The sequence below is a fragment of the Corvus kubaryi genome, unplaced genomic scaffold (assembly GCF_017639235.1).
Source record: "Corvus kubaryi isolate FWS band 111438036 unplaced genomic scaffold, C.kubaryi_AGA036_p1.0 37396, whole genome shotgun sequence".
NCBI lineage: Eukaryota > Metazoa > Chordata > Aves > Passeriformes > Corvidae > Corvus > Corvus kubaryi.
The window spans coordinates 14,236,591-14,308,679 of NW_024581135.1; the positions used below are offsets into that span (position 1 = coordinate 14,236,591).

The 72,089-nt window shown below is 39.1% G+C and overlaps 1 protein-coding gene across 2 annotated transcripts; it reads left to right on the forward strand.

Annotated features, from left to right (window-relative positions):
• Nucleotides 1-7,536: 7,536 nt before the first annotated feature.
• On the forward strand, nt 7,537-57,794 carry XRCC5 (X-ray repair cross complementing 5). Of its 2 annotated transcripts, XM_042040998.1 has the most exons (21): nt 7,537-7,635; nt 9,963-10,076; nt 10,614-10,797; nt 12,487-12,535; nt 14,083-14,205; nt 16,927-17,115; nt 19,970-20,084; nt 21,723-21,861; nt 23,934-24,046; nt 27,522-27,584; nt 28,258-28,395; nt 29,044-29,134; nt 30,375-30,502; nt 34,554-34,750; nt 39,066-39,156; nt 41,025-41,094; nt 47,908-48,017; nt 48,526-48,622; nt 50,639-50,706; nt 55,422-55,493; nt 56,221-57,794. In XM_042040998.1, the coding sequence occupies exons 1-21, from the start codon at nt 7,618-7,620 to the stop codon at nt 56,233-56,235; spliced, it is 2,184 nt and encodes a 727-aa protein (XP_041896932.1). In that variant the 5' UTR covers nt 7,537-7,617; the 3' UTR covers nt 56,236-57,794. The 2 variants fall into 2 exon arrangements, 1 of the variants encoding a protein (XP_041896932.1); XR_006018168.1 differs by lacking the exons at nt 48,526-48,622; nt 50,639-50,706; nt 55,422-55,493; nt 56,221-57,794 and adding an exon at nt 44,082-44,248 and having other exon boundaries at nt 47,908-47,958.
• Nucleotides 57,795-72,089: the final 14,295 nt, after the last annotated feature.

Consider the following 72,089-nt stretch of genomic DNA (forward strand, 5'->3'; position numbering starts at 1 on the left):
GGCTGCCAGCAAAGACACTGCACAGGCAGCGGTGTGGTAACTGCTGCGAAACAAAGGGCACGTGGAGAACAAGATGGATGAGATTCTCCTTCTGCAGTAACGCCATCTGAAACAGCAGCAATCACTTGGTACTTACCACTTCTTCTTAAAACACTGGCTTTAACTTTTTTCCAAACGCTATTTGATACTCTTTTGCTGGGCTGTTGCTTTCCCCAAAGCAAATATACCTGACGTGATCTCTCTGGTCTTCTCCAGGAACCCAGGTGCGCTGGAGTTCAGTTGAGCCCAACTATTTCTATTTGTTTGAAAGAAAATCAGACCCTACACGGCAGATCGTCCTATAAAATGTAATAAACAAAAAATTTGTTGTAACAGATTTAACAACTAATCCAGAAAACTCTGCCAGAGTTGTTTCCAGTGCAGAAATTTGTCTGGGGCTTTTCAGTTACTTAGCAGTGGGAAATATTTCGCCTCTCGTGATACCAGGCTGAGCGGCCCTTGCATCACTGCCTGCAGAAATCCTTTGGCTAATCCACGGATTTAGAACTCGTGAAGCAATCCCAGACAAAAACACAGATTTTAGATGTAGGGAAAAAAAATTTAAATCTACCTCCCCAAAAAGTAAAATGTAAGAGCACATGTTTTTTGGTGCTGTTATTGCCTGTTTTCTGCCAGAGCCACGCGCAGAAATTCCTCTGCAGTTCGGCAGTGCTTGCCGGGTGACGCTCCCTACTCCTGCGGGCTGCAGAGCTGCCTCTGCCTGGTGACTGGGATCACGTTGCCCTCCAGTGGCTGAACTGAAAAACGGGAATAAAAGGCCACTGCGGTATTTTTTTCTTTTCTGCTTTAAAAATGCATGTAGAGAGGTCTACACACCATGAAATTGCAATGGAAATGCTAAGAAGTTATGTCATGCTAATTTTTAATATATGAATAAGTTATGTCATGCTAATTTTTAATATATGAATATAAAATTAATTCTTCCTTCTCTCCCTGTTCCTTGTAGGTATGCAATCTGGAACAATCCTCATCCACAGGAGTTCATGCTACTCTTTTTCTGGCTTGCCAGGCTTATATAGTGGGGCATTGGAGAATATTTAATGAGAAGCAAATACAGCATTTAGCTTGTCCTTATATTTGAAAGTGTAGTCAAACCCCATTTGCACAGGTTTTGCAAAGCAATCTCTCAAAAATACATGCCACTGTAACACGTAAGTTCTTCTCAAAAATACCTCTGGGGTTTTTTTTTTCCAATAGCATGTGACATAAATGCTGATAAACTAATATGTGGCAACAAAGGCACAATATTTTAAAAGATACAAAAGCCTAAGAAAGCTCAGTGCCCTTCTGAGATGCCTTACAGCTGATTTCTTTTTGAACATTTAGCATAATGAGGCATTTTCTGTTTTGAAAGTGAAGCTCCATTCAAAAACAGCTGTGAGTGCTCAACACTTACACACATCTGAAGATCTGACTTATCTCAAACTGAGCACTAAGAAAATGTGATTCACACAACCAGTGCTTACTGGTGAGAGACTTGGTTCAAGTGATATGTAAATCAGATTACAAGCAACCTGTTGAACAAAACCACAGTTTAATTCTTAAAACACCATTTAGTTATCCTAATCATAAGAATTTGCTCTTTCACTCTCTTTCTCCCAATTTTTGTAACAAATGAGGCAAGAGTCTCATTACTCCTTTAGTGCACAGCCCTAACCTTATCCCAATATGTATTGAAATAGACTATGATACTGCAGGACAAAAAGTACCGGGTCCTGTTGTTGAACCTGTATCACAGCATAGAGAAATACTCAGTTAAGGTTGCAAAAGAAACTTTAATGTCAGAAATTCCTGTTATTTTGGAGCTGAACTTCTGTAACTTTAAGGTTCTCTTTCCTTCTTACAGGAGAACATATTAAATAAATAAAGAAAATGAAATTACATTATATAGACTCCTCCTGACAGTTACATGAGATTCAGCTGGGATGAAACCTTTGGACCCACAGCATAAGCTTCTGCCTTTTGAGCTAATTAAATAATTGACAGCTGTGGAAGACTTATCAATTTACAAAGGTCATCTGCAATCAGGCAGCAGCACAATTAACATCAGCAGCAAGACCTGATTAGAGATAAAACAGGAAATGTCAGAGTGTGCGTAAACAGTGGAGATGTTTTTAAACCAGCTGAGCCAGGTGAATTCTATCCAAAGCAAATATAAAACTGTCCAAAGCAAGCTTTAATGATTTTCCTTGAAAATCATGTGTGTGATTACAAATATAGCCTCTGCTTTGAAAAGGGATGAGAGAGGGCAAAGATGTCAGGGAGTTATAGACTCTGTGTTCCATATAGTGGAAAGCAGTATAGCAAATAATTAAATCTTTAATAAGAGCTCAGGAGATAATAAGTAAAAGGAAAACCAGGGTGGGGGTTTAAGGACAAATGTTGTTAAATCATCTTCCCACCTTCTTTACTTTCTTTTTATTCTTTAGTAAGGCTTTGATGCTGTTTTAAATGACATTCTTCTGTGCAGGCTGGGAAGTGTTGTGTATTTTGGTATATAACAAAATAGCTGCAAAAGCAGGTAGAGTGATATATCTAGAGCTGTGTCTAGTGATTATTCCCAGGACTGGCCACCTTGGGCCTTTCATGACCTGACTGAAGACAAAATGGTGCTTATGAAATCTGGAAATGTCACCAAAATGAGGGGGATGGCAAGCACCATGGCTGAGAAGATTAGAGCTAAAAAAAAATTATCATTGCGATTTCATAAATGGATGGAAGGAGGAAAGAAACCAGGATTCAACTTGTTAGACAAATGTGCCATTCAGTTAATTGGGAATAGCAAACAGTAGGTGGAAGAACAACTGGATGGGCAGCAATTCTTCAGGACAGTACATGCAGGCTATAGAAGAGTGTGATTCTCAAATGTGACTCCATGATTGTGTGGAAAAGGTGAAAAACACATGGAGGAAAGGGGCTGTAAACATAGTTGGCCTGTGATTTCATGCTTTCCCTTTCTGTGGCACTTGATAAGGCCTCTGCTGGTGTATGATAGCCAGTGAAAGGGGAGTTTTTTCTGCCTGAGAAATGTGTAATCACTGCATAATCTGGAGAAGGGAAAGGGACGGGAAAGAGGAAGCTGTAAATTCAGCAGCTGGGGTGGGGGACAGTGAGGAGGAAAATCAACAGTGACACTCTTGTAGAAGAGGAACTGCAAACATGGATCCTCTGTCTCTCATCTCCATGCAGAAAGATTTGAGGAGCTATTTCTCCTCTGCAGTGGTATGGGATAAGAGTTCTGAGTGTTCTGCTTTGAAGTAGTTTATCAGATGTGATCTGCCCATTTGCCACTATTCAGGAGCCCCTGAGCTGGAACGTGCCTGGCAGGACACACCCCAAGTCAATATACTCTCCTTACTCGTTACCTCTCCTTCCTGTGTTTTTTCTTTTGTGTTTTAAGGCAAGGTTGGATGGTGTGGTATAATCATTCCTATTTTACTTTCTAATTTTCCTACTGCAGTAATTTCTTTGTTTCCTAAGAAGTTCATTTCTTTGCATTGTATGAACTAAACTGAATATGGACAGAGCAGATAGACCAACAGATGAAAACCGTTAAATCCCCCAAAGGATTTTTTAAAAGTTATTTTTCAGTTTATTAAAGGCACAGTTTTGTAATGTGCCAAGTATTTATGAATCACAGACAGAGAACAAGCCCTGTGGACTTAGAGCTGCACCTCAAAGCTAAAGACCATTTTTGCTTTAGAGAGTGGATCTTTAAGATCTTTTTCCTGCAGGTGTATTCCACAGAAGCAACTAAAAAAAAAGACTGTGAGTTAAGCTTGCATCCCTTGGGAGGGGCCATCAGAAATCACTAAACAGACATAATAAATACTAGTGTTAGTCTGCACCACAGTTTTGGCATGTGCTTCCAAGCAGGTGTTTGGAAAGACCTCTTGGGAGAAGACAACTGTGCACCTCACAAAGCCCAGCGTGGGAGGATGCTAACAGATGTGCTTCCAAGCTCTGCTTTGTTTTGGGTGCCAATTTCCCATCTACTTTGTCTTCCAGCTTGCTGCCAAGCTTGTAATGGTGGAAATACAAAGCTGATTGGTGTCACAGTGTGTTTGCCCTGCTTTGTTCATCTTTAGAAAATTCAGTTCATAATTCCTCAGTTTGCAGTTAGCTCCCACTTTTATGTATCAACCCAGGTAAAGAATAGGTAATGATTGCAAAGTTAATTCTGTTTTTCTGTAGGAAGTTCTGCTTCATGTATCCATTTCAATAAAACGATTGGGCTAGATCTCAGATGGCTACGGTATCCATCTTTCCACCAGGCATTTATCCAAAGTTTTACCCTGTGGGTGAAGAGGGAGAAAGGCCAAGTCATCTTGCTACTTTTATATTGAAGCCATTTACATTTTCTCAAAGATGCCATAAGCAGCTGGGTCTCAGCTGTAACTCTCTGGGTAATACATTCCTTCCTGTAAAAAAACAGGGAAGCCATTTTCCTTGCTGCCTTGTAAAAGCATTGAATGAAGTTAAGCACAAGGCAGACCATTCATTTCTACTTCCCAAGAGTGTGCTTATTTAATCCAGGCTTGGCTTTTGGGGGGAATTAACCAAAAAAGGAATGAGCAGAGCAATGAGTGAGAACATCACCGACACTGAGGTGGGACTCACTTTGGTGTGAATGAGATTACAGTTGATCACCCTGGATCCTGAGTCCTCTGAGATGTCACATATTTATTATTTATACCCAGAGACCGACATTCTGTAAAATAGAAATGGACAATTAATCACAGGCAGTTTTTTCCAAGCTTTTACAAGCGAAGATCATCAAATCTTCATCCAGGCTAACAAGGCCCCAGTGCCCCCAGATGGAGTTGATTAGTTAGATCTGATGATTGCCTATAAAGGAGCTCTGTTCAGACTTGCAAAGGAAAAAGGAAATGTGGATTAAGGAACGTGTTCCAGGAATGATAAGCCAGTTTTCCTTTGAAAGGTGGAAACACCTCTGAGGAAATCTGGCAGCATGAAGGTGCAAAGTGGAAATGTTTGGGTTTATTGTTTGTGTATTTTGCCAGAGAGCTAAAAGCCCCCATTTATGTCAGACTGAGAGCTGAAGGATAGGAATATCACAGATGGAGTTTCATGGTTATAGGTGTCTTTAGTTTTACTCAGACTTTGTAAGGAAATAGGGTGGGTAGTGCCTGGGCTGGGCATACAAACCTCCTGTAATCAGAGGTTCCCAGTCCCGGCCCAAATTTGGTTTTCCTGAGTAGTGTTTGCAATTACAGCTCTAGCTGCAAGAGCTTGGACCAAAGCCTGGGATTCAGCTTTCATGTAAAATCTAGGATTTAGAGAGAAGGGGTTTATGTCAATAAAACTGCTCTGTTCCAGCAGTCAGGGCTGGGGTTTTACTTTCCAACCCCAGCATAAAAATAAAATGTTCATTGATCATGATGCCTTGCAAAATGCTTTTCTGCTGGTGAGTGAAAAGCTATTGCTGATGAAATTGATGAGTTCTTGTCTCTCTGTTCTCTCATGTGTGTGCACATCTCCTGTCTTGTGCCTAGAACTCAAGCTATGTTGGAAATCAGCTGGAGTGGAGTTTGCCTGGTCATAAGCCCAAGGGGGGGCTTTTGGACTAAGATAACATCAGGAATAATAATAATAGTAGTAAGCAGCCTGATTTCCTTGGCTGATTAATCTGAAATCTCCTTAGAGACATTCAGGAAGACAATGCAAGATTTTCTCTGGCAGTAGCTGACTGGGGTTTTTTGTCTACCGGTTTCCCCTAAAATGTTTGTCACATTGCCAAGCTGCTCTGTTCCTTTGATATGCAAAGTGCTGTGAAGAGAGAATCCCTCAATTATCAGTATTCCCAAAGCATGGCAATGTAGTAAGGAGGGAAAGGGGATTTTTGTCTTCAGACATCACTCAGTATAAAAAGGAAACACTTGTGTTTTTAGGGTCGTCTTCTGGTACGAGATTTTTCAAGTGTTTGTGTGAGATTTACTCTTTTGTAGCTATACTAGTATCGTCCCTTCGAGCTCTGTTTAGAGAATAATTATACATAATATGTGGGTTTTGAGATATACCTAGAAGTGAAAGAACACTGGTAATGATATTTTCAAAGGATACAGGGAAGGAAGTGCAGAACAAGAAGTACTCAGTACATGTGATAAAATACCATTCTCAAAAATCTCTGGTTATTTAATATCCAATGGGCACTAAGATATACCTGATATAGCATCTATTTAACCTGGACTTTTTAAAATCAGCAGGTTCCAGTTTTATCAAACGGCCTAGATGTAGTGTGGTTCAGAAATTCTCTCTGTTGTTAATGGTGGGAGAAAGCTAGTGTTGTGCCAGTGTTTAATAAAACAATCCTGATCCACTGGCGATTCATGGGCAGAATGCAACTTACCAGATGCTTCAGACAGCCCAAATCCCTGTCCTAGTGGTGAAGGGGAATGGCTGCTCCCCAGCAAGCTGTATCCTGTGGGATTCTGGGGTGCCAGGAAAAGGAGGCTGGAGAGCCCTAGGGACAGGCCCTCTGGGGTGGTGCAGTGGGTTTGGGTGGGATAATTTTCTTCACAGCAGTTGGTATGGGGCTGTGTTTTGGGTTTGTGCTGAACACACAGCTGATAATATAGAGGTATTTTTGTTATTGCTGAGCAGGGCTTACAGAGCCAAGGCCTTTTCTGCTTTTGGTATGGCCATGTTGGCAAGAGAGTTGGGGGTGACACAGCCAGGACAGGTGACCCCAGCTGACCAAAGGGATATTCCAGACCATATAACATCACAGTATATAAAGTGGAGAGAAGGAGGAAGGGGGGGTATTTGGAGTGGTGGAGTTTGTCTTCCCAAGTCACCATTACACGTGATGCGGCCCTGCTCGCCAGGAGATGCAGAACACCTGCCTGCCCTGGGGAAGCAGCGAATGAATGCCTTGGTTTGCTTTGCTTGTGTGCATGGCTCTTGCTTTTCTTATTAAACTGTTTTTATCTAAACCCACGAGTTTTCCAGTTTTTCCCCTTCTGATTGTCTCTGCAATCCCGCTGGTGGGGGATAAGTTGAGCAGCTGTGTGGGGCTGGGCTGATGGCCGGGGTTACATCATGATGGGTGAGGGATGGGGGAACCAGGAGGTGCTCTAGGACAGGGCAGAAGAGCCTCTGACACTTGCCCTGCCACCGCCTCTCCTCAGGGACCCCAGTCCACTCACCCCAGGCTTGTCCTTGGCTACTCTCTGCTTGCACTATGGCCAAAATGACAGCCACGCCTGCGAGATGCGGCACTTTGACGTGGGGGGAGACCTGAGGAGAAAGATGCGGGGGCCACCCGACATCTCCCTTGCCTCTCCATAGCCCGGCCGTAGCCAGCGCGGCTTCCCCCCGCCGCCCGTCCCGAAGCGGCCCCGGCCCAAGCGCGGGGCCCGGCCCGGGGCAGAGCCGGCAGCGGCCCCGCCCGCGCCCCGCCCGCCGCTAGGCGGCGCTGCCCCCGCCGCGGAACGCGAGGCGCCGCCGCCGTGTTCCCGGAGGGACGCGGGGCGGGAGGGGCGCGGTGCCGGACGGAGCGCTGAGCGCGGCGCACCGCGTCCCGGCACGAGCGCGATGGCGCCCAGCGGCAAGGTGAGGGCGGGGGGTGCGGGGGTCCCGCCGCCTCCGGGCACCCACATGCATCCATCCCTGACACCGGGTAGCTCCTCCCCGTGCTGGCCGGCGGGCCGCTGGCGGTACAAAGCTGCCTAGCTCAAAGGGAATCAGTGTTCCTGCTTTGGAGCACAGTGCAGCTCCCGCAGCAGTAATTGCCGTTGCTCTTGCTAAAATAATGGTAGAACTGTTTTTGCTCTGTTGAAAATGCAGTTTGTATGTGTGGTGCGTTTAAGGAATCTTGTTGGTGAAAGCTGTGTTAGGTCTCTTGTGGTACAGGGCAGTTTGGTATCTGTTAGACACAGCTTTATCTGTGCTGCTGTAGCCATCTCTCCCTTTGCTTTATTACAGCTACTTCAGCACCGAGAGGTCAGCGATAAAGGCAGGCTTGTTCCATATCGCCCTTATCAGTACTTGAGCAGAGCAGGTTGGTTTAGCTCAGTGTGACAGTGCTGTCCTGCGGTCACACGTGCGGAGCATCGGGGAAGTGTCCCTTGGGACCCTGCACCTGCCAGCAGCAGCACTGGGTGAGATGCCCAGAGGTTAGGAACAGATGGAGAGATACAGAGAGGAAGGTTACCAAAAGAGGGACCTGCCCTCTTCCTGAAGGAGGATTCCACGTACCTGAACGGGCACCGAGCTTGGGTTTGCTGCCTTCCAGAGGAGCGTGTTGGCACCTGACACTCGATCGTGTGTTTTGTAAGGAAAACAGCAGCTCTTTGCTCCTGCACTTCTTTGGCTTCTCTAGTGTCATTCTCTATTGTCACCTGTGAAGAGAGCTTTACTTCTTTTGGACAACAGGATGGATTTGGCTGCCAGCCATTGTGTGGTTTGAGGCAGGACAGCACCAAGCTGAGGAGGGTCTGCAGTTGCTGATGCTGGTAGAGTAATTCCTCAGGCTGGAGGTGGGCGCTGACAAGGCTCTTGAGAGAGCACTGTAACTGCCTCTGTTCTTCTCTAAGCTTCTGCAGACCTAGCTCACTGAGGCATTCATTCCCAGCTCCCAGGCAAGCTACTGGTGAAGGCAGAGTGAGGAATAGAGTGCTGAGACTGAGTATAACCTGCCAGACAACTTGTGAAGCTCTGCTGCTAAGCCTTTTTTCTTTTCTTCTCTCTTCCTCTCCTTGGAGGATGCAGGGGATTAAACCAGTGCTTGTTAAAATGACAGGGGAGGTGCACAATGTATTCTGGGAAAAGAAGGAGGATAAAAAAATAGCTTGAGAGCTGCTAATGCAGAGCGTTAGACTGCTAACTTGGGCAAGTTTTCCTTAACTTGGTTTTAAGACTTGTGTATTTGGGTGACAAAAAGGGTCAGGTTCTTTCAGCAGGTCTTTGGAAAGGTACTTGGAGTTGCTTGAAAGGCCTTATGCAGAGCTTAGACCAACACCTTTTCTCTCTGTTCATCCATTTTGCTTTGCAGAAGCAGACTCTGCATCTTGTGTCACTTGACAGATTTATGATTTATTGCCCACATCCTTTTGGCAGCTTCATTTCTTCTGGAATTGGATATATTTTTTATTTTAGAACAAGTCAGCTGGCTCCAACCTTCCTGTGTTCGGGCAAACAATAATTTTTTCAGCCAGTGTAATTTAATCTACTGGCAGCCCATCAAGCAAGGTTTTTGTTGTATATTTAGGGAACTTCGGTTTAATCCATGAGAATAAATTTGAGCTGGCCTTGGACATGCAGGGTATCATTTTGCTGAATTGCTCTTGCAACTACATTCATCTGTATGATGAATCAGGATAAGGGGAGTCTGTGAAAAACTTTAGAGGAACTTAGAATCAAATGAGAAATTGCAAGAAACAATTTTATTTAATTCTAGCTTATAAATGGATTTATGGGCAGACTTGGGCATTGTTTCATATAGATCAGTTAAAGAGGTGATCAGAAATGCAAAAACATGGACTAACTTGAGGGATTTAAGCCCCTAAATTGAAACTGGAATTCATCCTTGCAACTGTCAACTAAAATATCTGTTTAATTTCCTAGTGCAGAAAAGCCCTTAGATCCCTAATACATTCAGGGGGTTGTGTAGAAATTGCATGCCCTTTACAGATTATTGTGTAACAGAGGATTTTTTTTTGTATTTTCCGCTGAAATGTCTGCAACATGGTACAGGATTAAATTATTTTCTTTTCAGTGCAATTCTACCAGTTCTGTCTCCCACCATTATCTCTTATTAACAGTACTGTAAAAGAAACCAGTTGTAATGTAGTTTGATTTTTTGGTTTTGTGTGTACCCTTTTAACCTTTTAAGTAATTATACTTATATTTTTTTTTTTATTCTTACTTATTCTTTCCAGGTGGCAATAGTGCTGTGCCTGGATGTGGGCTTTACAATGAGCAGCTCTTCTCCTGGTGAAGAGTCTTCACTTGACCAAGCCAAGAAGATTATGACAAAATTTGTGCAGCGACAGGTGTGTGTGACTTCACAGGTGTTAAAAAGGGAGAGGAAACAATAACATATGTGAAATATTTTCCTCATTTACTAATAATTGAAATAACTGAGGAATGAGTGAGAATTGGTCTCTGTTTATGTGGGAGTGACAGTGTTCCTTGTTTCAGCTGTATTTTTTGTGCATGAGATGTCATAGTTGGGTTGGTCACCCTTTTTCTTCAGGGCAGTAGAAACTTTTAGGGAAAAGTTTCTTTCTCTAAGATATTTCAACACTTAATAATTGCCACACAGAAGACTCATTTCGAGGACTGAATCAGCCAATTTTATTTGTTTTGTCCCAGATAGCCTCTTGTCAATTTGTGAGTTTAATTATATCTAACTTTGTGAACATGCTGTAAGATTACATTTTGAGAGGATAGCACTGAATAAGTAAAAAACCAGTAAATCCATTGTAATTAATGTTTCAAAATGAGTTCAGCTTGCTGTAATCTGCCTAACATAGTTATGTATGAATCTACCTGTGTTTTTATACCTGTTGTGTTCTCTGTATCTGCAGGTTTTTGCTGAGAGTAAAGATGAAGTTGCTGTAGTTTTGTTTGGCACTAATGGCACTAGAAATGACCTTGCCAGTGAGGATCAATACCAAAACATTACTGTACATAGGTCACTAAAGATGCCAGATTTTGATCTGCTGGAAGACATTCAAGATGTGATTAAAGCAGGCTCTGAACAGGCAGACTGTATCCTTTTGCTGCAGAGCACTTCTTGAACTGATTCAGCTATGTAGGAGACAGGAAGTCAGTGTTGTGAAATTGGGCTCAGCCTCCCAAGTTTTAACTGCTGTTAGAGTTGAGCTAATTTGTGGTTGTAAGTTTGTCTGAAAGCTAATTTAGCTGCTTTTTGACATTCTTTTAGGCTAACAGAAATAGCCTTGGCCTTAAGGAATCATTGCTTTTATGAAGTGTTCTGTTAGTGAAAGAGAACAAAGATAATAATATAATTTTAGGCCTCAAATAAGGCATGTATTTTTAAAAATAGCATTACAGAACTTGGTTTATGCTTTTTAACAAAATGGAAATATTGTTTATTAAATAAGTCAGCAGAAGTACCAGAAACCAGACTGTCGTGGTTTAAGCCCAGCTGGCAACAGCCTCACACAGCTACTTGCTCACTCCCCCACCAGCTGGAAGGGGAGAGACCTGAAAGGGCAAAAGGGAGAAAACTCGTGGGTTGAGATAAAGACAGATTAATAGGGAAGTTAAAAGCTGTGCACACAAGCAATGCAAAACAAGGAATTATTCACTGCTTCCCATGGACAGACAGGTGTTCAGCCATCTCCAGGAAAGCAGGGCTCCATCAGACTTAACAGTTACCTGGGAAGACAAACACCAGGACTCTGAATATCCCCCCTTCCTCCTTCTTTCTCCCAGCTTTACATGTTGAGTGTGATGCCAGGTGGTGTGGAATATCCCATTAGTCAGTTGAGGTCAGCTGTCCCTGCTGTGTCTCCTCCCAGCTTCTTGTGCCCCGCCAGCCTCCTCACTGGCAGGGTGGTACAAGAACCAGAAAAGGCCTTGGCTCTGTGCAAGCACTGTTCACCAACAACTACAACATCCCTATATCATCGTCACTGTTTCCAGCACAAATTCAAGACACAGCCCCATGCCAGCTACTTTGAAGAAAACTAGCTCCACCCCAGAGAGAGCAGAATAGAGGTTTACCAGATTTATTTATTTATAAAGTATTTCTAACATTGCCAAATATCTCGTCGTGGTTTGAATGCCGTTCATGTTTGAATGTATTCTGCTCTTAGTTACATATAAGGGGAAGAGTTTTAAAGGGTGATCCATATAGTGTTCCTTCATGTGTTTCATTTACATACAGTTCAATTTCCTGTGTTGTCTCTCTCTGGCCATAAAATGATTGCTGTGAGCTCTATCCAGGCAGTCAGAGCTGTTTCAGAGAAGTGTGCAGCCGGCCAGCTGGCTCACACATTCCCAATGGAAACTGTGATGAGGAAGAAGTGATGAGATTGTCAGATGCAGGTGGTTAGAAGAAAAACTTGCATCGGAAAATGGTATCATGTATTGAAATTTTATTGGTGGATTCAGAGTAACATTCTAAAGGTTAGATTGTCCCTTCATTGGACTTGAGTCTCTCATTGACAGTTAAGAGGCTGGGATCTGAAGCAGTCTTTTTAGTGTTCCATTGGGTAAGTGAGGCAGAGACACGATCACAATACAAACAAGTTATAGAGGAACCGCTTGCACATGAGTTATTTGCAAAGTATTTATCTCAAAAGAGTATTTCTTAACTAAAATGTGTGTTTGTCAGTCTTTGAGAGGGAGTGAAAACATAAAATTGTTTCCTAAGAAAAACACTTTTTGTTACTTGATTTATGTTCTGAGGTTTTTCTTAATTTTGCTTAGTTTTGGATGCTATTATTGTGTGTATGGACTTGCTTCAGAAGGAAACAATGTGAGTATGTAACCCGAAGCCTTTTACAGAATTTTGACTTTGCACTGATCTGATTTCTTGTCAGTCTTCTATTTCTAGTATGTATAAACATGGGAAGTGCTTTCTTAAAAAAAAACCCAAAAATAAAAAAATTAAATAAACGTTAAAGATAAACAGCACACTACAGAAGTTTGTCTCTGAAGAATCCTGAGACATCTGACTTCTCCAGACAATCAGAGAGCTTTCTGAGGGAACTGGCAGCTTTGTAGTAGAGCCATGAGAGTATTAATGCCATTATAGAAGGCACAAAGGCTTCACTTTCTATCACATTGCTTGTGATCTATTTTCAAAAAGTGTTAATCTGGATGTTAAAATGCTTAGAAAAGGGCTACTAAGTTTAAATGTGATGGTACATTTTAGGGGAAAAAAAAAAAAGGCAAAACTAGAAAGGTGAACTTGTTCAGCCTAAAGATTTAAAGACTGTTGGAGATGAAGTGGCTGTTTGTAAAATTTGCAGGCTGTAGGAAACAAAGGTGCAGTAGGAAAAAACACTGTTTAAGCTGAGAAAAAATGTTGACATCAGGTGTTACAAAGTTGCCAGTGAATGTATTTAGGCTGGCAAGGTGTTTCTAACACTCTCTGAACTAATGGTGCAGGGAAAGGAAAGTAACTGCACTTCCTCTCAAACCACAGCTTGAACATGTTTCTAAAAAGGTTATATGATCTAACTGTGAGTGCAGAAGACTAGACTTGGTGATGCAACTTGTGTTTTTATGAATAAGGTCTAATCAATGTGGAAAGCTGTATCCATTTAATGGTTAAAACTGAGTTGTGAATGAAAATTACTGTGTTTATGGCATTATAGTCTTGAATAGCTATGGAGCAACTGGTTTTGTTGTTGCCTATATACACCAGCCGCTGTGATATGGAGTTTACCTTCATTTGAGAAAATACTGCTGAGTAAAAATTTAAGAAAATCACTTTTATGCTTGATTATCCAGATCAAAACTGTACCAATTCAACTGAATTTTGTTCTGTCATTGGCCAGCCTTCCTGATCTGTATTGTTACTACTTCTTAGTGTATTAAGTTGTCTTGACAGTCCATCTTCTCCAATGAATCTACTGAATTAGGTTACTAAAATGGAACCCCCACCAGCAGCAGTAATTTAAAATACATTTCCAGAAGAACAGACTTACAGCTGCAAAGGAAATAACCAGTGTAATCCACAAACAGCCTAACATATTTTATTAGCATTTTATCCACATTGGTGAAAATTGGCAGAATTCCATTCATTTAGATGTAGTTAGTGATTTATACGGTCACAGGGCTAGAGTCCTCAATTTTAGGGTAGGAGGGAGAATCATATAAACATGTAGGATAAATGAAATAACCTATGATAGAGCAACTTCTACCAAGTAGGTTTTTTTGCTTCTTTCATTTTGCGAGTATATTTCTTTGGTAAAAGTAATTACAACTATGTTACTTTTGTTGTTATTTTGTAAGGAAATAATTAAAAAATGGCCTTATAATATTTTCAATAAATGTAAATGTTTTTTCTATTTTAAGAGGAAAGAAATATGAGAAGAGACACATTGAACTGTTTACAGACCTTAGTAGTCCTGTCAGTGAGGATCAGCTGGGAATTATCATTGCTAACTTGAAGAAAACAGGAATTTCACTTCAGTTTTTGTAAGTATGTAAATGGCTGTTTTATACTATGCCATTTTTTAAAGTGAAATTATTCTTTCTTAATAATTATCTTGAAATAGCTGGTGATCTGCTGGTGTATGGTTTCTTTAGAGGTGTACCAGTAAGTAGTATGATTATTGTAAGTACTTCTATCAGTTATACATACCATGAATTCCAGTTATGAACCAGGTCCCCTTGGTTAAGTGATGTGCAAATAAATGTTAAGATGATGACTTCTTCTCCACTTAATCTTATAGCTTAGAGCCAAAGTCTAAAATGGGAGACAAAAGAACAATATAAGCAGAGAATTGGGAAACAGCCAAAAATAGTCTCAGAAACAGTGGTTTTGTCACAGCAACAGCCTAGATCCTTTTAGGTAAGGAAGTTACTGGGAAGAAATAATGAGGTAGTATTGCAGATATGAATAGCTTGATTCTGGTGTCAGTAGAAGAGCAGGTCTGAAGAGAAGGGTTATATTCACAATGACAGGCTTGGAAAATGGAAACAGTGTCTTAAGTGTTAGAACAGGAATCCCTTGACTGTCACGCTGTAGATATAGGTACTGATCTGAAGAACCAATGCTGGTGTTAAGGTCTGTATTAGCTGTTGCATGTGATGGCAACTGGAAGCTGTGAGCCTTCTAGAAGAGTTTATTTAAAAGTAAAACTTTGTGTGTTGCTGTTTATAATAAATACTTACACAGGAGAAAGTTAAAGCCCTAGTTTTACTGCTGACCATGTACTTTTACCTAGATCCAGCATTCTGTAATGAACAATGTTGTGAACTTAATAATAAATTCATCTAAACTATTTGCCAACCCATCTGGAAGATAAAAGAGGGGTTAGGTAGGAAAATGTGACTGAAAATCATGGACTGATCCTCCACAAAAAAATCTTTGCTTTGCTTTTGCTTAGGGGAGGCTGAATGCAAAAATGTCAGTTTCTGTCTACACAGCAAAAGCAGTTATGCTTCCAATGTGACATGCCCCTCCTGGCTTATTTGAGCTGTTGTTGGCATTGGAGGTGTGACACCATGAATCTGAGTACCTCTGCCAGTCAGAGTACATCTTTGGAGCTCTGGTATTTAGCTGCTGGTCCCTTGTCTATGAAGCACAAAGGAAACGTTGCTGTTGCAGCGTTGGCTGCAGATTTGCACCCTGTCTCCCAGCCACACGAGCAAAGGATTATTTGATTTTTACATGTACAAATGTAAAACGCTCATTTAAAAATAATTTCTTGCTATAACTTGTCCTTTTGTTGTAACCCATGCTTCCATCTCTTATGCCCTGTTTATAGATTAGGTTGTAACTTGCAGCAGATGGTTGGTTTTCCTCCCTGTTTTCAGGTGCCAAGCACATGCTGTAGTGTTGGGTATTACGTACTTCTAATCACAGCAGTCTCTGAGCATTGTAGAGTGAACGTAGCCTAACTTTTACCTATCAGAGATTTGAAGCTTTTTGATGTTGCCATATCAACTTAAAAATACAGTTTCTGTATTTTATCAGTGGAATCTGCTTCCTAAAAAGGTACCAAACACTTTGCTGAAGCTTGATCTTTAATTTTGCTATATGTGACGCTGTTGTGCATAGTGTTAACTCTGCTTATTATGTGTTGCTTCATGGATAAGTTTAGTGAGGACTAATGAGGTGAAAGTATGGCAGAGATCTGTAGGTTGCTTCTGAAAAACATAATACAATGCTAAACTTATTTCACTTTGTGGAAATGTGCTAAGAGGTATCATGTGGTTCTTTCAAAATTGGAAAAGATGAAAGACCTGAAAAATCTGCAGGTGTTTCCAGGGGCACAGGGTAGAGGATCTTACACATCTTTCTCTACTGTGTTTGTTATACTTAGTTAACTCTCTCTCCTATATTTTGAAGAGCAGCAAAATCATTTTATCTATAACCCCCGGCTAAACTTTAAAATCTGATTCATGAAGTGCAGGAAAAATGTGTCATCTTCAGTCAGAAATTCACCTAGTGTTCTAAGCTATTAAAACCTCAAAGAGTAACATTTGTTCCGGAAATACCTAATAGCTCCACAGCAGAGAATGTCCTGCTTGCTGGCATTTGGAGCCAATACAGAGTCACAGGCATGAATGGCCTTTAACAAGTCATCTAGAGCAATCCTCTACCTCGGACTGGGTCAGGTGTATGCCTGCCATTGCTGAGCAGTGTTTGTCTAATCTTCTGATAAAGATTTGCAGTGATGGAGATTCTTCTTTCTCCTCAGGCAGTTGGTTTTAGAGATTATAGTTGGAAATACCTTTATCAGGTTTTTGACTATCTGACCTGACTCCGTGATGTGATTGGAGTGCAGGCAGAATACAAAGAACTGATTTTTTCCTTCCTCCCTGCAACAGCTTTGTATATTTATGGCTGTCTTGCCCTCTAATTTCCTTCTCTACAGGCTTTATTTTTATTCAGTCTCTTTTAATGGATCTTACTTTCTAATCAGCATTGACTTTACTGTCTACTCTATTCCTGTACGTGGATGTCTTTATTGATGCACGTTACTCAGAACTGGTGCATCACTCTGGTCAAGACATTACCAATGCCAAGTAGACTTGAAATACTACTGAATTTGTTTTGCAAGTCCTGTGGCTCTTTATACATCTGACTGCAGCTAGATAGAAATCGTTGATCCTGAGAACATTTTTGTTTTGATTGGTTATTTTAATAAGGAAGAAAGTCAAACTTACTGCTTCTTCTTGTGTTCTTAGTCTGCCATTTTCAGTGGGTGTTGATGATGGAAGTGGAGATACAAGTGCCAGTGTACATGCCCATATGCACAGAAACTCTTTTCCAAGAAAGGATTTAACTGAACAACAGAAGCAAGGTATTGATGTGGTGAGGAAACTGATGTATACTTTGGATGAAGAAGGAGGGCTGGAAGAAATTTATACTTTCAGGTAAATTTGGCTAATCCTTTTTATTGTACTATAGATTTACTTTCTGATTTCTTCTCCAAAAGATGAAGTTAAATAATCAGTCGTATCATAGTGTCATTGAAGTCAGTGAATTTTATGACTTAATGTACACTCAGTCCATTTCATACAGCTTCTTCAGTGGCTTTAGAATAAGTAGAAGAGCTTACAGATTTCAGGGGAAAATGAATTTTCTGTATCTCCATTTAAAGAAAAAAATCAATTTTCTTCCATTTTTAGTGTTGGAGGATTTTGGAGGGAACATTTTTATAAATCTAATTTCAAAAACATGTTTTAGAAGGAGATGGAATTTGTGACATAGTGCAGCTTGAACATCTACATTTAATGGTAGCCTTTGTTCCTTGGTCACGGACTTCTTCTAGCTCACTAGTTTGATAAACTCCCACAAATGCTTTGAGTAAATGTTGTTTGTTGAATCCTGCTCTTTAATCACAGTTTGCTGTGCCACTGTGACAAACTATATATTTTTTCAGCAGCATTCTTAATACAAGAATTGAAAGATGATTTTTCACTTCTTGTGACTAATATATCCAAGGCTTTTCCACATAGGTGTTATCTCAGTTGGGAAACAGACAAAATGCATCTATGTGCCTTATCATGGTCTGATGTTACTGTCTCAGTAGTTCTGTTCTACAGTTATGAAAAGTGATCTTTTAGACAGTGTGGTTTTCAGGAAGCTTAGCAGACCATGGCTGTAACATGGTTATTAAAGGTAATTTTTAGATGAGGGTCGTCCCTGTAGGTTTGTATGCTGTAATTCATCAATTTCTTTGTGGGATTTTTTTCCCTCCCCCTGCTCAGGTGGTCAGCTTTGCACCTCAGCAGCCAGTGAAGCTGCTCCTTGAGCATTAGTGAAGAGACGTGTCACTGTCTCTGTAATAGTCAACAGAGCAGTCTGAGTCTCTAGAAAAAAGCAGGCTTTGTCACTGCTTAGAAGACTGCACAGAAAAGCAGAATCTTTCCTGGCCCGTTTATCCTTTAGGATAATCCATATGCATGAACCTACCATGTGGCTTGGCCTCTTTATACTTTTTTTATCACAGACTCTTTCTACTCTACAAGCTGTCTTTGTGCCATACTTTCAGGGGAAATCCAAAATCTCTGGATAAATAGGCATTTGGCTAGTAGATTAAAGCTTTAGTTGCAAAAGTTGTTTAAAAATATGTGAGGTTTTAGATGCAATTAAGTTGCTTATCAAGCTTTAAGAAGTCAGTTTTGCCAGTCTGTCATGATAATTGGCCAACTCAGATATACTCTCCATTTTCCCAGATTCATTATTCCTGCTGGTAAAAATATTTCAACTCTTGTAAAAATAAATTAGCCATGCCAGGAAAGTGAGTGAGGAGATTTTGTTGTGTTGTTTTAAGTCATGATACTCGGTCTGTTAGACAGGAGGTACTTCTGCTGCCTCTGGGTTTTGGGGGAAGGGTTGCAGAGTGGAGGAGAAAGGTTGTGTTTATAAAATACAAGTGGAAATGTACATTTGCAAGGGTTTTATTGACTGTGTCATCTTTGGTAACAGGCAACATTTTTCTTCTATACATATAAGAAATTAAAGAATAGAGATAATAAATTGAGCTTAAATTACATTTTTAGGCATTTGGCACTTATGTATTTGATCTTCGTACTCATCCTTGAATGTATGTGTTGCAGTATGATGTAGTAGAAGGTTCTTTTTAAAAATCCTGTATTGATGTCTTTATTGCTAGGAAAAAAATCCTTCTTTCCTTTCCCTAAGGAAAAAAAAATTAAAAATCCAATGTTTATCTCATTTAAAAATCCCAGTGCATTTTTGTCTTTCACTGTGCTTTTAGAATTTTGAAAAATCAACCCTGTTCATACTAGGAAACCTGAAAAGCAGAATGCCAAGTAGAAGTTTCTGCTGATGTTTTTAGGAGTTGATCTTGATTTCTGCCAGACAAGTGCTTTCATCAAGAGAGTGGTAGATTCCAGGTTTTATCACAATGTGAAAAAGATGAGTTCAGTATTGTTTTATCTTTGTTTTATCATGCAATGAAAGAAAAAAAATTGAGAGCTTTCTCTGTGTTGGGATTTTACAGCCAAATAGCCAAAATAGTTTGCATTAGCTGAAAGCTGTTCTGGGGGGCAAGCCTATTTGAATTCACAATGATATATTATAAATTACTGTGAATTTTAAATTTTGGACTCCATTGCTAAAAGTTGTGCAATTAAGTTTACACTTTTTAGTATAAACTCATTGCAGTTCCTTTTTTTGTGTTTTTTTGAACTTGTATATCTGCTGTTAGGCTAGAAATAGTTGAAGTAACTTCCTTCACTCTGACAGAATGCTCTTAAATTAACGAGTTCGTTAGTACTGTATAAAATGAAGTGTCAAAAGTTAATTTCTACGTAAACAAAATCCTGTTAATTGCAACTGGATTCTGTATTTCTTCAGCTGCACTGCAGAAAGCATTTTACCACTTAGAGAGCCTTTTCTAATTTGTGTTGTTCAGATCACTACATGCCCTAATTGGGTGAGCACAGATAAATGTAAAATGCTTAAGAAGCAATTGTGTAGTTTTATCACTAGACCTAACACAGTGCCTTTAAGCCTTAATGTCACACCATCATAAAGGCTCAAGATGGGGATAATCTACTGTACCACCTCTTTTTTTCGTTATCTTTTCCGACAATGGTTAATGATAAGATTATTGATACAGTTTATTTTCTAATGCTTTATGCAATCTGATCGGAAACAGTTTGAACTCCTGCATTTCCTTAAGGAGAGTGTTTTGTCAATAATACTTTATTACAGTTTGCCAGAGTTCATTTCTGTTTTCCTGATTCCTTCATTTAGAGAGAGCCTGGAACGTCTTTCAATGTTTAAGAAAATAGAAAGGAAGTCTATCCCTTGGCCCTGCCAGCTCACTATTGGTCCTAATTTGTCTATAAGGATTGTGGCCTACAAATCAGTAAGTACATAAAGTGATATGTTTTAGTGTCATTTGGCAGCAAGTTAGGTGCAGCTGCATGTTTTTTTTTCCTTGAAGCTAAGAAAATAAAAGATAAAACAACATCCAAATAATTAGGATAGAGATTTTTATTTGCTTAGAAGCCAGTGCATCTAAAATTGTGGTTTAGTACATCTAAAGCTGTGGTTCCCACAGCAACTTTAACTTAACCATACACTCGTTGAATAACTGAAATTCATAAGGTACAGAAGTAGGAGTAACTGCTGTCTAGTCTGGCACTTAATGGTATTGAAGTTGATGACCCTGATTAAGAATGCTGTGATTGAAGATTTACATTCAGCATCAGTGATATGTGAGACTTTATATATATTTCTTAAGCCCTAGACACAAGAGGAATTTTGGACGTGTGTGTAAAATGGTGGATGTAAATGTTTTACCGGCCATTGTTTCAAATCACATCTGTTGTTATTTCAGACTTGGAATAAAAGGTCTGTTTTTTCAGCTTGTTTGTACTGTTTGGCAGAGCTTGGGGCCATTCTCTTTCTTAGGGTTTAGTTTAGCACTTTAATCAGTGCTAGGAAAAAGTAAGTGTATTTAAAGACATAAAATGTGCAAATTTCTAGTTAGAGAATAGTTAATAGGTAACTGTGTAGTGTGGCAGTATTGAGGGATCTGGTGAGATGGGGATTAATTATTTTGTTATTTTAACATGAAACTGAGTCTGATATTATGAAGGTGAAATGTATCTGAATTCTGAGAGATGGGTGTACTATCCTTGAAAGACATCAACTTTCGATATATAGTTATTAATAATTTTTATTAGGCTATTGTGCCAGACCTGTGCAAATAGACAGAGTCCCCTCCCAAAGACGTTTACACACAAAATAAAATAAGTTTGGGAGAAGAAGCAACATGAACTGAGTGACTGGCCTGAGGTCATACAGCAGTCATACTGTCATAATATATTCTGTCTTTACTGTTTTCTGCTCAGCTCTACATTTTTCTTCTCATGTACTAACTATACAATCAATTTCACTTAAGCAGAGAGAAAAGAAAGCAATTTTATTTCCCTGTAGCTGGGAAACATTCACTCATTGTAAATACTTACTCCTCCTTTCCCTTCCCAGTCCCATAATGCAGCTGGGATTTTTTTTGCCTTTTGGGGAAGTTGCAGTAATATAAGGTATTTTTATCCTGTAGTGTAGTAAGCCTGATGGAAAACTTGGCCAAACAAGCTAAATGAACATTGAATCTTAGTGTATCTTTAATATATTTCTTAATGCTTTGTCAAAAGTATTTATACAGTTGGAAGTAGTAAATTGCATAGCAAGCAAGTTACACAGTATCCTGTGACCGAAAGACTTCCACAAATGGCTTAACCTACAGGTTTAATGAATAACCAGGACAAGTATGCTGTCAATATGCTACAGTTCACATTTTAGGTCTCATACAGATGAAGCAGTATTGAAAGCACTGTGGTGGCAGCCAGAGATGTGTCATTTGACACTGTCTTTATTAGTTCTTTATTAGCAAAACAATGCAGCACTCAGGCTAAGGATTTTTTTTGTGTGTTTTGGTAAGTACTCTGGATCCCACTGAAATGTTAAACATTCCTTTTCTTTGAATTCTGATATCAAGGTCACAGAAGAGAGGGTGAAAAAACTTTGGACAATTGTGGATGCTAAAACCCTCAGAAAAGAGGATGTGCAAAAAGAAACTGTTTACTGCTTGAATGATGATGATGAGACAGAGGTTCAGAAAGATGATACTATTCAAGGTATGACATCTTTATGTGCACCCTGAAGACAAGGGGAAGATAATGGCTGGACTCTTAGGTCACCCAAGGGCCCTTTAGTTCTATACCTTGAAGCCTAGCTGTGATCCTAGAATGTAAGCTCTGTAGGCTGATGGAACACAGAGACTGTTACATGAGAGTCTTTGTCTTCACATATTTTTAAAAGTCTGACTTTTCCAGTAGTAAGAATAACAATAATAGGAATAATAATAATGGGCTAATAACAACAAAAACAAAACAACAACAACAATAATAATAACAGCAGATGGAGCTTGGAAGGCACTACAGCTTCCTGAACTGTGCTCTGTGGAGAGCCGTAGCTCACTTCTGTAGTGAGTAGTTCTGCTACCACTATTCTGTTTTTAGATCTTCAGTTGTACTGATAACATGACTGCTTTCATAGTGCTGCTTTTTTTGTAGATGAGCAACTGCTCTAGTTATTCTGCAGCTGGAAAGATGAAGCCATCAAAGGAAGATTTAGTGTTCAAGAGTACTAGCTTTGCTGTACTGCAACAGGATCAATCTGAAGTAGTGGTATGCAGAGTACTTTTTCTGACCTGCAGCTTCTTTCTGAGCAGATTAGTTTCCTTAGAAGACTACAGGCCCCAGAAAGAGCAGGAAATAGTGTACTTACTTGTAAAAATGGTGTTAAGCAAATCTGTTTCATTTTTTGTGATGGTATAGATATATTTTGTTACTAGTTTTTTTCCTTTCCTTTGCTGTTTCAATCCCACAGAAGTAGGGCAAGTATATTAACTATAAAGAGCAGAACTATTCAGTAACAGTATTCAGAGAGTGCTGTCAATTGAATAACATAAATTGAAAATTAGAAGAAGCTGTATTTTTTTATTTAATCTATTTCAATTCTAGCATTCATAGATTTTTCATAGGAGTATCAGATAAAGTCCCAACGACAATGGGACCTTTTCTTTAAGCAGAAATGATGGTTAAAAGATGGTCTAGTTATGTTTTACAACTTCAGAACTATGTGTAAAAAAAATCCACTTCTTACAGAGAATGCATTTTGAAGGATTTGTGACTGTTGTCAGCTAATCTTCTGACTGGTTCAGTTAGTAAGTAGTTGTGGGATACTAGTAAAAAGAAGTGGTGAGCAGTTCAATGTGAACAAAAGAGATAAAAGATTTCCCTGACAGTGATGTGATATTTCTTAAGCTAAAAGAGCTACTGATGCATCCTGGACTTAGATGAATCTTTTGAGAAATGTCACGATTAGGCAATATTTTGTATTTGCGGCACCAATACTGAAATTTCTTTCATTCTGCCTGTATGTTTGCTTTTCAGTTTGCAGGAAAATATATCTGCTTATAGATTTTTCATCCAGGGATTTATTTCTGTTCCTTCTACTTTCTTCACACCTGAGGATATCATCCTTAGTCTGTGGCAATATAATAAAGTGATGATGTTACAGGGAGGATATTGGAGGCTGAGATAGGAAATAAGCAGCTGGAACAGATGATACCTCTGAGAAATTACAGCTTCCTATTTTGTGGAGATATACCTGTAATGTATGGCATGGGAAGTAAAACACAGAAATATATAGAAAGACCAGTTCTGCATACAAGAGTGTTTTGGTTTTCCATTGTGTGCCTTGCTTCCATTGTTAGCACATTTTATTCTCTGAGTCTCTTCTGGTGTCATCTCTTGTGCTATGATTTGTGGTATGTTTGAGGTTGCTTGTATTATGTTTGCAGAGAGTGTTGCAATCTGTTTGCTGAAATCTATTCTGATTTGCTTAAATCTATTCTGTGAGCATAACTTTGTTAGGCAAGATGTTCCCTTATTTTCTTTCCTGCTCTCTGAGGGTACTTGCGTTACATAAAATGATGTACAAGGAGTGCAACTGCTGTTCTTGAAGTACAAAATGTGTCCATGGGTGTGTGGTTTTTTTTTGCTAACAGGGAAAGTAATTTGATGAGCATGTGTGGATCGTAGCTGTGGGGCACGAGTGCATTGTTAAAATATTCAGAGAGCTAATTTCGGTGTTAAAATTGTAGGCCCATATGCTTACCAGATGCTCTTCTCTTGTTCTCCAGGTTTTCGGTATGGGAGTGATATAGTTCCTTTTTCCAAGGAAGATGAAGAGCAAATGAAATACAAAACAGAAGGAAAGTGTTTTTCTGTTCTGGGATTCACTAGATCCTCTCAGGTGTGATACTAAATGTCTTCCTATTCAACTTCCTGGGTTATTCAAGACACTTGATCTTGGTTTGAATTCACTAGAGTGTTGTATTGGGTTTCAATACTGGGAATGGGGCATCTCCACTCAGGTATGCAGGGGTGACTTATTTGCTGATTCTAGTACATGTAAGCAATGTGTGGTCTTGCAAAGGAGAGAAGCTCATAAATGTGGCCATTGGACCCTCAAGTGAAGCCAGAGCCACTGAACTCAGATCTCTGCAAAGTGAAGACAGAGGTATTGTGGTCTTATTTAATCTCACAAACTTTAATAGTAGTGCCAGATCTGCAGCAGAAGATGGTCTGTCTTTTGTTCAGCTCAGGCAGCAGCCTTTCTGGGCTTTGTCCAGCCAAGAGTATGGCTGCTTCTTAACAGAAGCTTCTTCCTCAACATTAATGTTAAAGCAAGCCTGAAAACTGACTCCATTCATTCTCAATTCCATAAGGATTAGTTTGTGAACCATGACTTGCTGCTTCTTTCTGTTGTGACAAAACATAAATTTAGAAATTTATGTTTTTATGAAATTTTAATGAAATTTATGAAGGCTTAGAACTTAGACAAATCATTCAAAAACTCTCCATATTTCTGTGAGGTGCTTGGTGTTTGTAATGCATTTATTTCTACTTGTGGTATTGACTTTGCTATTTGTTGTCCTTGATAGTTGTAAGAAACTTACTTTACGCAAGTACCTTAGTAAAAGTTATCCAGCACAAGGTGATTTCCTTCAGAAAATCCAAGACTTAAGCGTTAGCAAAGCTTTAGGCAAAGGCTTAACAAAACTGTTCTTGAAGCAGGACACACGAGGAGAGAGTACAGAGTTGCAAGTGCCAAGTAATTGCTGTGTGTGTTAAGCTGCTCCCCATCTTTTTCTCCAGGATATTGCACAGGGTGGCTGAAACTTTACTCATCTTGGAGTTGTCCACATGCAGTCCTCTCTTCACCAGTCAAAACTGAAATGAAATCATAGGGCAGTTCTACACCTTCTGTTCTGACAGCTCCCAGCCCTCCTGCTCTTTGAAATCTCTCACTGCCTGAACAAAGTATATCCCTTGATAAAGGCTAAGGCATCGTCACCTTTACCATGAAGGAAAGATGCTAATGAAATAGGAAGCGTCTGTGGGAGCTTGCTCCCAAATGGATGTAACTAAACATCTTTTTACTTTACAATACAGGTGTCACAGAGACCTTGTGCATGTTGCTAGGTACGTCATTAGATGCAATGCAGTGTTCCAAAACATAGTGACCGAGGAGTCGGGAAGTTATGTTGATTTACTGAAATGGGGAGCTAGCCTAACTGGAAACTGTAACCTGGTTGCTCCTCGAGGACTTTCAAAACTTAGTTGTTGAGTAATGTGGGAGCTTGTGCGCTGCAAGTGACTGATCAAGGAAACATGTCATGCTTGAGCTTATGTGCCCTAAATTGGCCAGGGCCAGAGAGGTGTTAGGGAGTGCTACCTCCTGTACCAGAAACTGGATCTAATAAGTGAAATGTGTCTGAAACCAGTGTTCCAATGAGACAATTTCTTGCATCTCTTCATGCATTATGAGCCTCCAGCTGAGTCTTACTATTGTAATTTAGTTCTGCAAGATGTATTTCACTGTGTGCAGAGTTTTCTCATGCTGGAGGTTGGCCTCCTGTTTTGACTTAGTCTGACTTTATTTGAAAATGGAAACTAAGAGGAAAACAGATGAGGGATATAGTGTTCTGTGAGCAAACTGTTATTTCACATGGATTTTTATTTTCCCATCATTGGTCAGATAGTGTGGTAATACCTTCAAATACATAGTTAATAATTGTAGGGTTGGACTTAATTTTAGGAATATTTTTCGAGTCACAAGTATGCATAAAAGAATTAACAAGTTGTTTTTAAGCATTTTCAATGTACTAAATACTGATTGCTTTTGACTAATTTTTACTATGTACTTCTCTTGTCTTTGGATTTCATAACAAAAAGAAATTACATCTTAAAGTGTGCTCTGGTCCTGTAGCCTCCTGGCTACAGGAGTAGTTATGCTGCGTAGTAGCTGCACATCCCCTCAGTGGAATAAATTACTCAGGCATGCTTGCAGGATTAAAATTAAAGTGTATAGATAATGATATCAGGAAGTTTTTAAATGCAGCTGGAATTTTCAAGACCCATGCATTATCTTAAGTTTTTCCTCTTAAATTTTGTTATTTGGAATAATAAAACTGACACTATTAAAATGTATGTTTTATATTAAATTGTTTCTTTAAAAAACTTTGGTGGAAAGATAATTCAATATTGATTAGAAAAACTGGAACAGCTCCAAATACATAATTAAATAAGGACTAGAACCACCTTATATTATTTTCCTGAGTTGTTCACATCTCTCAGGAAAGAAGATCAGAGGCCGCTTAAACTTTGATTTTTAATTTATAAGCCATGCCATGTAAATCAAGAAATAGTACCTGAAAATATTACAAAGGGACAATTTCTTTTGCAAACAAAAAAAGGTGTAGTGATACACACATCTAGTTATTTATACTACACTGAAAGTAAAATTTCCTGAGCATTTAGAGACAGAACAGGAAAGAAGGATTGCAGGCATAATAATCTGATCTGAAGAATCGTGCTGTAGTACAGTAAACAGATGTGCTCTGGTGCAGGTTGTCATTGACTTCAATGGCCTTATGGTAATTTGCTAAATAAAGAAGATAGAATAAAAAGATGAAATGAATGAAAGAAAAATTGAAGATACAATGAAGTTAGTTCTGAGACTGTAATTCGAAGAGGTTTTTTTTTTTAACAAAGGTTATTTTAACCAGTGTCTGTAGCAGTGTGTGATCTTTGTGACAGGTCTTCTACGATTGCAGGGTTTGTCTGTGTGTGTGTGCGTGTGTGTGTGTCAGCTGCTGTAGCTCCAACTATTCCAGTGATGCCCCTTGCTGAAACTATTTTTTCTGTTTGTTTTTGATTCAGCCATGTTTATGAACAGAATAAACCCTGCTGACAGAAGTGCTTCTTTGCCAGCACAACTGTATATACTCTGGGTTGCTGTTGAAGTAGCTTTATTAATTAAGGATGAGACCTTTTTCAGCTCCTTTTTGATGTATCGTCGCTAGAAAAATTTAATTGCATAGATGTGGTGTCAGGTTTAGGTCTTGTATTAACTACTGTAGTTTTCCACGCTGACTTTTGAATTACTGAAGTATTACTCAGACTGGTAACAGCTGCAAGTAGCACTGTCTTTCATTCCTGCCCATCAGTAGGAAGCTATGGGAATATCCTACCCAATATGACTGAATACCCATATTAAGTGATAAATGGAGAGGCACATATAGGGCTTCAACCTCTACGCACTGTAATTAAATTTGGTGGTTTCTGACTTGACTAATGTTAGTTGTTTTGTAATTTAATTGGTCCAGTTGCATTAGTGACCTTTTCTTTAGGTCAGGCTAACTCTTGGCCATTTGAATCTGTAGATCCAGAGGCATTACTACATGGGCAACCAGGCTCTGAAGGTCTTTGCTGCAAAAGATGATAAGGTAAGGTGAACTGAAGTTTAATGCTGAAGGTATTTTGCTGTGGAACAAAGAAGAGTAGTAGTGACACTTGAAATTGTCCTGTCTTTCTGTGTTTATAATAAATACTTTTAATGCAGCTTGCAGAACTGTCCTATTTCGTTGCCCAGTAGGTTAAAAAGAAGTTGGATTAAACTGCAAATGAATACAGTATCTCATGAATAATGAAAACCTGGTAGGTACTATGTTTGAGCAAGGTTATGAGGAACCTGAAATTTGTGCTTAAGTCCATTCTCATGCAGAGCAACAGTGTGCCCTGTCACTGTGTTATTTAGAACAGACCTCCAAAGTATTGGAGGTAAAAAGCTCACTGTTGTGCTCTGATATGTTCCTTTAAGGGTCTGGCTTCCCTTCTTTTCTCTGTCTCTTGCAAAACCTCTGAGAGTTCTTCACACCTGGTGAAAAAGGTGGAACGTGCTGAATCTAAAGTTGGCTCAGCTTTGAATGGATCCACTATAGTGATGAGATTTGACCTTTCTGCTTCTTTGATTTACGAGCATGAAAAACTGCTTGTGTTAAAGTTATAGCTGAAATGGAAACTAGTCTTGACTAAATCAATCCTATTGAATTCCCTGTGAAAGATGTATTTCATGATTAAGAACTTGCATGATTCTGTAGACTTCTTTTTTCCCTCCAGAATGCAGCAGTTGCTTTTTCTGCGCTTGTTCGTGCACTGGATGAGTTGAAAGTGGTGGCTATAGTGCGTTATGCTTATGATAGAAGATGCTACCCACAAGTTGGAGTAGCTTTTCCATATATTAAGGATGCCTATGAGGTAATTTTTCACTCTTACCCTTCTGCAGAGAGACCCAGAAGCAATACAGTATGTCAGAACTTTTGCAGCATATGTTTCCCCTGATCTTTCTTACGAGAGACTATTGAAAGAGCTAAATATGTATAGCATAGCTGAGCAGTGATGGAGGTGGGGGCGGACACAACAATCTTCAGACTTTTGAAGGGTATAAACATAAAGGATGGAAAGGAATTATTTGGGGTGGTATGAACTGGAGGAGGTATTTGAATAAAGAAAAAATGAGGCAGAGAAACGTTAAAAAAACCAAACCCAACTTTTGACTTTGAAATACAGTAAGCTGTGATAAAATCTCCCAAAGTGCCAATATATTGGATATTTAAAGCTTGGATAATTGGAACTCTGCACAGGAAAAAGGAATCAGATGGCTGGGGAGGTCTTTATTCCACAAGCAGAAAAATGAGTGTAGCCATTACTATGTTATAAAATATAATGCTGTGTTTTATTCTGATTAAAATTGTGTTGCTCTGTGAATATTTTAAGTGTTTTGATGCACACAGACATTAGGCCTTCAGATTTTTCGTATGTTTTATGTAGCCCTGATATGGCACTCTGGGGATACAGATTTTTTTTTCCTTCAGGCTCAGTTATTCTTTCTTTCCTCTTGCACAGTGTCTCATCTATGTGCAACTACCATACATGGAAGACCTAAGACAATATGTATTTTCATCCTTGAAAAACAGTAAAAAATGCATTCCTACAGGTAAGATATGTGCTGGTCAGCTGGAAAAGTAACCTGCTTGTTGTATTCTAAGATGCTCTAAGAGAGTTAGAATATTTGGCTCTCCAATGAAGACTTGAGTTTTGTTGTTATTTTGGCTTAGGCGAAAACCCAGGTATTTGGGTATCCATTATGGTGATGTCATCTTGAAGTGTAAATGTGTATCAAAGCTTTGCCACTTCAGTTGCAGGCTGAGCAGACCTAAGTTTGAAGGCAGTATTTCAACTGTCCTGTTAAATGACTTCTGGCTCAGGTTACAGCATCATTAGTCTCACAGGATCCTGTGACAGAGAACTGAGATTAGTCCTCTGTATCCTTTGATCTTTGAACTCATCGTGGGAATTAAATGGCCAGAACCTTGTGGGATCTACAGTGTGTGATTAGCTAGCTAGAATTAGAACAGACGCAGCTGCTCTGTTGGTGCAAAGCTGGTTCTGTAGCCGTTTGCAGCATGGCCTGTTAGTATAATGTACAAAGGCAAAGACAGTATTTTCTGTGGAGTGTTATTAAACTGTGCACTTATTGGTATCCAGATTGAGATGGATGGCATCTGCAGAGAACATGCAGCCGTACAAAGCTTGACTTGCTCTTCTGAGAGTTTTGCATAGCAATGAGTCTTAAGTGGATGTAGTTTAGAATCCACTCCCGCTTCTTTCATCTGTTGTGAGATGCATTGAATGGGCACCTGCACGTCAGGGTATATATAGCGTGCTGGTTTTTCTAAAACAGTTTCTATTTTCTTGCCTGTAAGCAGTAGTTTGATAACCAATCTAAAACCTGTCTTGCGAAAGCAGTAGCTGGCTATTGTGAACTGTGTTAATTTGCAATCATAACTTTAAAAATTTATATTGTGCCATTTAGTTTTGCAAACCAACTGTTCTCCTTATTTACAAAGTGGCCTATAAACCTTCTGTTGCAAATGAAAACATCTTGAAAAAGAATAAAAGTGAAAGCAGTAAGGCAACAATAATTGAGGTCTTGGGGAAAAAGAAAAAGGCTTTATGACTTAGCTCTGTAGTCCTTAAATAAAGCAGGGGTTTATTATTGTGTCCATTATCCATATTTTTATTGGCCCATCTATAGCTGCAGTGTATTCTGTGGCATGCAATGACTTGGTGAAAATCTCACATTGTGAAGCAAATCTTCATTTATAAATTGTTTCAAGAAATGCATCCATCTGCAAGGGTATTTAATCTTCCTTTGTATGTAATTGCTGCCTTAGCGGATCAGTTATCTGCTGTTGACTCACTGATTGATTCTATGAATTTGGTTCATGAAGATGGAGAAACTTTTGAGGACCTGTTTAAGCCCAGCAAAATCCCAAACCCTCATTTTCAGAGGTTTTATCAGGTGAGATGAATGATACGGTATTTTTTGAAAACTTTTTTTTTAAAGACTTTTCACTTTTCTGTCTTTCTCTGATTTACACTGGAAAGATCTGCATTGTGAAAATGCTGATATAAATCTCTGGCATTAAAGCATGGGGTAAACCAGTAATTTCTGTGTTGTCCCTGACATAGATTTATTTTTAAAATTTCCAGTTTCCAGGAAGCAAAGGAAATTATACCTGTGCTGAGGTGTCTGCAACAGCATCATTGATAGTTACAGGCACATAGATTAGGCAAGTAAAAACTTGCATCTCAACGCTCTATTGTGGACATAGATTCAGTCTTTGGCTTTTGGACAAAGAGAAAAAGTGTCTGAAAATCAGGGGTATCTTCAGCTTCTCATTCTGCATCCCATCACTTTTCTGTGCATTGTTGCATCTAGCAGTGTTCCAAACCAGGTCAGTCTGTGGTGAACTGGACCAGTAATAAATGGTTAACATTGTTGACATTTAAAATGTTCTGCTGGGGTGTCTAAGCTGATGCACTTTACAAGCAAGCAGAACAGTTCACACTTCCTGCAGTTATTCTGTCAAGCTGTCTCCATTTTGATTTACATTCCTTTCGTATCACAAAGACTTCCGTTGCAACTATGAGGATGAGAGACTTAATTATACATTGGAATTCAAGTGTTAAAAAAATGACACAGCAAATTCAAAAATAAGGAAAATTATGTTGCAGTTTAAGCAACTGCAGAATTGTACTGTATACAGAACCATGGAGACATATTGAATGTGTGACTCTGCTCTGAAAATTGACCAAAAATGGTATTATAGCAATCATGTTCATCATATCTCAGCAATTCCACATGATTTATTTCAGTTTACAAGTAGGAAGAGGATACTTTTTTAAATTAAGAAAACTTACCCTAGCTTCTCAAAGCCTTCCTCAGTGTTGTCAAAATAACCAAAGGATCTGAAGGTCAATGTGTGTTTCAGGATCACATGTAAACCCACTGTCTTCAAATCCTACTCTGATTGACACCTGAAGAATTCGGCGTTCTCTTCAAGTTCTGCCAGTCATATTGACAAGACAGTGTGTAACTGAATGCAAGATTTGATCAGTTGGAGGTTATTACAGGGCAAGAACTTAAAATAAACTGACCTCTGCACAACTCTTATTTTAGGAAGGATTGTTAAGCTTGGATATTACAAATATGGCTTTGCTTGTGAACAAAACACTTAGGGCATAGAATTTCCTCTGTTATATTGCTAGATGGAGTTTTACATTCTTTTGGTTTAGTGGATTTCACCTATCAGTGAAAGATGGTTTTTTAGGTGTGCTATTTGTCTTCTGAAACAATGCGATGATGATGTTCTGGCACTTGACTCAATTGCTGCTGGAAGAGAGTAACTGAGCAACTTGCCAATTTCCTTAGAGGATAGTAGGATTTTGTAAGGGTGAATGCTACTGATAGAAAAAGTATTTGTTGACTGTTTGAATATGTGGGATAGGATACAGTTTCTGTCCTTGCTGTTTAGAAAACCCTAAACTGTGTCTTAGTGCTTTCTTTTGGCCACACACAGCCCCATTTGTTTACTGCAAAATTGCTATTAATCTGTGTAAGTTGTTCTCTGTTTTGCTGCAAAAATGTTCCAGATTCTTAGTATTTTGCTCTTAGGCCAAGTGGCACTGCTGGTTCCTTAAGAACTATGTAGAAAAATTCTGCATCATCTTTTGACTGTAGCCAGTAAGTGGATTGGGCTGAACAGAACCTATAAATGGTTTTGAAAATAACTCAGAAGAAAAGGATGAACTCCTACTTCATTTCCTTGCTTTGTTGACTCATGAAGATATTTGGAATGATAAGTGACAAGAGCCAGAATTTAAACAAAAACATCAAGCTAAATTATATCTCTGGAAGTAGTGGTAGACATCAGGAAGTGACAGAGTGGGTGAAAAGTAGTAGTTAATGCTTGCTGGAGTGGAAGATGAGGAATATCCTATATCCAGACTTCCGACTTTTATTCCTTGCTTCCAGAAAAACCTAAGTGATCTTCTGTAGCTTTTGTAGTGGCAGACTTCCAACATTATTGTTTAAATTGTCCCTCTTAAATACAGGGATTTGAAGCACCTAAGACATTTGGGGAATGCAGTGCATTTTATTTGCTAGCCAAATAGACAAATTGCTCAACAGAGATGGACCTGTTGGTCTCTTGGTGTATATTTGTCATTGCTTCTCACAGAATTAGTGATATGAAGCCCACTTCATTTCATCCATTGACCAGTATCTTGGTGTGACCCCTGGTCCTGAAAGCTGGCTATGTCCCTGAAAGTGGAAATGTAAGGAAATCAGGAAGAGCAATCAGGAGCTAGTGCCTTGCTGACAACGTGCGTGAATAGAACAGTGAGTCTGGAAGGCAGTGACAGTGTGGGTTGCCTTTTAGCTGTGAAGGTAGGAGTGGTTCTTGCTGGATGCAGAAGGAAGGGGAAGCAAGGTTAAGAGGGACTGTTGGTTTAGAAACTCCAGGTTGTCTGTTTAACTTAGTCTCCATTTAGCACCTGAGTTTTGACAGTACCTGCCATCTCAGATTTTGGAGGTTGTCATCAACTTTAAAAGCAAAAGTGGATGCTGTGGCCACTCAGTCTGCTCAGCTCCTTGGCTGCACACATGAAGAGTTCAGTTACAAAAGCCTGAAACATAGGCATAACAGGGGACTTAGGTTTTTTGCTTCGTCAGTTTAATTCAATTACCTAATGTTGTTTTATATTGGGGGGTTTTTTTTGTATCAAAAGAGCCATTACTGCAGCTTCCAGCAATGCTTTTACTCTCTTTCAAAATAATTGTGCCTTAAATCATTACAAGTGTTTCCAAATCAGTAGCCTTGTACAACTGCCTCCTTTTGACAGTGTGTTCTAATATGGACTGGAATCTTAATGGCAGCTTGAAAACACATCAGTATTATGTGTCACATATTGTCTGGATTTTCTTTATTGGCAGCTTTCCAGTGTGAATAGGGGCTTTTATTTGCTTTGGTTTTGTTTTTTAAATTAATGTTATGTCTGACAGCCAACAGAGGAGCAAGTCTCTGCTGTATTCCTAGTTTACTGAGTAGTTACATTCACAGTGGTGTCTAATGCACCCAGTACAATGGACATGGAAAAAATTTGTCTCCTGTGGACATCACATGTTTTGATGTGTTTGTGTGCATGCATTGGTATCTGTGTGTATATTTGTAAATGCGTATACCTCTCTACTGCCATCCTACACTTCACAAAATTGTAAAGATACTTACTTTGTTTTCAAAACCCTCCATGGAATTTCTATAGCCTGCCTCATTAACCTTGTCTCTCCCCCTCTGCTTGGCTCCCTGACTGTGTGCACTGACTCTACACTTGGGTGAAAAATCCTTCTCTGTAGCTCTCACCATCTGTTCCAGCTTTGTGCATCTGTCAGGCCCCTTCATTCCCTACTCCTTTCAAAGCTAAGTTCCAAACATACCTGTATTCTGTGCCTCACCTGTGCACGTTTAGTATTCTCTTTCCATTTGCTCTTAAACTGGTGAACATTCCTCCTGTATGCATACTGAGTTTAATTGACCAGGAAGAAATATTTTCTTGGAGGCACATTAAACTGTTACAATAACTGGAATGTCTGGTTGGGATAGATCTCATTACTTAATTTTGAAATGTTTAGAAATCTCTCCTGTGTGACTCTTTTATAAAAGAACTGCTTTTTAAAGGTAGAGTGAAGCTAAAAATATGAACAGTTGCAGATGACTGTTTCATTCCTGGGATTTTTCTAATAATTTTTATAGAACTCATTCCAGTGAGTGTGGGAAGACTCATCTGCATCAGTATTCTTGTTTGATATCATTAATAATCTCCTTAAACAGTTGATCATAGACTCTCAATCCACTGAGAGACAAAATATTTTTCAGCAATACAAAGATAGTATGTTTAATATGGAAGATATTTTGCACATACCATATGGTGTCAGGCGTACAGGCATTACATTAAAAGTTTTTAATATAATTGAAAGTTTTACTTTGGTCAGACTGTTTTGTTTCTTGCAGTGTTTGCAGCACAAGGCTTTTCACCCCAATAAGCCACTGCCGCCAATTGAACAGCACCTTTTAGAAATGCTGGAGATGCCTTGTGTGGTAAGAGAAAGGTGTCAGGCTCCTCTTGAAAGAGTAAAAGCACTTTTCCCCCTAAAGGAAGTTGGCAAGAAAAAAGAAGAGAAGACTGTACAAGACATCCTCAAAGACAAGTAAGTTGGAGAAGTATTACAGATGTTTTGGAAACTTTTTGGTTTTTTACACTTCAAGTTGTTTTTGCTGGATGAAGCAGGCTTAGAGTCGTTGAATGGAAAATCAGTGAATTCCACACTGGAAAAAATGCTGATGGATAGAGAATGTTGTGGTGTCACAGAATGTCTGGAGTATTTTGTGAATAGTGGTGGTAATTTCTTGCAGTGTAGGACACCCTAGGAACCAGTGTGTAAGTTCCTCATGTCTGTATTTGCTGTCACAGAATCACAAAGTCCATCAGGTTGGAGTGGACCACAGGAGGCTGCTTGGTCAACCTGCTGCTCAAAGCAGGACCATCAGTGAGATCTAAGTAGGGCTTCATCCAGTCTGGCCTTGAAAAACTTCAGGGTTTGAGCATCCTTTCTGGACAACCTGTTGCATTGCTTCCTGTTTCCTGGTCAGACAGTTTGTCCTAGAGCTGGTTGTAAAACAGTTCAAATATCAGTAAGAGAGGGTCTAATTTAGTTTAGAATAAATGCCATGGAACTTTCAATTAACCATGAAGTTGAGCCTTTCTTCTCAGCATGCTTGATTTAGGTAATTCTCTAGCTTTCATTTTGAATATCAGAAGAAAAGCAGTTTCATTATAATCTGCTGTGCAATTAATGTGGTTGTCTCAAAAAAATCAAGCTGTTATGGACTCTTCCTGGAACAGTTATTGTTTGAACAGTTTTAAGACAGGGTATTTTTGTTATTGAATATGCTGTGCTTAGTTTATTTTTGCTGCAAATGGGAAGAATAAATGCTAAATTGCTACTGCAGTGGTACTGTCACCCTTGCCAAATCAATTTGCTCAAACAAAATCTGGTTCTTAGAAATTAATTTATTGAAATCTATAATATAACTAGTAGGTCCCTGAAATGTTGGAGTGTTCTCAGTTAGCTCCTTCTCCCTTCGTTCTGTCATTTTAGGTTCAGTCCTTTCAGCACTAGGAACGACATCTTTGAGGTGTTTTGAGCTCTTGCTTAGCTGAGCTGTTATACATCCTTTACTTTGGGTCAGGTAGAGCCTCCTCAGCATATTTGCTTTGGGAAGACATGACACAGGACTCCTCGTTTTGCTGCTTAAGACTAATGACTACATTTCTCTCTACAGACTGGGAAACACCTGGCTTTTTTTTGTTGTTGCTGCTGATTTCAGTGTGTTCCTGTTGCCTTGGTGTGTCTGTGAATTCCTACTGATTGAATTCTCTTTTCCTTACTCCGTGCCTCAGTTTCTCTGGGTTTATGTACATCTGTACATTTATATGTATATTTTAAAAAGTGATAGAGGCAGTTTAGAAATACAGGGTAAAAAATTTGGGCTCAAACAAGCTAGAGAGAGAATTTAAACAAAAAGCAGTGACCCATTACTGGTAGTTGTTTTAAAATATATCTTCCCAAAAGCATCTGGCAAGCAAGAAGGAAATCTATTTTGTTTAAAAACTGGTTTCCTTTACAGCTGCTTTTATCACCTCTCTAAAAGTAATTTAGATAGAAATTGATGTAGGGCATTAAAATGATTTTTAAAAAAAATATCTGTAAAGGAAGTGAAAGGATACAGACTCAACTATGCAAAGAAGAATGAATGATAGTAAGATTTTCAAAAAAATGCAGAAAAAATGGTATTGCTGTATCAATGAATGGAACTGGTAGTATTTTATCATTGCTACAACAACAGTCTTAACTGTATGGTTTTGTTCTGTGTTTGGGGAAAAGCTGAGATGATTTAATTTATTCACTAGATAAAGAAAAGTACATCATTCTGCAACAGTGACTAAGGAAAATATTAAACAGCAGAGGCAGTGGCACAGGTTGCCCAGAGAAGCTGTGGATGCCCCCTTCCTGGCAGTGTTCAAGGCCAGGCTCGATGGGGCTTTAGGCAGCCTGGTTTAGTGGGAGGCGTCTCTGCCCATGGCAGGGGCGTTGGAAGTAGGTGATCTTAAGGGTCCCTTCCAACCTAAACCATTCTGTGATTATAAATGCTATGGTTCTGTGAGATTCAACTTATTAAAACTCAGGTATAGGTTGCACTGAAGTGCTTGGGAAAAGTTGTCTAGAAGATGTGTTGACCATTATTTTTGTGTTCTAAAACTGATTTGTATCTCCTGTCATCATGTTGACCAGATTCTTCTGTTAATTTTTAAGGTCTGATGGGACTAAAGCAGCATAATTATAGGCATGATATCTTAATAGAGATTTTAAGTATTCATTTGTGTCGCTTTTGCTTAAGATCTGCTTAAAATAATTTAGTTTAAAAAAATTCCTGCAAAATAGAAGACATTTTACTTTTTCCTTCTTATGTTGGCTGTGGAGAGGCTGTTACCTTATCCATCTTTGTAGGATGTGAGAGGCTTCTATATTAATGTAGAAGTGGGTGTTTTAAATTAATCTTGTATTTTATTAATTTTTCCCAAATAGTAATTGCACGTTTTGCAGTTTAAAAATACTGCTAATCAGTGCATATTCTAAATGTCAGATCCTTGGCTGGTATAAATGGCTATGGATTCATTAGTTTCTGCTGTGCTGCACTGATTAATGACAACTGTAGATTTGGTCCTAGGATGTTAAATGCAGTATCATCATTTATTTTCTCCTTCCTCCAATCCCAAAGCATTTTGAATCAGTAAAAATAATGCAGGAAGAAAAAGAAGAAATTTGATTGCCATATACTTCTGGAGGAAAATAATCTAAAAGAGAATTTTTGTTGTTTTTTACAACCTTTCATCAAACCATGTCAATATACAAGATTTTTGGTTCCAGTAGAGGTTCTAAACTCTCTGGTGTTGATAAGTATCAGTTTCTCCTTTTACAGAGAGACACACTGGCTGTTCAAAACAATCAAGCAACTTGTTCAAGGTTAGCCAGAAAGTCAGCAGAGCTGAGAATGAAGCAAAGGTATCCTATCCTTGTCCTTAGGCATAACTAAAGTCATCATTTCTCCTAGAGTGATACGTAAGGTTATGCTGAATGGCAGGAGTTGCTGAGGAGAAGGGATTTCATTTCGATAGTGACAGAATTAAGTAAAGGACAGAGAAGACTGCTGAAACAAAGTGAGATAGACAGTGATTGTAAAATAGGGGAGGAGTGTGCTACAGAAAGCAAAAAGGAAGACTCCACAAGTTCTTTCTAATAGCTGATTGCTTCTGTAACATGCAATGCCGTTTTTGCAATCAGTTCTAATCTTGTAGAATGAAAAATGGCTCCTGGTCCAGGATCTCTGGCTTTGCCCTTCATCATCAAGCAGTTTCTTCTTTTCACAACAGTAGAATTTTTCAGAAAAACTTGTTACTTTGTTTTGGGATTCCTTGAACGCAATCCTGCCCTTTGGGTTGCTGAGTAGCTTTCAGTTGTTCTTAAACCGAAATCAATTTGTCTGTGTCAGTAGCCTGACAGCATCTGATTTTCTTCCCCTTCTGTGATTGTCTGGATTTTCTTGTGTTGCTGAGATGTGCTCTAAAGTGTAGCATGTCAGATGTTAGAATTAAGTTCCTAGTTTGAATGTATACCTTGCTGTATGTTACCTCTAAGGACAAAGCAAGAAAGTAGTCCAAAATCACAATTAGTTTTTTAAAATAATAGATAGTCTTTTGAAAGATGTAGCTTAAATAATAAATAATAAATAGCTTAAATAAAATAATAAATAGTCTTTTGAGATGTAGCTTAAAATGTCCTAAGAGTTCTGATCTGCTTAGCTGGAATTTGTCTAGCAGGTTTTAACAAATATAAGTGGAAGTTTACAGAGCTCTCATGTACTGGTGGAGAATAGGGGTCATTAGACTCAAAAGCCACTGTGTAAACAGGTTTGTATTAGCTATAAATTCCAAGACAGGAGCTAGCAGCTAGTGATTGAACAGTAAATTAATGTCTTACTAAAATGGTAAATTTTCACTGACATTTCATTTTAGAAGAAAATCTAGTGAGAATACCAAATGCCACATTATATACTGGAAATTACCAAGGTTAACTCAACATAGAGGTTCCAAATAAAGTGAATGGAAATATTCTGTATTTAGAAAGGTGAAGAAGGTCTGTATAAGGAAATTCACACCTGAAATAAGCATGAATAATCTCATAGCTTCAACAGTGATACCTTTGCTTTATGCTAAGATAAAGTTTAATCTCTGTTTCTACTGTATGGTTTGTGCAGCCTGGGGGAAAAATGAGGCATGGTTAAGTGTTGATTTTGGAACAGTTATGTAATGAAGTTTAGTTCAGCGCATATTTCATTAGTTTACTGACTCCCTAGTTAGTAGGCAGGACAATTTACATTCATTTTTGTCCTTCTCATTTGCAGCGAAGATGAACCCAGCCTTAAGAAACCAAAATTTGAAGATGAGGAAGGGAGCTTTAGCGTCATGAAACTTGCTGAAGGCAATATCACCTCTGTAAGCATGTTTTTACAAATCTGATTATTAAAGGGGAAGATTAATTCTCTAAGTCTATTATAGTGAATGTACAGAATTCCTGATAAAAGGAAGGTTTCTAGCTGAAACGTGACTGAAATACTGTCTACTTGCACATTTGAGACTCGCTGCTAGAGATTGTAAAGACAACTTTCTCTGCCCTTAGGCATGTGTTAGCACAAGTTTCTATCAGTTGTGGATATTTTAGGACAAAATTCTCTCCTGGTGTTTAGAACTCTAAAAGGAAAGCCTGAAGATCTGCAGAAAACAGAATTGGAGCTCAGTGGTTGTAAATTTTGTTCTTGCTGTCTTTCATATCTTCTGCAACATAGATGTTGCCTCTGTGTATTTAATCAAAGGTATTGCTGTGATTTTAGACATTGTTCTCTGCATTAATTGGGGGTCTAAATCAGAAATTTGGCTTAATCTTGCCACTAGATTAATGCCATGATGATTTTTTGCCTTTTCTTTTATACCCCTTTTATACCTTTTTATAACTTCCGTATTCTTGGTGGTTTTTAGCCTACGTTCTTGGACTTGTTTATTCAGCTAGGAGACTAAACATTTTAGAAGCTTTGTAGCTATGGATCAGTGTGCCCCAGACCCCAAAGTCCTCTCCAGAACACATTCTGTAAACTAAGATAGAACCATCCAGGGGAAGGTTCCTTGGGGAGGGGGGCTCACTTGAGCCTCTCATTGGGGAATCTGTGATAGATATGCTAATTAGTAAAACCTTTAATGTTACACCCGATCTATTGGGGGTGTGCATTGTGGTGGGCATTTCGGTGCATTCAACCTGGACGTGATGCACCTAAAGATCCTTAAAATAAATACCAAGGTAAAATCCCTTTTTTCTTCTAACTGTGTTTGATTCTTGATTTTAAGACCAGGAAAAGGCATCAACTTCTAACTTAATTCTGTGGGTAGATGAAACCTGTGTCATAACTGTGCACCTTCCTTTATTTGATGTTTTCTTATTATTAAAAAAATAATTAATATTGAGCTAACTTCATTTGTTTTCCAATGTGCTATTCTTTAAGGTTCATTTTGAAAAATGCATTATTGATACTTAGAAAAATATTTAAAATCTAAAAAGATTTCAATGTTCTGCACTCCTAATATAAATTTCTGATATTTCCTGAAAAGTGACGTTGCCAGATTTAAAAGAAACACGACAAGATCAAGCAAACTTAATGAAAGGTCCATGAGTTATTTTGACAACAAAGCATAAAAATTTTTCAAAAATTAGGAGAATTCCAATTGCTGGTAGGAAATTTTAAGCAATGTAGGGTTGTTAGTTTTCTTCCCCTCAAGTTAATGCATCTATTTTTCAGTGTTTATTTATATTTGACCTGGTTTTAGTTCCTTTGAAAGGTTTCTACACTTTGCCCATTTAGAGCTTTGGCTTTAAGACGTCAGACTGTGCCAGAAAGCCTAGATGATTTAAGTGCAAGCTTTTAATTTTCAGGCTCCTATTGGGGTAGCAAACCACTGATTCTGTACCCACGTGCCTGGGAGCTCCCACTCCACACTAAGCGTCTGGTGAGATTAGGGAGGTCTAAGAGGTCTGTGCTACAGAAGATCTCAAAACTGAACTAGCAGATAACCTGAACTGTGCTTTTGTCCTCTGAGCACCAGAGAAGTGGTCAACTTGTAACAGTGCAGCGGAGTGAGTTCATCTTGCTCATGTCATAACCAACCATTGCCAGGTGTACTGTGCAGTACTTGCATTTGTGAGTCTGAATGCAGAGAAGTGCAGAGCTTCTGTTTTCATATTAAAGATTCTAGTTGCCTGACAAGAAGAGATGAATATTGGCAGACAGTTGAATTGGTTTTTGTACTTTTTTTAGGTAGGCAGTGTTAACCCAGCAGAAGACTTCCGAGTTCTGGTGAGGAAGAAAAATGCTGACTTCAAAGATGGTAAATGACTTTTGTCTATCTTAATTATATTAGTAGCACCTTCAGGGTTCAGTAAATGCAATCCATTTATCTGAACATAAGTTTCTAGTGCAGTGTGAGTTGCTGTGGAATTTACAGGTTAGCTTGTAGTGCCACTCAGCCAAGGAAGGTGTCATTTGTAATTCCCTTGTCAATACTTTCTTTCCCCAATTAAAAGTCTTAGGTAGCTGTGTTTGGGTAAGAAGGCACTAGACAGCTACATTGAGGCACCGGAGCAACCCCTCAGGTGTTTGTGACAGAAGATCCCTTGGTATTCACTGGCTGCCTCATTCAGAATGAACCCCAGCTTCTCATTGCTAGGATCTTTCTGGCCTGAAGTGGAGGGCTGTTGGCTGTGCACAGTTCCATGAACAAAAGAGAGACTCTCATGCCTGGGACTTAAATCTTTACATGGAAAGATCATTTCTTACTGCTTGTGAGTGAAAGAAAGCACAGGTGAATTCAGAGTGGAATAAGCAGTTAGTATGTGTAATCTGAAAGTTGAGAGGAGACTCTGTGTACGCTGACTCTTCTCAGAGATGAAGAAGAACACAAAGCACAGGTCAAGCAGTCTTGCATGGCCTAAGTCTGAAAATGCAATGGAATTATCATTTGTTTGTATGGTATTTCCCTCCTGGAGTAGCTATACAAAGATATATATAATCCAAAGGTGTCTTAAAAAGAATGCACAAGATGGATGGGCAATTTGAAGGTTGTGGCAGGGTAAACCTGATCTGCCAAATAGCCACTAATGTCTCATTCCTTTTCAAAGAAAGATTTGCAGAGGTACTTAAGTGAGATGCTGGGTATTTCAACAAGGCCTTTGGTCCTTTTGGATGTAGTTTGAGGAGTGTGTTGAGCAGCATATTGAGTTGTGGTACCATCTGTTAAAACCTACGTAGCTATTTATCTCCAGAATTTCCAGACCTCTATGCCAGCTAGCTAGCTTTTTTTGCATGTATTTTTCGTTCGATCCAGAAGAAATTAGTTATTTAAAAAATATTTAGAGTTGTGTTCTTAAATCTCAGATATATTAAGATGCAGTAAAAAAGCATTGTACAATACATTAGAATACAGAAACTGTGAAACAGTTGACTACTTTGTTATGGTGATAAATACTATCATGTAGGAAAGCTTTAAGGCAGAAATAAGTATAGTGATTACTCTTGAAGGTGGTTTAACTAGGAAGAGTGCTTAAATATGTCCACTTGGTAGTTGTGCTGGAGATAACTGCAGTACATGTTTGGAAGGTTATGAAATTTTGAGCAATTTGCTTTTATTCTATGTAATCTGCTCTGTAATGATAAGGTGTAGTTAAACAGAATGTAGTGCAGTCACCCATTTAAAGGAGAGATAGAAGCCACTATAAATAAAAACATGCTTTGCATATTATCTCTTTCTTCTGCATAATCCTTTTTGTGCCTTAGAGCCTTTTAGGTAGCTTAACACATTCAACATTGCAGGCATGTTTTTAATGGCTTGCTGTATTGCACTTTGGTTGTGTAAATAGTAAACTCTGCCTTAAAACTATTCAGTGGTTCAAAAGAGTTTTTTTAGTATAATTTTATGTCATGTAATGATGAAACTTTTTTCCCCCTGCTAGAACGTAAGAAATATAAAATTTCTTTGCAGAAAAGATTAATCCGTGGCATTCAAATACTTCATTGTAAAAAAGGTAGCATTTTATGTGTCAGGATGCAGACAGGAGAACTACTAAGTTGCATTCTGTTTTTCTTTCTTGTATTAAAAAAACATCTACTATATCTTCCTAACTGAATAGAGCTTACATTCACCTTTTAAAGTAACAGCAGTCCTTCCACAGGGAGGAGAAGGACCTTTCAAATGTTTGATTGGAGGTGCGTTGTTTTTTAGTAGATAGAGAAGTTGTAGCAGTAGGAATAGCTGTACTTTAAACACTGACACTACACTAGCTTTTTAATTAAGTTGCAGGTTAATGGCACACCCACACCAATATTATAAAGGTAGCAGTACCAGAGGATGGCAAGGGGATTATTTTTCTTTTTCTTCTGAACAAGCTTGTAGGAAGTCCTGATGGTATATTTATCATTGAAAATAGGTACCACTACATTTCCTGCAGTGCCTTCACTGGGATTTGTATCAGGGTTTATACTTTTCATAGCAGAAGTCTTAAGTGTAAGTTAGTCCATGTCTGATGCTGTGTGAGAACTGGGCCACTAATGCCTGAATATATGTCTCTAGAAAATCAAAGATTTTCAGATTGGTAAGGGTCTTAGAGATAGATTTTCTGTACTGGCAGCTCAATTCCTGAAACAATAACGAACTTTGGTTTTACCTGACAACTTTGTAATTTATTACAGTAGGGAGCTGCCTAAGGGTTACATGGTGAGTTATGCTTGATGGTATCAGCTTGCTGATTAACGTTGATGCTCATGAAACTAGAATTGTGTTCCCCTCTAGACATCCTTACTTTCTTATTTGCATTCCTGGCCAGAGAGATGTCATTTTATGCAGAATCTTATTTTGAGCAAGTCACAAGTGTACAGTCATCACAAAGAGACGTCTTCTCATAACAGCTTCTGACGTTTTTGTCAATGACCGCACATAAAATAGATTAGCTTACCTGAATAGAATCTAATCATTGCTCCCAATGAGTTTCTTCACTGTTGTAGCTTCAGAGAAGACTCTCAAATGCAGTCAGTGCTTGCCATCTTTGTAATGCCAAAGGAGTAGCTACGTGACTACCAGTTCATTCTTGTATTTGAAGGTTTGCATGTATTGCAAACCTTGCATTCTTGTATTTGAAGGAGATGCATGTCTGCATCTCTGGAGAGCACAACATGTCTGATGTGTTGGGTTGTATTTTCATAGGCTTCTGTAGAAGATAGAATCAGGGGAGTAGAAAAAGATATTGACACATGCATAGTATTTTCTTTGATTTGTAAATTTTCTATGTGAGTTTATAGGCCACATTTCATTGCATCTTACAGGACTCCTGTCTGAGAACATGATGTCTGAAATCCTGTGGCTGAAAAAGCTTTTTTATTTTACCGATTATCATCTGCTAGAGAAATCTGCAATGGCAGCTCAGCAGTTCATGGACTAAGAAAAAATGTCCAGAGACAAATTGCATTAAGTTCTCAGTTTTATATTTATAGTAAGTTTGTTAATATTTTTATTCCTAGGCATTTCTAGAAAAATGTAGTTAATGGAGTCAGTAACTGCATGTGAACAAGGATGATATTTTATTGCAAGATTTTCTGTTGAAATAAGTATAGTTAATTACCTTTCTGGACCTAAGATAGTTTTTAAAAAAGCTAATACTTAATTTCATTTTTTGTTGGCACGTTTTTGCGGTTTGTCTGCATTTTTATGTTACCGGATGTTTTTGTGTGTTTCAGAGACTATTCATACTCTACTGCTAGGCAGGCCAAATGCAATGACTGGTTTGATGAAAATGATTCAGTCATTAAAAGAGTTTTTGCAAACCAAATACTTGAGTATATAGAATCACTTTGAAGTTTTCTGTAGATCTTCACAGAGACGATGAAGCCAGGTTTGTCTTTGAAGAGCACAGTGATTGGTTGAGACTCAAAGCTCTGAGTTGCAACAAACAGAATTTGAATTAGAAGTTGTGGGGAAAAAGATAATAAAGATCACAATGATGGGATTCAAACACAGAAAAGGGGACTCCATCTTAGGAGCTACATGGAACTCAAGTCTGGAGCACTGAGCCACCTGTTTCACAGTGAACCCTGTATTTAGCAGGGATTTGGGTCATACGTCCTTCAGACATCCAGCCTAAATAATTCTGATCCATACCCACAGGACATTTAGAGACACCATTTCAAAACTGAACAGCACCTCATAGGGTATTGGGGTAGTTTAACAGAACTTGATCTTAAAATTCTTATTTCTTGGCTTAAAGATGAAGGAGGTCCGTAAAAATTAGTACCATTTTCAGTTCAGAATTTCTTTCTTCTTTTCAGTTCTAGAAAGATGATACAGAGCAGTATTTTAAAATTAATTATCAGGTGTTTTAACTGATTTGTCAGTGAATCGTACTTTAAGCACTGTCCATGAATACAAATCATTGCCACGAGCAGCACGTAAATCAGAAGATTAACAGTGGGAGTCTTTTGTCTAAAGGAAGAATTATTGTCTTAACCTGCTTCATTTTTTTAGGGGGAAAAAAATCCCCAAGGAATTGAACTTGGACTGTAATAATAGACAGTTTTGGCTATTTTTATTGTGTCATCTGATTGGTATAGTAATCAAGACCAAGAGCTGAACTGAACAAACATGAAAATATAACTGCACTTTTATACTGTAGCTTTTCAGAGATAACAAGTGAATATAATTGTTCGTGGCGTATTTCACAAAAAATGACAGCACTGGTGAATGTATTTTGGAGTAGCAAATGTATCTGAATGCCAGAGGGGAAGGGATTAAATTCTGCTAGAACTGGAAGATCTTAAATTCCATGGGTTTTTCTCCCCTGCAGTTCTCCAACCCCTAATAACTATATTTGTTATCTAACCAGTCAGGTACAGTAGAAGGAGGAAAGAGGAGATTAAAATTTCTTGGGATGTTCTGCAGAATGTGGTGGTTATTAGGAGTTCTAGAAATTCCAGTTAATGCAAAATGTAGAAGTCTGTTAGTTCACTTCCTTAAATGTGTGTGGAATGAGGAAGTTGGGAGAGAAGAAAAAAGTTACAATTACACAGAAGTGGCCTGAATAGGTTGTCAGTTTGTGACTCAAGGGCCTGCTCTTCAAAACCTCAATGCCTGAGATTGGTCTGGGACACATCAGAGTTAATGCTTATCACAGCTTAGTTAAAAAGACATCTTTATGCAGAACATGCCTTGCTCCAAAAACAGGGACATCTATTTTTTGCAGCATCCAGACCCGAAGATTCAGACTAATGAAAAGGCAGCAGGAAATCAGCGAAGTTCTCGGATTAGAAGTGTAAAGGAACAGCAGCCACTTCAAGAATTTCCTTATCTACTGTCTTTAGTATAGCTTTTGGCCCCCTGAAGTAATTTGGTAGTCTAATCAGACCATAGGAATTTTTATCTATTTTAGATTCATCAATCATTGGCCTATCATTTAAGGGAAACCCAATGGACAGAACAACTCTTTAGCCAAGCTATTTCAGGATGTTAGAGGAATCTGACTTTAAATACTGTTACCATGTAAGCTGTTTGCTGCATGTGTTATGGACTCTCAGTGCCTGGTAAAACATTGCAGGTTTCCTTTGGTTCCTTACAACAGGTTTCAAAAGGAGGCACGTCACAGTCAGTAGCAAGAAAGTGGTTTTTTTTCTGATGGCTGCCAGGGCAATCAAATGGAAAGGGATTTAAAAAAATTAAATGCAAAAGAAGTAGTAGAGTATCTGATAATTTCAAACAGTATGCTGGAATCATTCTGACAATAAAGACTTTTATTGCACCCTCATAGTGCCTGGGGTTTTAATTTAACACATCAATGAGAAGGCAGTGTTTAAAAAAAACACCACCACCACTGAAAACACCAGCAGGACTTGCTTTTATTAGTGCAATTCATAAGAAATTAGAACATTTAATGAGAAAATCATTAACCATGAATAAAATGGACTGACTTTACTTGGGAAGCTTAAGTGGTGAGACTTCAATTTAGTTTGTCAGCTACTGATGAAATAAATACAGTGAGCTGATTACCTCTGGCACTGTAGTCACTTTAGCACTTTCTTGTGCAGCAGCTGCTGTTGGGCAGAACCATTATCTGCCTCCTTTTCTAGAAACCGTTAAAAGCTCGTGGGAGAATATCAAACATGCCTTGTTTCACTCTATTCAGAGATGTTGTCCTTCAGATTCAGTTCAATTAGGCATTTAATAGAAAATAATATAACAGCCAGTGCTGTGCATGCTCACAGTGAGCAGAGTGGAACACAGTACTTAAACAATGTCTCCTTCTTGATGTTTTTACCTCTTGTTTCTTCCACCACTCTGGCAGGTGATTTTCTTTTTTGATGCTTCCATAGCTGGGATACTTGAAGTGACATCTATGCCCATAACATCTGGAGCTGGGAAGGGCTATAGGTCAGGGGAGAGGTTCTGCTAATCCACTAACTGGTCTTTAACAGTACAAGAACAGGACAGGCAGATGCTGTGACTTGTTCAGAAAGCTTTCCTGAATTTTTTTCCTCAATGGCAACAATGCTGTTAATCTCCCTTGATAGACATCCTCGCTGATTACCTCTACTTCTTTCTGTCAGGCACGCACAGTTTATAATCTCTGTAATCGTAACATCTTTGCCCTGATGAAAAATTATCAAACTGCCTGTACAAGAGACAAGACATACTGTGAGGTCAATAACAGCAACATCTTTTAACTGCAATCACCCTACACATGCTGGTTTGACATTATTTTACCTTTTTCATGAATTTAATGCTTTTATTGAAATATGCATCTATTGCAAAGGATGTTTAGGGAATATGCTTGTGTTGTAGAACATTAACCTCCCTAAGCTTTAGAATCCCAAATTTTTATCAAACAAATCAGACCACTGCATTTTTTCTAGGCTTTCAGGGAAAAGTATACCTTGGGCATGCTTGAGGTTCTTCCTAGTATATCTGGCTTTTCCAGAGAGGCTGAAATAATTGTCACTAGCTTAGATAACAATTATCAACTTGTGTAGCTTGAGGCAGTGTGGGTATGATTAACTATTTAGATGCCTGTGGAGTAGAAAAAGAGAGATGTAAAAGAAAAGGGTTTTTTTTTCCTTGAGAGTGTGCATTCTGTGATTGATTGATTGATTTCTCCTTGTCTTCCAGTGAGTCAGCAGTTGATAAACCGCATTGATCAGTTCCTGGAAAATAAAGGTTCACAGTACTACATGAAAGGGATTGACTGTATCAGAGTCTTTAGAGAGGAGGCCATGAAGGTAATGTTATTGTGTGAATACTCTTATCTCTTTCAAATTAAAGGCACAATGGGCCTGTTTTCTGTATTAGAAACTTGAAAATGTATTGCTGCAGCAAAAAGAATTTAACTTTAAATATGTTTCAAATTTTAGAAATAGAGTTGCATTTTATGGGGGTTTTTATTCTTACTGGAATGGGGACTAGCATCTCTGGTATTATTTGCTGTTGTTTGTTTTCTTTGAAACATAAAACAGAAGGCTTATGACCTGATGCTTGTGCAAGGAAAAGATGTAATCCTACAATTTTCTTCTTCAACAAGGCTAATTACAAGAAAGTCTTACTAGCTTTCTGAAAGGCAGTTTTTGTGGCTCACCTTTCCTTAGAACTCATGGTTTTAATAGAAATAAAAACGAAATTCTATAGACTTTTGTGTTCACTGTGTTAAATGACTTCATGAAGAGTTAAATTTGCAGTGCTCTTTAATAGTTTTAGTATTTCTTGTTTACAGTTGCTGTTCTATTTTTTCAGCTGTCCAAGGTGCAGTGCTTTAATGACTTTCTGCAGGCCCTGAAATCAAAGTTGGAAGATAAAGCGTTAGCTGATTTCTGGGATATCATGATACAAGGTAGGATGGCATTTCAAAAAAATTAGACAATTTCTCGTTGTATTATGCATTTACCCATTAAGTAAGAAAACTTTGTTAGCAGTGGGGCACTTAGACTAACCCTACTGCAGCATTTTGATATGCTTCATTCCTGCAGCCTATTTAAAAAAAAAAACCCTAACAACTTCCATGTTGCAGCTTCCTTTTCTGCAGTAATAGTTTCATATCAGCATTATTCATAATGCACTGCCAAGTCTTGTTGAAATGGTAAATTAATTGTGGAAGAAGAAACACAAATTAAATGTTATGGGGTACGGAGAAGAAGACGCAATTTCAGCTGAATTTTCAGAATAAATGGGAAAAACTCATGCAGTAGAGCTATAAAAAGATTCTTGCAGTTTAAGCTTCCAAAACGTCATAGATAGCGTTGAAATGTGTCACTGATCATTTTGTATTTAAGTAACCTGAAGGGCAGAATATGTGGTGATATGGCACCTACCTATGATTAAACTGGGTGATACAAGGCAGTGCCATTCTAAAAGACATTCAGAGACTATGCAAGAGATAAATAAAGGAACATTTTCACAAATACAAAACATAGTGGCCTAAAAAAAAATCTTTTACATCATTCTCTTGTTTTTATATGGAACCAATGCTAAGAAAATGTTAAATGCCTACCTGTATCTCTTAAGGGTGCATGCTATAAAATGCAGTGATGTGCTTTTGTATAGTACCATTCAAAGTGGTGAACTCCAGACGTGCTGTAATGTCTTCTTCATCCAACTCCATTGGAATTTGTTTAACAATGTGAAAAAACTGGCACAGGACAACACTGCAAGAGTATTATATTCAGTAGTGCTGTAGGGGACCTTCTCCATATAAATTTGGAAAAAGAAACCAATAAACTTTGAAAACAGCAAACTTGGATCTTTTAAAAGCCATGAATAATTTTTAGTTAGTATAAATCAGACTTTTTGACAAACTGGAGTACATTTTTGAGGGAAAAATCAAACAAACACAAAAAGAGATGATATTTTCATACAGCATAGATTATCTTCTTTTAAGAACATGGTGAAATGAAATCTTGATGCTTTATGCATAATCTGGCTGCTCCAGTAGGCAGCTGAAATTGCTTTTTACTTGCTGCTACCAAGAGCAGAAGTCCTGTTTTCTCTCCTTCTTGCCACATCACCCGTCACGTCTTTTCTACCAAATGTGGTGTGCATTGGGCCTTGTCGTGAGTGACTGCAGTCACCAAAAGAGGATGGATGTAAGTTAATGAGTTAGTGGCTCAGAAGAAAGGGAGATCTGTCTGACAAGTTCCTTTGTTTCATGAAACCCCTGCCATGTGGCTCTCTGGGCACATGAAGGTGATACTGCGCTTATGCTGCTGCTGAAATTTTTATGCGTCTCCTATTCTTTGCTCTCACACCCACAGCTGCTTTTTCAGGCACAAGCATTTGTGTGGCCAAGTGATGAGCTAGACTGGAAAAACCATTGGGGTCAAAAGAAATAGAGATTTCTTCAATGTTTTTTTGGGGGGGGGGTGGGACATCACTGCACAGGGTGGTGCTGCTGGCACAAGCAAGGAGCAAAGTGGGGCAGGACCAGTACTTTGGTAGTCAGACTAGGTAATTACAGCACAAGTGTCTGAATGCTAGGAGTTAATATTTTCTGAGGACCTAAGAGCATGCTGTGAAAGACTAAAAGTGTAATTTTGAATAGATTGTCAGCATTTCATCTGTGATCTATGATTTTAGTGTCTCATTAGTTTGATTGTCACAATATTAGCAGTTTCCTAAATGGATACTTCCACAAGCTTATGAATATGCTCATTAATTTATTTTTATATCATATTTTATATCATAGTTGACTCATTTATGCAAGTCACATTTTCCTTTGAGCAATACTCTTTTTTTTGCTGGTGATGATGACACATTCAGAAGTTGGAACGTGAAACACTTCTTTCACTTCTAACATTAGGTGAGTTTTTGGGAAGCCTTCTAATGATATTTTTATATGTCTTTTTTTTTTCAGACAGAATTTCTTTGATCACTAAAGATGAAGCAGAGGAAAGTTCGGTGACTGGTGAAGAGGCTGAAAAGGTACCTTTTTTTTAATGAGCATCTGTTTGTGTAGAGCCCTTGCTGTGGAACTGAAGAATTTCTTACGTGGATAAATCTTCAGCTGAATGAAATAAGATCCATATGAAGAAATAAGAATGTTCTTTTGCCACACAATTGAAACTTCCACATTTCAGAGCAAAAATACCTTAGCATGTACTACAATGTTTTACTTTAATTGGTCTTTAAAAAGTAGCATGTAGTGAAATTATCTGAAAATATCCTCTAGAAAGAATAGGAACTTCAGCAACGCAGTGTAGTGGAACAGCAGAGTACTGTTTACCTGTGTAAGATCACTATTTGAACTTCACAGAAAGAAATGTGTTCTCACTGGCAGAATGAGTTCAAAAATCCAATACCTTTTTTTTGAAAGGTTTTGTGAACTCCAGCAATTCAAGTTGTTGTGTTTTCACCATACATACAGTGATACCAGTATTTTCCACTTTATGCAGCTCTTGTGGATTGGTGGACATCATACATGATGGTGGGGGTATTATTGGTGACCATAATACTTTTGGAAATGGGGGTTTTGGACTATTTACAGGTATAATTTCTACACATACATAGCATTTCAGTAACTGCAGTGATGAATGAAGGATGTCCAGGTTACAAAGGACTGAATTCTAACAGGCGGAATGGTGCCTTGTCTTTGGAAGGAAGCAGAATTCAGATCTGCTGTCAAAAAACGTATTTGTGTGGAGAGGATAAGAGGGATGTTTTTGTATCAGGCTGCTAGTTTAGGTGAAAGGTCCTTGTATCACAGACCCCCAAAGGTAAACCTGTGGCTAAATCACTATTTTGCAGAGAAGTAGCTTTTATAAAAGATGCCCCATTGATTTTTGCAACTTCCAGGCCTTCCATTAGCAATAGCCAGAAGTGGGTAGAAGTAGGTTCTCTATGAGTTAGTTAATGAGCAGAAAAAGGTTGTATTTTAGAAACTGCTTTTTTCATCTGTAACAATTTACCTCAAGGTGAAGAAGGCAGAGAAATGTCATGAAAATGAAAAGCTAACAAACTAAGAGTCCAGAAAGCTGAGCACATGTGCAGGATACAAATGACTGAGTATGATGATTTTTCTAGACATGAAGGACCTACTGGTATTTCTCGTTACACATGAATGTATAGAGCAACTTTTCCCTCAGTGGTGGTTTTAAAGAGTATCAGTCTTTATCTACTTCAAGTGCTATGAATTTACTTGAAAACTTCCTCAGACAATATTGTTCTTGAGAACTTTACTTTCTGGTCTGAAACTACCACTGATGCTCAAAAAATGTGCTAATGCTGTGTGAAATAGCCAGTGTTCCTTAAGGAAATCTCTACTAATCACAAAGACCTTGCAGCATACCATTGTCTTCACTGTGAGCTTGTGGTGGCTAAAAAATACTGTGCCTGCATAGGAATGCAGCACAAATTATAGAGTACCACGGACTAGATTCACAGCTGCCAGGCTAAGCTGGAGCAAAGCAGCTGTAGACTGACTGCAAATTTACATTTCTGTTTACCATCATCCTACAATCACCATATATTGTAATACAGGAAACTATTTTGTGATTGATTGAAGGTCATTTTGTGATTGATTGATTGAAGGTCATGCAATAACTGTATCTTCCCATTAAATTGGGGGAATAAGAGATATTGCATGAAATCAGGTCTGCTGCAGAGTTCTCTAACATGGCAGTTACCTTAACTTCCAGAGTAATTGGGTTGCATCCTTTGCTGACTAAGCAGTTGGCAATTCCAGGTATTCACTAGACGACCACTTCCCCGCACACTGTCCAAATCCAAACCCAGAACCTGATTTCCCATGTCTGTTAAGGGCTCATGACTTTTTCATTAAGAAACTGGGAGACTGCATATTCTTGGAGTAAGATCTGCAGGGATAGAATATTTTATCTTGATGTTGTGGGGCTGGTATAAAATCTAGTCCTCTTTGGTCCAATTAAACCCTGCCACAGGTTTCATGTGTGATACAAAGCCAGCATTCCTAGGTCTACAGCAGATTGCAAAAGTCGTTGATTTGTGTTCTGTACCGAAGGCAATACCTTTCACTAAAGGGTTATATTGGATTTTTTTCAAGTATCTCCCAACAGAGTAAGGTCCATGTTTTCTTCACCTCTGTAGAGGTTATGTTGAATCCTGTAGGTCATGGGCTTGTCTATCAGTGTAGTCCTGTGTGACACAAGAGCCCTTTCTCTTACGTGCTGTTTACTAGCTGCTAGTAGTTTCAGGACTGTTTTGTCTGTAAGATTACAGGTTTTATAGGGTTGCTGTCCACAGGAAAAAGAAAGACTTACCAAGCTGCTTATTAGACAGGTCAAAGTTTCCTTTTTCTTTTTGCTTGATGTAGGTTATCCACGCATATTTTCCTCTCACTGAGAAAAATGTTTTTTTTTTCCCCTGTAACAGTGGAGATACTCTTTTTAGAGCACAAGGATGGTAGGTTAAAAGAGCAGGAATGTCAAGTGCTTTTTCTGGTTGCTTTGGGGAAGATAATGGATTTCAGCACAGCTATTATATGTAATTTGCGTTTGCATAAATGTAAAACAGGTTTTCAGAAAAAAAACCCAACTTTGGATGTTCAGCATTTGATGGAAACTTCAGGTTTCAATTTACTGCAAATCTTCATTGTACATATCTCTAGCTTCTGGCTTCCTTTGTGTAATTCAGTGTGAGAAAGCTGACGGTAAAAATTTCGCAAAATATGCTACTTTCAGAAAAAGCATTTGACTCTTAAATATGAAAAAAGGAAATTTGATCTGGCACAAAAAGCCTTTCAGAGCTGACAAATGTCATTAGGTTTTAGTTTCAAGTATGTGCTTTATATTACTACTAGATTAAGATCTCTTCCAACAAAAAAGATACACAGACATAACGGCATCCTGAAATTCTAGTTCCTTCTGGCCCTGTCACATTCCCTGCCTCTTTTTTTTTCAGCTACAGAATCTCTATGATAAGTTAAACTCAGCATGTTAAAACATGAATGTTGTCTGTGGAGTGAGATTTCTACATTCCTCTTAGATGTTGCTGTTTAGGATGTAGGAAAGGTCTGACCTTTGGTCGCTGAGACTACGGGGCAGAGGTTGCCTGTATCCTCTGTCTTTGGTGTTATCCAAACATGATGTATTTGCTTTTCATCCTAGAGGATGCAAAAGGAAAGTCACAGAGTTTTACCCCATGTCTAAAGCTGTTACTAGGGTTCTAGAGAAGGATCAGAATATTTTATTTATTTAAAATAATGTTTAAGCTTTTCACATTACAAGTGTATTGTCTCAGAGATTGGTGATGTTGATAGGGATCCCAGGGCCTCTTCCACAACCTCTCTGGCTGATGCAGTTGAAGTCCCCAGCTGAACAGCAGCTCCATTTTAGCACAAAAGAGTTATCTAAGCAGGTATTTATAGTCTGTTTAATGTGGCTGTTTTCTACTTAGCTGTTCTCTTTCATCATCTGGAGTTATACTGAAGTTGTTTCTGACTTAAGGGTGACAGAACTCAGTCTTGGAATGTGGCTTTTCCTCCTCAGCTTCACATCTATGTTTTATTGGGGGGCAGGATTGTTTCTGGCTCTGTATATTCATTCTGGTGCATTTTAATAAGAAAAGAAAAAGATTTTATATTAAGGATATTGGTAAAAATGTAGTAACTAAGACTTGTAGACAACTGGATGCTTTTTAAAATAAGAGTTAAGTATTGCTATTTTTTTTCCTACAATTTTAGTTGGGGTATTTTTAGGCTAAGAGGAAAGTCTGTGAAATAATTTGGAGGTGGTTGTACTCCAGATATTGCCTGTATGTTTGATTTCAGTTTTTATAGTATCTGAGTAACGTACCTTTCTCTTCTGTTTATGAATGTCATGCCTTAAGTGAAGGGCATATGGTGAGTTGTATCAGCAGCTACGGCAATGCAATTTTACATAATGAATTTTCTGTTTTTAAGACTGGCATTCTAACAGTCTAGCATGTTAGAGGTTTGGGTTTTTTTAAAAATTCATGTCTTTGTTCATTTGGTAAGTGTTAATTGAATTAAATGGGGAAGCTTGTAAGTTCAACACAGAACTAGAATGCTGTGTGTAGGAAATGTCTTAAAGAAGCCATTGGTTAGCTCATGTGTGTATTCATATCGGGGGGGGCAGTTTGTTATCCTTGATCATTCTGTAGCTGCACACAATATTTTTAAGAACATAAAGCTGGTCAAATTGTAACAGATAAAATTTCCATCTAACCCAGAATCCCATGTCTGATGGTGGACAAAAAGGGATGGGCAGAGAAAAATGCATAGTTCCAGGCTCCAGCCATTGATGTCTCAAAAACTTTTTGTGCCTGAGGTTGTTTCTGTGGACTTAGTAGACTTCAAATGATTTCTCTTCTATGCACCTTGCTTATCTCCCCCTGAGACTGGGAATAATATTTGCAGCATCCTTATCACCGGGTGTTCTACAACCTTAACCATGTGTTGTCTCAAGAACCATATCCTTCTGTCTGGTTTTTGACACACTTCACCAAAAAATCCTTTAAAAGCAAGTCTTATGAAGTTTTGTTGTAGTTTAAGATGGTTTTGGAGGGGGGAAACCATAAAAATTTTCTTCCTGATTTTTAAGTACAGGCGGGTTTGTTTTGATATACAGAGGAGACATTCTGTTAATCTAACATTAAAGGTTTTCAGTTTTGTCAGTATCATATAAATACATTTGTATTTTTAGTTCTTGGCTCCAAAAGAACTGAAAAATGAAATTCTGCCTCCTACAGATGAAGGTGGTGATGTCGATGATCTGGTGAGTACCATAAAGATATGCTGTGGCTTTAGAATTAAGCTCTAAGTGAAAGGTACAATGAGAGAGCCAAATGCTTCTTAAAACAGTAGATATTAGAGTGCATGGCTTAAAAACACCTAAGGAATTGAATCAGAAGAGCCATGTGAAATTACTTACTTGCTATTGTAAGACTTAGCCAGGTGTGTAATTTCATGATGGCAAATACTACGTTATGTAGTAACATAGGTGTTTACGTGGGTGAAATGTGTCCTCTAGATTGTTTCAAAAGGCCATGCATTTGATAGTGGATTGGTATAATTTACTATAATAGCATTTTTTAAAGTTTGTAGATCTTGAACAGTTGAAATGGGTTGAAAACTGAAATTCAAGGATATCAGGTTTTTTAATAAATATTTTAGCCATCTTTTACGGGCTGACTCATTACAAATCTGTCTCCAAGGCTTAAGCTGATGATGTAGATGGTTTTAAAGAACCTTTGATAACAGACAGATTTCTACTTTTGGACTGTACTTTAAAAATCTATAAATTGCAGATATGATGATGTGAAGATGAGATTTTTAGGTTTGATTTTGTACTTTATAGCAGATTAGTATTAAATTCTGTGCAATCCATTTATGTTCCATGATAAGGATCTCCAAATTTGCTTTGTTTTCTCAGCACTAAACACATGTACGAAATAATTTCAATTCAATGCTGCTTCTTTCAAATCTGTTTCTTCTGTTTGCAGCTGGACATGATGTGACTGGTGATATATGGTGACAATACAAGCAAAATTTTGGAAGGGCTCTCTCTTTGAGATGGGGCACAAAAGAAGATGCTAATGAGAAGACAGTACATTCATCTTTATTTTCTCAAATGAGAACAGAAATCCCAGAGACATTTCCAGCTGGTATAAATGTCATCTGACTTTTCAAAACCAGAACAGAAGATTGGAATTGTCTGAAATATTTGGGAAGTAATGATATCTTTAAGGCTTTTTTTTTTTTCTTTAGAACACTGAATTTAGCTTGTCCTTTGTATTGCTTTCAGCTAAACACTACTAGATTTGATGAGAACTGCTCTGGTGCCTGAAATTCTTGTTACATTTCCTGGGAAGGAAGGCAGAAATGTCACAGCAAGGTTATCAGGTAATACTGAGTATTTAGTGGAGGTAACCTTGTAGCTTTATTGTTACAGAAAGGAAAGCATCTCTATTTTCGTGCTTTAAGAAAACCAACCAACTCAAAACAAATAAACAAAAAAACAAGATAGTGGAAAAAAAACCAAGCCCAACAAAGCACCATAGAAATCACCACAGAGGCTTGTGGGAAAAAATTTTAGGCCGGGGACTCACAAGTTAATAGTTTGAAATACACAACAGAATCTAAAGCACACAGCAGAGCCAAGTGTGCTGATTTTGCCACACTGTCTGCAGATCAGTAATTATGGTCATGTCTGTACTGCAGGTGCTCTATCCAGTCAGCTCAGCAGCCACTCAAGGTCTCTGTCCCTTTCTGTTACACATTTTCCTGTTTTGTGAGCTGGGATTTTTGATTTTTTAGACTTTTAACTAGTACAGTTACTGTAGACTCCTGGTGCTGAAAGGAAGAGTGACTCAGTTCTATCTCCATTTCATACACTGCTGAGAACTGCTAACCCAGAGTGGAAGAAGCCATGACAGCTGTACACTGATAGCTGTGATAGATAAGTGATAATAGTTAATACTGGTAACCAGGATGGAGTAATGTCTACACAGAGCAATCCAAACTAGTCAAACACTGCTTAGAAAGAGACATTCAAATCTGATTACAGAGCTGAAGAGACAGTAATGACACCTTCACACATACTTGTCTGTTACAACCAGATTAATTCCTTTATAAGCTGTTCTTTCATTATTGTTAATGTATAAATATACTGTGCAAAATGGTATTAAGATCTCATAGAAAGGAAAAAACATGATCTGTAGTTGCAAAATGTTGTGGAATATCTGCACTTTATACTGGCCAACAGCTCCTGTGTGGGAAACAGCAATTGCTTTTTGCCCCTCCTTCCTTACAAAGCACCCTATTCTGTCCTCTCTTGCATCCTATCCTGACTGAGTTGAAAGCATTTCTCAAGTGCAGATGGCAGGGAACAAGTGATCTTTGTAGATCTTTATAGCTTTTGTGTCACCAGAAGATATTTTTCTCAACTGTAAATAAGAATTATTTGATCAGTGTTTTGAATGTCTTTTAAGGTCAATATATGGTGTATACTGGCTGGGGGTTTCTTTTACACTTTTTTTTTTTGTTTGTTTGTTTAATAAAAGTATTTTAAAGGTTGGGTTTTGCCTTCAGAGCCATGTTTGCTAAAATCAGGTGACTACTTATGCAGTACCTAAAGGAAACTATCAGAAGCCCCTTTTCTGGGCCTACAACACAAACACTGAATATCAAAATCCCTTTACAGAAGCAGAGTATACTTATTCTGTTCTTTACAAACTCTAAACTTTGCAACACCCCAGTAAAGTAGTTTTTACTGTATTGCAGAGATGATGAGAAAATCTTGGTCAAGACCACATAGAATATGGAACCTGGGGACCAGAATATGGAATTACTTTGTTTCTTTTGATTTAGTTGACCACATTTCTAGAGTGTATTGCTTCTGTCAAGGAATAGACATGTAGTTTGTGGAGAATTGCTGCATAGATCTTGTTGCTACCTGTACAGCACAGTATGTACAGGTAGGCTCAGTGTGGTGATTGAGTTGCTAGTACTGAAAATAGGAATGAGAATTTATGACTCAAAAGTGAATTCTTGGAAGGCAAGAAAAGCATCTTTCATTGTACCCAGCCTTCTGAGTATCAGTCTTCAGAAGCTTCTGATCTTAGTGAGGGTCTGTCACATCAGCAGCCTGATTTTACATTTGTTCTTTGGCAAAGGGACAGCTTTCAGGTTCTTTTTCAATGACTGGAAGAGATCTTGCATTTAGTTCAAGCTCACGTTTTCAGTCACAAAGTCTGACATACTGTTTAGTAGGCTCACTGTTTACATTGAGAATTCTCATTTTCAGTTGCCACACTGACCAGTCCTCAGAAGCACTGGCGCAGTTAGCTGTCCGCTTCAAAAGCAGCTATAAAGGAAACACAGTGTGCATTTGTTTTCTTGCAAGCAGCAGAACATCCCTTGTCAGGTACTTTATAGCCAGCGAAATTATCAGTGTCTACAAAAAAGAAGACTGATTTTTGTTATATATTACTGGTTTATTTTCTCTTTTCCCCTGGAAATAATGCCTCTCTGGAAAGCTCTTTGAATGCTAATGATATGGGGCAGTAACCTTACTTAGCTTTGTTTGCCAAGAGATCAAAGCTTATGATTGTTGTCTGTGTCTTTCAGTTAATCTGCTGCTCATTGGGCAGAATCAGCTTTGATGGAGTGGCAGTGATTTCAGCATTATGTTTTTAAAGTTTTTTGTAAAAGTTGATGCTGGGAAGAGGTGAAAGGAAAAGGAATGATGAGTTCAGCCTCAGGAGAGTTTCTCCCCTCTTCGTCTGGCCCAGCAGCTGAGAGTTCCAGCCAACAGCCTAATAACTGTGTCACATCAGCCTAGTCTGCAGGTCCTCTTCTTTCTTCTCTTCCTTAATTAGAAGAGGTGTGTGGACTAAAAGAATATATTTTGCAGTGTGGACTTTGGGAGGTGGAGAGTATACAAAGGTATTATACCAGGAAGTGTAAGTAATACGTGAGGGAGCTGGGATCGTAGCATGGAACTGAGAATACTCCACAGAAAAGGACGAAATACTGGGTTTGGGAGTCATAGAGGAAGACTAAGACTCTTCTGGTGACACTATATAGTGAATCTGTAAGTATCTAGGCTATATCAGTTCTGCAGGCAAAGCTTGTTGCTCTGTCACTGGGTAGTGGGGGTCTGCTAACTGGGTTATGCAGTTCTCAAGTTTGATCTCATTCCTTTTTGTACTCAGAAACCAAACTTGTCCTCTTGGACAGTTGTCAATATGCCACAGTAATAAAAAGTAACTTCTAGAGTGTTACGTAGTTGAAGACTTGTGATTTGTGTGATACTAACCAGGTTGAAATGAATGTCAGGTCACCAGTATGGTGTCAACATGTTTGGAGCATTCTGAAAGCAAGGCTTTGTCTCTGTCCTTAGAAAGTGGCACAGAAGTGTTACACGTACCATCAAAGCACTTCTAATGTGAAGAGACCTGTTCTGCTGCACTCTGGTCTCTTAATGCCTGGGTGGATTTGCATCTTGCTAACTTTCCTGGTATTTGGGTTTTGACAGAATTGTCTATTTGATGTTGGAGCAGGGTCTTTGGAATTAGAAAACGAGGAAGGAAAATCAGTTATCTCAGTTGTGAATTCTACAGACATAGGCCATTTTTATATTTTGCATTTGCACACGATGAAAGGCAAGGGAGGAATTCCCTTGTGATCTCAGTGGGGTTGGGGATAATCTGGAAAGAAGAGTTTTGTCTTGCATGTTGCTAAGCTGGCAAATACACTGGTGGATGTTGCTGCTGTGCTTGTAAGCAGTAGGGTGGGTTTGGGTTTGTTCAGCCTCACCGCCATCAGTGTGAAATAAGCAGTTAACTTCTGCTGTTGGTTTGTGACAGTGGAAAACACATTTCCACTAAACTTTCAGCTTTGCTTCCTTTCCACTTCCATCTTCATTCTGCTCTTGGTACCTTTACAGTAATGGAGCCCAGTGCTAGGAGCACTTGTGAATGTCACATGTAGGAAACCTCCAAGTTTTCTTGTGTCTCTTTTGAGATGCAGGTTACAACGATTTTTTTAAAAACCCAAAATGTTCTAGCAGGGGACTGGAGGTCCACCCAGGCTTGTGTTTCTAAAGGCTCTGAAGAACTATCACATAGAAAAAACAGTTCTTTCAGCAAGCCCTCACTGCTTAAAGGTGCTGGTAAAGGAAGGCAGCATTGACTTCTACAAGAGATGATTTGCTTTTCTGGGGGGTGGAGTTCATGTATAGCATTTCTCTGCACTGTTTTGAAGGCAGCTCTAGGAGAAGTTCTGCACCAGTTTGGACTCTTCTCTTGTGATTACTGAACCTGAAAAGTTTAGAGGAATAGATTACCACATATTAAAGAAAATAAAGGAAACCAGAATAGATGAAGTTTTCTTTTGTAATATGGTCATAATCTGATATGAAGAACTAAAATAGATATATTTAAAAAGGAAAGTCTGTGTTTTAGTCTCTCTTACTTTTCCCAAAGGATCAAAAACCACATTGAACTCTGCATAAAAATTTGGCGTAGAGGCAGAGATACTCTTTACAAGAAAATTACTTGGAAAACATTTGAACAAATCTTAGCTTGATTGTATTTTTCCATGCAGCAAGTTTTGGTAAGTGGAAAGATTAGTGTCCTGTCTTCCCCCTTTTACTGTTTTGGAATAGTGTTTGCACTTATGAAAATAAAAGAACTAAACAGGAACTAGAAAACCTCTCCGTTTTGTTTTTACAAATCAGACATAACTTTAGTGCATCTGTGAGATGAGTGCCTTAAAATAGAGTCTTTGCTCATCTGACTCTCAGCATACTGCACTCTTATGACTTAAGCTGGATAGAAGTTAATCTGCTTCCTCCCAATAAACTTTGTGAAGACAGCATGACTAAGACATAGTAAAATTAATTCTGTTCCTTCTGATGCCTTGCCAGCACAAGTCTCAACAGTTGACCATCAAAAGCACCTCTTTTGCCAGCACACTGAAATACTTACAGTACTTTTTGCTGTTACGAAATAATGAATTATTCCACAGCACTAAAAAGTACTCAGATTTGGTCACATATATATATTTACTGGTACATTAATTCTTAGGACCCCTCTATATGCACCAAGTCAGCTGTATGGACTGCTATGAAAGTTTGGGGAGCCTATAATGGAATTAGTAGGTTGACCATGGAAATATATTCATTGTTGCTTTAAATATATCAAACCAAAGGATTGTTTTTCTTCATGGTCTTACTGGGTTCCAACTCTGTCTCATCCTTTCTTCCTATTTTAACATGCAGTAATAGGCAGTAATAACTGTCATTTTCTTTTCCTCCAGAAGGGAGTGAATCTTGCAGCTTTCAAGATATTAACAAAAAGCAGAAATGCCTCCAGTGTAGCGTATAACTAGAAACATTTTCTATCTGTTGTCTGAGACAATGCATAAAGGGAGCACAAGCCCCTGAGGAGACCAACTGTGGTGCAGGTATTTTTGCCTGAAGCATGTGAATCAGACATAATGCTAGGTAAAGAAAGGTAAAATAGCTGTTAATACCTGATTGTTTGGGTTTTATCTGACTTGGATGTATGAGAATGCCTTCTCCAGCCTGCTAATGCAAGTAGTCAAATGGCAAAGGTTCTCTCCCCATGGAGTGAGTACACCTACAATGTGAAGAAACGCCCCCCTGTACTATGCTGACTTTTCACAAGAGTTCCAGGAGCTATATCAGAATGCTTAGGGACCCTTTGCTTACTCAGAAAGGAGGGAGTGGGGTGGAGAGAATTTTTCTGTGGTCCCAAGCAGGCAAGTATTGAAGGGCCTGATCTGAATGAGAGCCAGCCAAGAGCATTTCCCTGTGATGCCTTAGCACTGTGCATGTAAGTCCTGTGTGAATTTGATCTCCTAGTCCACAGCTGTCCTGAATGTTGAGAAGGTGTCACTTCTCTGCCTGCAAAGGATAATAAATGGATCAGCAAAGGTGCACTGAGAAATCATATGATTTTTGTCTAGTGATTGTGATGTAGATTCCTCCCTATTACTCCTTGAGATCTTTCAGTAGTTACCACCTGTAGGATCTCTACATTTCAGTTTAACACCAAGGTTTAGAAGGCCGAATCCTCTCCAAGAAGAGCACAGCATAAGTGATAGTAATCCACCTTTCACAGAACTGTGCTGGGCACTGTACAAATTTGTGTATCATCTGAATCCCACCTTTAACTAACATCTGATCTTCTAGCAGCTCAACTTGCTGATTCACTTCGTTTTCTTGGGCAGGCTGGGGGGAATTTATCAAAGCTAACATCAGCCAGCAAGTATATCCTTTTTGTCCCTGAGTAAGAGGAATAAAGATTTTGGGAAGGAAAATAGGTTTGGTGATAGGAAAATTGCATATATTTAATGAACTTGCTTTTGTTTTATGTGCTATCACTTAAAGTACCAGGACTATCAGTGTGTTTTGTAGCTATTAAGCCATTGCTTATCTGGTATGGGTTGTGCTTTGCAGACAGTAACATTATCTTTGGATAAATGCACTTACTGCAGAAATGCCTTGAAGAGACAGAGATAGGGAAGGTTTCTGTCTTCAGTACTTTTGCTGGCTAACAAACAAGGAAAACTTGGAGAGCACCTGCACTTACAGGGACCATAAGAATAGCTAAGGTTGGGTTTGGTGCACGTTGTTTGTAAGGGGTCTGTGGCTTTGTCACAAGGGGTGGTTCAAAACTCTGTGAGATCTGGTGTTCAGGCTTCTTGGGAGATAAAGGAGGTATTCTAGATGAAGTGTGTTCTATCAGAGGTGAATCCTCAATGATTCCATCTAAATCAGCCTGTAAATTAAACAGAGAAACAGGCTGTCCTCTGTAGCTGCATTAAAATTTTTTCATTGTCTTATTTCCTAAGAATGTAAGAGAGCTAATATGGTTCACTAGAAGAGGATAGCAACAATAGAGTTTTATTCCTAGTTGTGTTGAAGGCTTATTAGGGGCCATTTATTCATAGTTCCACAGAATATCCTGAGTTGGAAGGGACCCACAAGAATGATTGAGTCCAACTTTTAAGTGAATGGCCCATACAGGGATTGAACCCACAGCCTTGGTGTTACTAGCACCATGCTCTGACCAAAAATTTCTCTGCCTCTTGATTATTCTCCCTCTGCAATTGTGTAAATTTGTTTAGTTATGATGTCTCCTAGGGAAGGTGGACTCTGGTTGGATGAGACTTCATACCCAGAGGGTATGTCAGTGCAAAAGTTTTATGACAGAAGATTTGGGGGATGGGAAAAAATGAAGAAAAAAAAGTGAATTATTGTGATGTTCCCTGGGCATGAGAACATCATCATTAGTCTTGAGGAGAAATGGAACAGTAGGAGTTCCATTAAGTGTCCCACAGGCACCAGGAATATGTGAGAGGCAGACATTAAACAGACAAAGACTCAGGTATTCTGGAGAAATGGAGAAGTTGTTATTCCACTTAATGACTTTGAAAGGCAAGGAGAGGAAACAGATGAGGTTTCAAAGCTTATTATTGAAAAGAACAGCCTTTCTATATCTCTTTTCACATTCCAGAAAGAATGATCTGTTTTACATAATGATCATTTACTTACAGTTCTCCCAGACACACACATACTGACCTATTTAAAAATGCAAATGGTCGCAAAGTTCCCTTCAGGCAGCAGTGACAAAATCAATGTAGGAGGAAAAGGGTTAGTCCAGCAAGACAATCTGTAATTGGGTTGTAGCTTGTATGCAAGAGATTTCTCCACAGTCCTCAGGAAATGGGAGCAATATAGGCTTTAGCATTCGAATGACTCACAGCTCAAGGTTTACACATGAGATTGTGTATAACCCCTGTAAACCTAAAGCTGCTGATGATTCAGAAGTAAGAACTGTGATGAGACAGTGGACATGTGAAAAAGAACAAACAAACATGATGAGAGAAAAACACGCAGGAATGACTTTTTGCTACTAACAGGTCACTGTAACTTAAAATACAAGAATGACACATACCCAAGGGGACCACTGGAAACCAAGGGAACCAGATTACAGGTGTATGTTACAGACTGTGTGCTGGAAGGCAGGACCAGCATCACCTTCTAGACAGCTGTATACTTCTGAAGGAAAGATTATTCTGTAGAATCTAGTTCTTCACAGAAGAGCTGTGGGCAGTTTCAGAGATTTACTGAGGGGTAAAAAGAATTGAAATGCCAAGTTGCAACTACATAGAGAAACCTATGTTAGGTATCCAAAGCAAAGTATTTCCTTGAGTTTATCTGCTGGAGTTTTGTGCAGGAATTTCCTTGTGGTGGAATCTGGTCTTTAGGTTGCCAGTATCTGGTCTTGAAAAATTGCTCTAGGCCAGGCTGCAAATGATTTGTGACTGGTACAAAAACATCCTATGGGATGAGCACAACTGAAGAAAATGCAGTTCTATCACTCACTCAGTAGCTGCAGAATGGCAAGAATTGTTGGGATGTAATTCTATATTTTATTAGGCTTTAAGTCATAGAATAGTTTGGGTTGGAAGGGGCCTTGAAAAATCTTCTCGTCCAGCCCCTCTGCAATGTTTCTTTAAAGAAACAATCAACCCCACTTTACAATTCCTAGAAGAGCAAATGCATCTGAAGATAATGTACCCTTGGCTGTAGTCTTTGTTGTACAAAAATTTCCTAAAGTCTCTGAGGATTTCCTGTGCTCTCAGAGACAGCACAAAACCAGGCAATGGGGCAGAAGTTGATGTCTTCATTGCACTACAGTTTTCCTCTGGATAGCAGTGACTGCACAGATGATACTGAGGTAAAATCCCCAGGTACGCCTAGAACTGGCAGCCTGGTTGCTCAGGTTCTACATGCTCTGGTGGCAGGGTGCAGGGAAGCTTGCATGACTTGGTGAATGCTCTTCCTCTACACTTCTGGGATTTGTTTGGTACCCAACAAACCAGGCATGTCTGTGGAGCACAAATTGTTCCCTGCATGAATTAAAGGCATCAAGGGAGCTGAGAGAGGAAGAGAAGGGAAAGGCAACTCAAAAAGCATATACAGTTTGAGATCAGATATTAGCTGAAAAAACAGTTCTGCTATGTTGCAGCTCCAGCCATGTAATTCCCCCTCCAGCCTGTTTTGCAGCTGTGCTTCATTCCCAGCTCTTACCTTCAGATAAAATCACCAATGTGTGCTACACTTCCAGGTTTGGGAGTCAAAACCCAAAATTCACCTCTCCAGAAAGGTACCAATGGGGTTCCAAGGCACCATTCTTTGGGGTCATAGCTATTTCTCCAATGCTGCATGGTAGACCTCCTGCCAATCTGTTGTGCTAGGCTGCTCCATTATAGTTTTTCTTGTTCTTGCTGTACAGCTAATCTCTGCTTTCTGAGGCCAGTGTCAACCTGATGACCTACAATTATCTCTCCCAGAGTTTTCTTGTGATGACTAGTTCCTGAAAGTCATTTTGGATGATAAGGGGAGAAAACTTGCATTATGGTTCTGCTATATGAGCAATTATGGTGTTAAGCATATGTATTCAATTCATGTCCAGAAACTTCTATGAGTAATGAACCAAGGATTCAGGTTTCCCTGCTGCTGAATTTCTAGCATGTACAGGTGGTAGGGCTTTTTCAGTGAGAATCTGCTAAAAAGATTTCAGGACTTTGTGTGTTTATTAATAACTTAGTGGCACAGAGAGTGCTGTAACAGCTTACTTTCATCCTGAGGTTTTCAAAAGAACATTAAGTGTTGCTCCTATTTTTCAGCTGAGTGGTTTATAATGTAGAGAGGCAGTATGCACATAGGTCAGTATTGGTAGAAATGCAGATGTAGGCAGGGCAAGATTGTTCCTGTGGAGGATTTTGAAGATGCCCATTTTGGGCTGGGGCACAGTCAGTGGCAAAGGCTGTGCTCTGCCTGCATATTCTTTGTGCATGTTACAGTGTCCCAAGGCTGCATTGATTTCCATGCAAAATTAACAAAGAAACTGTTCTTTACCCACAGGCCTCAAGGGTAGGTGTCCTCAGATGATGTCTGCAAAAATAGGTTAGATCTGAAAAAAATCTAGTGGAGGCAGGCTGGTTGTGCTGTTCCCTTACCATTTTCTGCCCTACTCAAGAGGCTAAAGCATTTTCTAGCAATAACAGAGCTTCAGATTGAAATCCTTCCTCTACCTGATTCCTCTTGGATGTTTATCTCTAATCTGTGTCTTTATCTCTAAAGATGTGCTCTTGTATAAGGGTGTATTGACAGGGTGATCAGCTGGAAGCTGCATCTATGAGGTGACTATGAAGTACCAACCTAGAGCTGCATTTTCTGGGACACTCTCAGCCTCCTTTGCAGGCCCCATCCCCTCTGTGCCACCAGCTGCTTAGAAAAGAGCCCCTTTGCTCTGAGGACAGTGTTTATTTGACCACACTATAAATAAACAAACCCTTTGTTTTGCACTGCAGGAGGGATGTGTAATGGGCAGGTAGAGGGAGGTGGACTAAATAAAACGGGACATCATTTTACAGTAAAGGAGAGCCAGACTCTGCTCTGGGTTCTGCCACAGATACTCTGCACCTTACATTCAATGTACTCCTCATTTTCTCCCTGTACCTGACTGCAGAGTGCCCATTTATCTGTGCAGTGGATAGATCCTCCATCTGAATCATGGTGGAAGTGCTGTGTTTACTTAGTGACAGCTCCTCTTGCAGTTGCTCTTTGGAGCTGAACTGTGCTCCCTGGGTTACAGCGAGTCATCCAGCTTGGCAATTTTCATCATACAGTTTGTATGACAAAGGAGTGATTTTTTTAGCTCGGATAAGATCAAGCATAGATGATCTTTTAATGAAGTGATCTTTGTGCCTGATTGTATTAACATCACAGGGAGACAAATGAACCTGAGCTGCAAAGAGCCCCCCTACAGCTATAATTAGATGAATAAAGAGGTTCATATTGATCTATACATCGGCATGAGGAAGGAAAGAGCATCACCCATCTATGCTTTCAAGACCAAAAGCTGGTGCAGGCTGCAGAGATGTCAACTTAAAATCGTGATCCTAAAGCAAAAGCTTCAACCTGCTTGTATGACACTGCTCCACCTATTCTGCAAAAGAAATGGCCTGGAGCAGAGTCCATGCCACTGGAGCTTTTGGGGTCACTGTTGCCTGGGGGCAGCTGGGTCTGAGTTTGTGTAGTGTGACTAAGAGAGCAGCTGCACTTGGTTCATCTAGCAGAGTGCGGTGGTGGTCTGGTATCCTAAGAAAACTCATTGTAGGACTTTCCTGCTTTGTTGGCACTGAGTTGGCTTGTGCACTACTCAGTGCCCAGTAGTTCCTGACCACTGATCAGCGCCTTCTGGCCAATTCCCCCAGTTTATATACTGAGCATGAGGTTCTGTGGTATGGAATATCCCTTCTGTCAGTTTGGGTCAGCTGTTCTGGCCATGCTTTCTCCTGGCTTCTTGTGCACCTGCTCACTGGCAGAACATCAGAAACTTAGAAGTCCTTGATTTAGGGTAAGCGCTACTTAGCAACAACTAAGACATCAGTGTGCTATAAACATTATTCTTATAGTAAATCCAAAACACAGCCATGTGCCAGCTACTAAGAAAAAAGTTAACTCTCTCCCAGCCAAAACCAGGACACTGCTGTAGCCCAGTGTGTAGGCGTTTGCTGTCTCATGCAGCTGCCTGAGATCCTTGCTCCAAAGGGAACATAATCCCTTTAAACTAGGCCTTCACTCCCTTGATTGCTTTTCAAAATGTCTCAAAAAACATTTTCAAAGCTATCAAAGGAAGCTAATCATCTGTTTATGCTTAATTCTGTAAGAGTTTGCAAGAGGGCTCCAGACACAATTGCTTCAATTCAAGGGGTTGTTCATGCGCTCTTTGCTGTCAGCTGCAGCTTGGCTGATGGAGGAGACAATGCAAGAATGTGTCATTGGAGTTGGTGTTGCTCTCTGCTTGGCAAAACAAAGCATATAAAGGCATTTCAAAGATCTTATGTGCTAGCAAACATCTTTATGTGCTGGTGGCTAATTGGTGATACTTGTGATTAGGGCTTATGGGATTTACTTGTAATTTTGCTGATTTTAACCCTCAGGGGAGGTGGTTTAGGTCAATTCTCTGAGCAGAGCTTTGAGCAGGACTTTAACCTCAGTTTTCAGTGCTGCTTATCACATAAACTCGTCTTTCAGTGCTGGTACACCCTTGGCTTTGCTCAGTTTTCATGCTGGAGGGACAGTGCCCTTTCAGTGCAGCTTTGTTTGAGATCAACTTACTGGGCAGTTTTTGAACCCTTTGGTAGATTCAAAGCATCTTTTACAGTTTCTTGGACAGCCATCCTTTCCCTTTCTGTACCTCAGAAGGAATACCTGGCTCAGAGGCCACCTGTGAAGGAACTGTGAAAATGCAGTGTTAAGTACATGAGGTGGAAAGGCCTGAGAAAAGTATGATAATTTTATTGGAGAGGAACATATTAAAAAATATTTCCCCTCACATGAATGAAGGGAAAATCAGGTCAAGTTAGAGTTGAGCTTGAATAAAAAATTATCTCTAATTCCTTCCAACCTAAATGGTATTTTTGTCTCTTGAACCAATTTTTTATCAGCTGAACCAGACCAAACTGCTCAACTCCAGCCATATGTGAATGGTCTGAGACATCAGTTGTAACTGCAGATCTCAGATCAAGATAAAAATGCTAGAAGCAGTGTGTTGCGTTTTGATTTTATTTCTGCTGGTTTGCATACCAATACAGTTTCACTGACTTCATAAGAGAGATGCTTATTTTGTATATTCTTGTGGATAAAATAAGTTCCTGTGCATATCCAGATGCATACATGGGTCTATGACAAAAATAAGGCAGCTACACTGCAGTAACGAGTTAGTCAAGAACTATACTTCATCAGAGGAGTTGGTTTTGCTTTCCCCTCTTCCTTCTCACACAGTTTCTAAAGGTACAAATGAGGCATTCTCCTGACACTGAGAACTGAGAATGTAATTAACAAGTGTCTATTGTGCCAGTCTAATTAGCGCTTCTCTTGACTGTCCATGACAATAATGCTATGTAACTGAAGGTATTAGCTGATTTATAAAATAGGAGTTAGAATGTGATTTTTTTTTTTTTATTACACTTCTACTACATGCCTGCTTGTGGAAGAACAGGACAGAAGTGTAGTAGAGAATCACTAATTCAATATGACACCTGTTTTGCAGTGTTACACCAAGTTCTTCTGTAGCACCTGATCTATACAGTGGATAAAAATAACATTGGGGCTTACCTTGAACTGACAGTGGTAAGAAAGAAATTTGAAGCTAATGTTATACCCACATTGCCATCTTACCTTGTAATGGCCAAATGCTGCAGGGAGCCTGGAACGATGGTTCTGTTTTCAGTGTGCAGTAAGGTTTTAATGTTGTTATGAGAAGTGTTTCTTCTAACTTGATTTTTTGGAGGGAGCTAAGACTTTTAATGTTAAAGTCAATATGTGAAATGGGCTTAAACCTAAAACTGGGACAAAGGAAAAAGAATCCCTGCCCTTGGAGCATGGTTTCTCCTACATTTCCTGAATGTGCAGTCTTTAGGGGCTGGACAACAAGGGAAGGGCTCTTGGAGAGTTCGATGAGTTAAATATGTGATACTTGGAAGGGGTAGAAAGCAAAAAGATGTGAAAAACCCAAATCCCCACCCCATCCTTGCTCTCTGGTTTTTTGAGTGGTCTTTAGTTGAGTTGCAGGTGGAGTCAGAAAATCTGACCCAAATCTTAGGCTGAGTAATGGATTCAGTCCACAGTGGATGCACATGTCTGTACCTATCTGTCACGTCAGCTGATCTGCAGAGACATGCCACATTATCTGCTTCCTGAAGATGGCTTAAAATGCACCGGTGGAAGATTAACCTCCTCTTGCCCTTTGGGCTCAGGGGAGCACAGTGTTCTGAGGAGATACTTACATGGCTCTGACCTAGCTGGCTTTTCTGAGATGCCTAGGGCACTTCTGCATGCTTCTGTTCTGCATGATACAGACATACCTTGAGGCAGCTGGGGCTCACCTGAGCAATAACAGCTCCTTGTGTGTTTCAGTTACTCTTCAAAATTTTTAATCCTTGAACATCTGGTCTGTCCTAATTTCTCTTCCATTCTTCTCCTGAGAAATACAGGTATGCATGTGGCATCTGTTGCTCACCCTCCTTTGTTTAGATGGAGATAGAGTGTTATTACTATTTGCAAATGGCCATGGCATCTGTTGGAAAGTGCATTCCCCCTTTCAGATCTATTTCTTTCCTTGACTATTTTCCTCTTTTTCTGTAACTGGAAAAGGGGCCTGTTGTTACTTTACTTGTATGTTAGAAGTTCCTTTCTGTAGCGAAACCTTTTGAAACACTATAAGAACCAGGTACTGTAATTTGAAACAAGAGCCCTGTGAGTAAACCTGCTTTGTTCTCCTCTGCTAACTGGATCATGTCTTACCCCTTGATATGTGGTTCCTTTTCAATTACTGAGCTGAAGACCCAGCAATAAGCAAGAGCCATGCACCCTGGATATAACCACCCTCTCTCTAATGTGGGGGTGGCAAGTCACTGGAACAAGTTGCCTGTTGTGGATGCCCCATCCCCAAAAATGTTCAAAGCCAGGTTGGATGGGGCCTGGAAGGCAAAGAGGTTGAAATGAGATGATCTTTAAAGTCCCTTCCAACTCAAACTGTTCTATGATCATAAAGCAGTGGTCTCTGTGTTTACTTCAGCATGTCTAAACTCACTGTTTCCTGTCCCATCCAGCCTGGGAAGCTATGGAAAGTTGCAGCTGCATCATGCTGAGCTGAGCTGGGGTGCTGCAGAGGACTGTTCTCTTGTCCCTCAGAGACTGCAGAGGACTGTTCTCTTGTGTGCCTCAGGAGTGAGGCAGTGTTTAATGAGAGCAGCTGTCATGATCCAATGCACTGATGCCTCCAATTGACTGACAGGCAGTGGGATTGTTGTATTTTTATGGCCATATTAACTAATCACTGCTGATAATTGTTATTCATCATTGTCTTAGATCTGTAGTATGAAGAAGCTTTAGTTCCTCAATTATTACTGTTTGAGGTGAAATGCAAGAACTGCTTAACAATGTGTAAGTAGGATAAAAATGAAAGGAAAGGCTCTTTGTCCCCATCTCTCTGAAAAAGCAGCACCTTTTGCAAGGTCTCCAAACCACATGTGTGAACTGCACTGGCTTTGGAGATTATCTGTTATCCTCTAGCTCTGTTTGTTGCACAAGAAAGTGGTCTTTTGTGGGGTTCCCTCAAAATCCCATTGTGTGTAGTTGTGCTTAGTCTGTAAAACTTCTGTGCAGACAGAAGACAAAAAGTGAAAAGCACTAATTCCTCCCCTCTGGCTGTGGGCATTTTCTCTGCAGTACAGTGACAACATTTTTTGTGTTTAAATGATTGTGCACTAGGACTCTCCTCTTTTCCCTTCTTCAGAAAGTGGTTCTGGAGTCTAGGATTTCTCACAGTAGAGAGTGCCTTGATCAGCTTCATCTTGTTGGACTTGATGATCTTTGTGGGTCCCTTCCAGCACAGAATATTCTATGGTTCTGTCATGCCATCTTTGCTCTGATGGAATCACGACACATGGTTTGTGTCTGGTTTCTCAGAGTCTTTCCATGATCTGCCCACAGGTGCTCAATTTGCCACCACTTTCTGAGCAACTGCTGCTGATTGTTGTCATTCTTTGATTGGCCAACACAGGAAGCATTGGAAGAGTTTGGCTTCTCACTGCATTTCCAAAATCCCTCTTTGTCAGGACTGGTTACAACAAGTCCAAGGAGAACAGACACTCAAGAGCAAAAATGTGACCCATTCATTACAGCTTGGAGAATCTGGACAAAGGACAAAAAGAGCCAAAACCTCCTTAATTTCCTCAGCAATTCATCTCCTTTACTTAG

Coding starts and splice junctions, on each gene's coding strand:
- XRCC5 (XM_042040998.1), top strand. Junction 29,135..30,374: donor TAAAAAATGCATTCCTACAG/GTAAGATATGTG, acceptor TTGCTGCCTTAG/CGGATCAGTTATCTGCTGTT. Junction 41,095..47,907: donor AAATGCTGACTTCAAAGATG/GTAAATGACTTT, acceptor CTTGTCTTCCAG/TGAGTCAGCAGTTGATAAAC.